Here is a 72,089-nt window from a genome sequence, read left to right as displayed (position 1 = left end):
CTAACTCTCTAACATAGCACTTTCATTTGCTCTACCAATTTACGTTTTCTTTTTACAAATATCTTCTGAAAGTTTTACTCAGCCGAAGACATGCTACAAACTAGAAGGGTCAGATACAGCCTCCATTAACACTTTCAAATGCCATTTTTATTTTGAAAAAACTTACCAAGAGGGTGCAAGAATGATACAAATATATCACTGGATTCATCTAGTTAGTTTTAACATAAAAACTTCAATTTATTTTTCAGTAACATCGATTATTTAAATAATTATTCCTTTATCAATATTTACACCGACCCGCACATAGGGGCAGTTGTTTGTCTGCAGTCAATGGGTCTGCTCAGCCAGGCAGAATGGAGTTAAGCAGCAGCACGGCCACCAACACAAACGTACTGTAACAGAGCCATCCCTAACTTTATCACTGGATAGCATTTGGGATACACTAACTGTTATTTGAAAGACCATACCGGAAAGGTGTCGCATGGCCAGCTATGGTGACTTACTTGATTACTTACCTCTACCAATGTCCAGAATCAACCAACTTAATAATTTGTTCACACCTAAAAGCTAAAACACCTAAATACACTTGGACTGCTCTACCCTATTTCATATCAGTTTTACTCCTTACCACAACCAGCCAACCCTACAAATGCATCACTTCATCCAACCTAACCCCATCATACTCTCTACCCTACAGCCCCCGTCTTTACCCCATACCATTCCAACCAACCCCATCATTGGCCCACTCTTCCCCATCCAACCTATGAGTGATGGTATGGGATTCTTTTATCTGGTGGCACCAATACTACCAGGTAGCTTCACTGTCTTAGTGTACAAGCATCCCGATAGGTGGTGGCAACCATCATCCTCTCACTTGATGTAACCTCTTTCTTCACCTTTATCGTTTTCTCTTTTGTCTCTCCTACTATCCTCCTAATTCTTCCTTCCTTTCTGTCTTAATATTATTCTTCTTTCCACTTCAGGCTGCAGTACAATGAGTGACTAACCTCAAGGTTTCCTGTAACCTTAACCTAGGAAACCATTTATGAAAATGGATGGTAACCATATATCCAGATAATGGGGTGATGTGAAGTCTGCTATGGTGCCTCAGCTAACTGGGTGGAACATAGTAAATGAGGTGCCCGTCCAGGAACCAAACCTCCAAACTTTTCCGTGTGCCTTGCAACAGTGAGGCGCTGTCCACCACAAAGAAACACCAGTTCACTCCACATGCCAGCCTTGCAGGAATAAGGTCTAGTATACTGTATATAATTGCTATATCACTCGGTTCAGCACATATGTTGTCAGTATCTATGCTAATCCAGTCTTTTTCTCATATTCCTCATCTGGGATCTCGACAGTCCAGTCCATCACTGGTAGTAGTTTTATGCATCAATGCTGTCAGTACAATTAAGTACACTAGTGTAGCAGAATTACAATTAACCTATGCTTAATCATTCAATGCAGCACAACATTGTATAGATTCTGGTAAACAGCACTATTATTATCACTGATCTGTCGAAAATAGGGGAAGTTATACGTCCCCCCATCCCCATTCCTAAATCGGTGCCTGTAAAGTGTGGAATAAGTATCATGGCTGGATCAAAGTGATTTGTACCAGACAACTCCAGACCAATTTAATCAGTCTAACTAGTACAGTAGGCGAGACAATTTTTTTTTTTTTTTTTTTGTAAACTGGTAATACTGAAAGAAACTTTTTTGTCTGTTGGTGTATTATTATTTTTCAGATAATTTTATTTAAGTCTGGAATCCAGAAACCTATTTGGGCTTTCATTAACGCCTTCACTACGAGCGATTTGTCGAGTCTGGAGGTGTTAAAGTGGGAGCAAGAGTGAAATACAGGGTCAAATCTTTACCGAAAAAAAAAAAGAGCAAGATGGGAGGGTAAACTATGACGTGTGTGGAAATTTTAAACTTACAGATGCAAATTACAGCTTTCTCAAATCCTCATGAGAAATTAAAGGCCTTGGGAAATAGACTGCCTTTAAACTCACCAAAATTACTAAAAATAATAAAGGCCAATTTTTTAAAATGTCATAGCGCTGGACTTAATGATGCCGGGATTTCTTAGACTGTGCATATTTAATTATTATTATTATTATTTTTTTTTTTGCAAACGATGAAAACTAGCTCAGAAATAACTTCTATTAACCCACTGGTGCTCATCATTCTTTAAAAGGGACGGAATCAGGCATTTGCAAAGGATGATAAAGGAAAGTACCCCAGGGAACGGATAATGAGCTTCACGACTAGGAGCTGATAGGCGGAGGGCAGTACATTAATGACCTTTTTTTTTTCTCATCCAGTCCCACTCTACGCCGATTGCAACAGAAGCATTTGGGTCCTTGGTCAGGCTACTCAGTCTGGGTATTTAATGCAATGATGACCAGCCTCGCGAATCCCTGAGTGGCATTATACCGTACAAGCAAGAAACCCCACGCATCCTTAAAATGGAAATCCCTACAGACTTCTTCCAGTTGGAGCGCCTTAAACCACTAAACCATCAGGCGTCATTTGGCTATGTGGTTACCACCCAGCGTAGTAAAGGTTTCCCGAGTTGGAGAAAATGGGAGAAATGGAGTTCCCCCGAGCTAAGCCCTGTATTGGACTATATAGCCCCGCTAGGGTTACAGGAGGGAGCTACCCCTTCCGGCACGGCAGCCCGGGCGAGGCTCGAACTTTCAATCCCCCGATCACAAGTCCAGCGCGCTACCACTGTGCTACCGCGCCCCCCTTCCCGAGTTGGAGGAAATCGTTTGTCTTGTCACTCGGCGTAAATTCACTCGGAGGGAGAGAGAGAGAGAGAGAGAGAGAGAGAGAGAGAGAGAGAGAGAGAGAGAGAGAGAGAATAGAAGAAGGGATAAGAAAAGAAAAAAACTAACAGAAGGAAAAATGAAAACAAATGAGAAAGTAGAAAAGAGAAGCAAAGAGGAATGGAAAGGAAAAAGAAAACTGAAGATAAAAGAGAAAAGAACAGGAAAGAAAAGGAGGAAAAAAATAAGAGCAGAAAAAGGAAGAGAGGAGTATACAAAAAAAGGAAGAGAGGAGTATACAAAAAAAAAGTAAAGACAAGAGAAGAACAAAGGTAAAAAACATAGCAAACGAAAGAGAAAAAACGAGAAAAAGAAAAGTGGAAAGGGAAAAATACGATGAGAAATTGCAAGAGAGAGAGAGAGAGAGAGAGAGCACTCCATCCAGCGAGTGTATAATGGTCACCCCCACCTAACAGTAAGTACTCTTCTGCCAATTCCCGCACAGAGCAACCAGACTGGATATGTTAAAGACATTTAAATAGCTATACATAATGCAAAAACCATTAAAGCGAAAAAAAAAAATCCAAACAACACGCTCACATATGGAGAATAGAAAAAACGTACAAAACTGACCGGAGATCTACACTGTACACAAGTCGAAAGGAATTGCAGCACCAAGGCAACGCGAAGCAGGCCAGACAGAGAAAACGGAACTCTGAAGATCCACGATGAACGCTTGAAACGAGGCGGACCTTATCAAGCCATTTAGCAACGTTGCTAAGATTTATATCTGGATTAGGCTTCTCGGTAACTTTTTCCCTAAGTAATGGCATCAACTTACTCCCAAACCTATCATCGATTAAAAAAAATATTCTCCGTGAAATGAGCATGATTCCCAACACAAAGACAGATGTAAAAGCTTCAGAGATCCGCAAGTTTCCCAGTGTACGCTAACACTGATTCAACTGGAGTATTTGAAGGATGTAGCCTGATTGCTAGGACGATACTTGTTTAACTTGGCCCCGATTTTCGCCTTTTACGTAGCAACCCCAACGAAGAAGTTATTTCACGTAGCTCATTGGCAAGAACAGACATTGCTACGGCTCTGGATTCTTTCCATAGCACTTCTTCCTGATTAGCACCTTATCCTGGTGTTGATCTTTTGTTAAAGTTCAGCATTCAAAGAGAAGGGGGAATTCCAAGCCAAGTTCGAGTAAAAGGAGTATAGTGAACTTATTTACTCTGAGCACACACAATCCGCTGCACGATCCTTAAAATTGGGGGAAAAAAAAAATCCTTATTCTTGTTGGTAAAAACTATCCTAAGATGAACGTCAGGAAAAACAAACGAAGTTTAGAGCCAACTCACGATTTTCTTCATATTGTCATGCATTGTTCACTAAGTTCACTAAGTAATGATTACCTTTTCACTGAGAATTTTCAAGCTGTAGGTAAGTTTGGGGCACAAGTATTGTCACTAATGAAGGAAGCTGGTATAAATGAAAATGATAAATGGGGGCGAGTGATATAGGGGTCGTTGGGGTGAGTACTTTAAGCAGCTGTATAAGGCCGAACCTCCCAGCTGAGAGCTTCTATTGGCTGGTGTACGATCAGTGACTGCTTTCCCACCAATTGATGATGCCGTGCCTTCTCTAGAGGAAATCAAGAAGGCGGTGGGAGGTGGAGAAGTGCGAAAGCAGTTGGTGTCTGTCGCATCCCAGCCACAGATGCGTCTTTACTTACCAATCCATTATGTCACAAACTTGTACTTCTTCCTTACGAGGTTTCATTTATGTTCATATGACATTACGTAAAGTCTTGATCACTTACATTTTGATCTCATTGTCCTGGTACCTTCATCGTTGTAGGGAAACGTAGCCTTGTTCCCACCCCTCTCATTTATATCCTATACGTTATTTTAAAATTTTTGCACCTTGGAAAGCTGGGAAGGAGGTATTGTACTGTGAATCTTTTTTTTTTCTACACTAAGAAGCATTTCGTTTAGCTATGATTTCTCTACATACATTATTTCTTATTTGTACATACGTGCGTGGTGTGGAGGGCAGTACTGTATCAACTGACGTGTGTGTGTGTGTGTGTGTGTGTGTGTGTGTGTGTGTGTGTGTGTGTGTGTGTGTGTGTGTGTGTGTGTGTGTGTGTGTAAAACGTAAGTCAGTTTTGATCCATTTTAGAACTTGTTGAAAGAGTTGAGGGTCAGCCAAGGATGAAGTGATTTAGTTTTGAGAACAATTAATCATAATTGAAGGTCGCAGGTCTGGAACAAATATTCGGCCTTACAGCTCAAATAAACTGTATTGGATTTGGACCAAACTAGGTTGAAGGGTTGAGAGTTAATCATGAATGAAGTGATTCGATTTCGAGAACAGATTAAAGGTCAGAGTCAAAAGGCAAGGTCAATATAAACAGTTCTGATCTGACTAGGTGCAAACTAGTGGATGCTTTGAGGATCAGACAAAGATGGAGAAATTAACTTTGAAAACAATTGGTCATATGTCAAGGTCAAGGGACAAAGTCAAAGTTAAGGCCATTTGATCACTTGTACAGTGTAGGTCCTTTAACTGAGTGGTCATTCTTGTATTTATTGTTTTTCTTTAGTCTTTTCTTTTCTCCTCTCTCGCCCGATGTCTAAGCCTCCACAAGAGTGTCTTTAAGGTGCTGCTGTTTTATTCTTGGTCCGTGAAGGCCATTGGTGTCTTTGAGGTGGTGGTGGAGTGTTCTAGGCGCATGAAGGTCGTGGGTGGTATCGGGCAGGTGCAGCAGGTTGGTCTCTGGCAGCAGCAGCGTCAGGGAGGCCGACGTCAGAGCCAGGCTGCCAAACAGGACAGACGGCGCCCACCACACTTCCAACACCTGCAAACACCACCTGGGCATTAGGGTTTTCTCGCCGATTACTGAAATGAGCTCTGGTACACTGAATTTCGTTGTTTCTTCATTTCTTCTAGGTCTTCATAAAGCTTTGCAGTCTCTTCCCTTTCCCTACAGTCTAAATAAGTGCTTAGCAGCCCGACAAGGGTCGCTAAGCGCTTGCCCCCGAGACACGCACTTATACCAAACTGGACACGGACCTGCTCTGACATACCGGGGATGCCTATGCGAAATTTCAACTCATTCCACACAGCGGTATTAGGCTACCTGTACAGGGTTCCTAATGTCTTGCGAAAAATTGGGCACAAAACTGTGCATGGTTCGCACAATTATAATTTACACCATCGTTGTCAGTTCGTTGTTCCGCGTCTTTGATGTATGGCATGTCGAAATCCAAGAAGGTCAAATGTGGACAGACACACAGCTGAAGCTTATCTGCGTAGTATTACTGATGTATAGTAAGCGTCAGCAGGTATGTTGCACTCCTTTGGCAGGCCAGGTTGCACGTGTTAAATGGAAAGTCAGAGTACTTAAAAAAAAAAAATGTTAATCTGATTTAGGAAGCTTCATTAATAAGTTAGGTATGTCAGTAATTTTTGTACCACTCTCAAGGCTATTGTATCTCTTAGAAGGATGAGGTCCAGGTCGTATGGAGGTAGTGCTAGAAAACGAAATTTTGGTCAACAACAAACCTCCGACCAGACCAGGTTTTGGCCTGAATGGGCAGAGGGAAGCCTTCTATGCCACATTCCTCCCTCTCCCCCGAGCCCCAACCAACACCTATATACATGAACTTTTTCTTTTATATACTGAGGTCTAATTCTGGGATTTGGGAGAAGCTTGTCAGTTATAAAATATAGGTATAACATCAGAAAAAATTACTGAGGTTTGTCATGTTCTTTTAATCCTTCTTTACCTTCAAAAATCTTCTCTTTTATGCCTTTGTCTGAGCTCTTTAAAGTAATAAAGCACAATCCAAAGGTGCTTTACTGGGAGAGGAGGGCGTGTAGCTGGACATGGATAAATATTTGGAATTCATAGCAACGCCATCTCATAAAGGACGTAGTACTTGGATACTTATCTTTACTATGATAATGTAATATGGCTTTTGTTTCTGTTTTTTTAAGTGACCTTTTTTTTTGCAATGCAGTTATAAATTTCGATGGTGATAAGTTTGATGCTGCTGTGTGCAATACGGTCTTTTTCCTCTAACTTAGCCAAAAATTACCATCTCTCCATCTTGAAAACTGAGACCAAATAATAGATTAACACTAGAATACAATGCTAGACACCAAGAGGTGCGTGGACAGGATGAACAGCCTTGTATCTGTCTCTCTACCACTGAGCCAGGTGAAACAAGCTGCAAAAAGGCCGAAAATCTGTGCCAAATCAAGGTGAAAGAACTAAAGTGAGTTTTAACTTCCAATCTTCGACACTCCACATGGTACTGAGAATGTAATAAAGACAAGAACCTTATTAAACGTTAAGTAATAAGAAAATAAGTAAATAAAGAAATGGGGATACGTTACAAAAGCCCCATACCAAGATATCGTTGACGAAAGGAGCCACTGTCGCCCCTACCGCGCTGAAGAAGTTGCCAAGACTGAGGGCGAAGGAGCGGTGGCTGGTGGGGTAGAGCTCGCCGGTGTACAGGTAAATGAGCTGGAAGGCCGACGTCACCACCAGCTTTCCCATCAGTGACAGCATTACCTTCACTGCTGTTGGTGCTGAAGAAATTATTATTATTATTATTATTATTATTATTATTATCAATCTTGCGAAGTAGGGTGGTGTAATTTTCGGCACCTTGCCCTTTACTATTGCGCCAGTGTGTGTGTGTGTGTGTGTGTGTGTGTGTGTGTGTGTGTGTGTGTGTGTGTGTGTGTGTGTGTGTGTGTGTGTGTGTGTGTGTGTGTGTGTGTGTGTGTGTGTGTGTGTGTGTGTGTGTGTGTGTGTGTGTGTGTGTGTGTGTGTGTGTGTGTGTGTGTGTGTGTGTGTGTGTGTGTGTGTGTGTGTGTGTGTGTGTGTGTGTGTGTGTGTGTGTGTGTGTGTGTGTGTGTGTGTGTGTGTGTGTGTGTGTGTGTGTGTGTGTGTGTGTGTGTGTGTGTGTGTGTGTGTGTGTGTGTGTGTGTGTGTGTGTGTGTGTGTGTGTGTGTGTGTGTGTGTGTGTGTGTGTGTGTGTGTGTGTGTGTGTGTGTGTGTGTGTGTGTGTGTGTGTGTGTGTGTGTGTGTGTGTGTGTGTGTGTGTGTGTGTGTGTGTGTGTGTGTGTGTGTGTGTGTGTGTGTGTGTGTGTGTGTGTGTGTGTGTGTGTGTGTGTGTGTGTGTGTGTGTGTGTGTGTGTGTGTGTGTGTGTGTGTGTGTGTGTGTGTGTGTGTGTGTGTGTGTGTGTGTGTGTGTGTGTGTGTGTGTGTGTGTGTGTGTGTGTGTGTGTGTGTGTGTGTGTGTGTGTGTGTGTGTGTGTGTGTGTGTGTGTGTGTGTGTGTGTGTGTGTGTGTGTGTGTGTGTGTGTGTGTGTGTGTGTGTGTGTGTGTGTGTGTGTGTGTGTGTGTGTGTGTTTTTTTTTTTTTTTTTTCAGAGGCCACACATACTGACCTGAGGGCGCGGTTGCCTGCAGGAGAGGGATAAGGAGAAGGGAAGCGCCACACACCAGGTAGAGTAAAATGTTGGTCCTCCTCCTGCCGCAGTGAGCCACCAGGGGACACAGTAACACGTATGACGGCACCTCCAACAGCCCGCCCAGGAACATGTACAAGTACGGGTTTGTGCTGCCAAGAGAATAATACAGAGAGGAGGGAGCAGTGTCGGTGAAAAGGGAAAGTATTTATAGATTCATGAGTGGCTGTGACTGACTCTACACTTGATGCTTCAATCGAGACAAGGAAAGTGCCACATGTTGCAGGGTTTCCTAAGGGCGCGTCCACACGTTCCCTCGAACTTATGTTGGCAACACAGCTGGCAATATGTTCGGGAACATGTCTGCAGCAGTATTTGGACAGATGTATGCAAACATGTTTCAGTGCAGCTTCGAGCACTGGCAGCAGAGGCGATGGGATAAGTGTGTCCAAACCAGGCAGCTGAGACTTCATCATGATGTTGCCAACATGATCTGGACGCTGCTGTTCCCAGCATGTTTGCAGCGTGTTCATTACTGAGTTGCTTACATGTTGCCAGCACTTGTTCGAGCACACGTGTGGACGCACCCTAACAAATTGGAAAGAAAGAGGGAATAGTTAAGATCAGATGGTGAGGAAGAGACTAAGGAGGAGGAAAAAAATGTCAAGACTCAACCTCAGATGATCTAGATGGTGTGGGAGAGACTTTTAGGAGAGGTAAAAGTTGTCTGGACTTCAACTCAGCATTTAGAGGCAATATTTTGTGGTTGGGATAATCACAAACGCGTGCAGACGTAATTGAAAGAAGGCACTAAGAGGGGGAGGGGGAGGCAGAGTAATAATGCATCTCTGCCTCATATTTACACCTACATCCACACTTCCTACTTTTTAATAATAACACTAATCCAAACACTGACCCCGAAACAACTCTGAAATCCCTACGACAAAGGAGGAATAGGGATAAAAGCAAGAAAAAAAAGAGGAAGGAGAGAATGGAGGGGAGAAAACAAGAGAGGTAAGTGAATCAGTAAAAGGAAATGCGACTCGGGAGTGACTGTTATAGCATACAGTCCACACTCCCTACAGTGCACCAGGTCTGCCAGTGTCAATGTTGGAGTAACTAGATATTTATGGAAAGGCGTAATACGACTCTAAAAATGACGCGTGTATATGGATAATGGCAAGAATTTTTCACGTGAGAGAGAGAGAGAGAGAGAGAGAGAGAGAGAGAAACAAAAAATACTCATAACTATACTTTTTGGAGGCGGGGTGGACGGCGTATATAGGCAAGTATTAAAGTACTTTACATCTCAAAGACTTAAGATAATAGTCTGGGATCCTTAGTACATCCTACCTATATCAAGCACATCTCTACACATCTATACATACAAGAGTACTTCTACATTTCGACAATACCACATCCTACATTTTATTTTTACGAGAGTACTGTTCTGCACATTCCCTTCTACATTCTGCACATTATCTCACTTTCCTCTCGGCTCATCCCCTCTGCATTTTCCACACTAACTCTCCCTCCCTCTCTCCTTATCCTCCCCTCACCCTCGTCTCCACTCTGTCCCTTCAGCCTGTTTAATAAAAAAGAAGTGTCACAAGAAAAGAAAGACGTGTCATATGAAAAGAAAGAAGTGTCATAAGAAAAGACAGTGAAGTGTCATAAGAAAAGAAAGAGAAATGTCATAAGAAAAGAAAGAATTGTCATAAGAAAGAAGTTTCATAAGAAAAGAAAGTCATAAGAAAAAGTGTCACAAGAAAAGAAAGATGAGTGCCGAAAGAAAAGAAATAGAAGTGTAAGAATAGAAAGCGTCATAAGAAAACGTGTCAAGAAAAGAAAGATGAGTGTCATAAGAAAAGAAATAGAAGTGTAAGAAAAGAAAGTGTCATAAGAAAACGTGTCACAAGAAAAGAAAGATGAGTGTCATAAGAAATGAAATAGATGTGTCATAAGAAAAGAAGTGTCATATGAAAGAAGTGTCAGGAAAAGAAACAAGTGCCATAAGAAAAGAAACGAGACGGAGACACTGACAGGTAACTTGTGTTCCGCCATTCGTCTTAAAGTTACGAAGGATATAGTTTCGTACCCATTATCATACCCACTTACCTGAGATTGACTGAGTTGAGGGAGACGCCGTAATAGATCATGGAAGACGTGAACCAAAACACCTGTACAATGGTGGTGATGAGGAGGAGTCTCGGCGTGGCTACCAGGCCCCGGAGACTCCTGTAACCACGCCACGCCCTGCTCAGGTACCGCCGCCACCAGCTTCCCATAAGACTCCCGTCACTGCTGTCCCTTCTCGTCTCTCGGCCTTCCCTTCTGCTGCTCTGAGGGAACGAAAACAACTCTTAGATACACGCCTAGCGACTCTACAAGGTCATTAACTCCACGCCTAGAAAATTAGCATCTGTGTCTAGCCCTAACCGGAGAAAAATAGAGGCGCATCACCTCTTTCAGCCACAACCTCTATCCATATAAACTGATCAGATACGCCACACGGAATTAAAAACAACGCAGTATAAGTGATCTGCTCTTTCCTCTTTCCCTCCACGCCTCTCCCTCCCTTCTACACACACCCTTCTTTCTGCCAACAGTGACACACTATCCAGCTATTCATCACACTGGCGGAATCTGAAGAGGGGGTGTAGAAAGAAGGGAGGGAGGGGGTGAAGGAAGTAGGGAGGAAGAGGGTGAAGGAAGTAGGGAGGGAGAGGGTGAAGGAAGTAGGAAGGGAGAAGGTGAAGGAAGTAGGAAGGGAGAAGGTGAAGGAAGTAGGAAGGGAGAAGGTGAAGGAAGTAGGAAGGGAGAAGGTGAAGGAAGTAGGAAGGGAGAGGGTGAAGGAAGTAGGAAGGGAGAGGGTGAAGGAAGTAGGGAGGGAGAGGGTGAAGGAAGTAGGGAGGGAGAGGGTGAAGGAAGTAGGGAGGGAGAGGGTGAAAGAAGTAGGAAGGGAGAAGGTGAAGGAAGTAGGGAGGGACAGGGTAAAGGAGGTAGCAGAGCTGCCAGACGATATGGTTCAGTTTTCCCGTAATATGAGTGTCAAAACTCTCAAAGTGAAGAAAAATGTCTCATTTCTTAGTTTAACCCTCACGAACATTTTCATCCTATCACGGCATATGTGTACGTTTAATCTGTACCTATTATGACTCAATCTTAAGTGAAATGGGACATGAAATAAGCATTGCATGTTAGTATAATCTGCCATCATACATTACTTTTTTTTTTTTCGTAGTCGTATCCAGCAACTTGGAAAAAGGAAGGCGGGGTTTACTTGGAAAAACGGAGGCGGGGTTTACTTGGAAAAAGGGAGGCGGGGTTTACTTGGAAAAACGGAGGCGGGGTTTACTTGGAAAAACGGAGGCGGGGATTACAGCAACATAACTGGTTTGGTTTCACGCTTACACAGTACCAGATTCCATAAAGTTTATTACCACGCCCCATCTTTACTGGAAGGATTTTATGATAACATTTATGTTGCAAATAAGGGTTGTGCGTACGACCCCCTCCCCCCTTTCCGTGCCTGCTTTCATAAGTTAGATTTTTTTTGTGTTTTATGTGAATCAGTTCACAACCAAGCTCAACTATGTATGTATCTACGCAACAATGCTCAGGTTACTTTAGTACCGTACATAACAGAAATTAGCTTATATGTTATATCAGTTTCGTCCTGTCGCAGCCTTTCTCTGTATGATCTAATCCTCAGCTGCTAACACTTAAATGGTCATCAGCTTATACAGCAGTACCTAAGGTGGTACTTAAGAACTGCGGTGGGGAGCGGACATCACTGGCAGTACTACACCCACATGGTGCAAGCTCAGGCACTTCCATTGTCTGACGTCTAATTGTGTTGAATGGAACAATGGGAATCGTAAGAGTTCAGAAATGTATTGTACAAGTGCTTAAACCCTGGAAACAAGTGGACCGGGGCAGGTGTGAGCACTGTAGAAACTATGGTGGACCGGGGCAAGTGTGAGCACTGTGGAAAATATGGTCCAACTGATCGTTCCCCGTTCAACTGGCGCATCGGTGAATTTCGTAACGAAGTGTTTCACTTTGTTTTCAGCTGGAATTCAAATCGTTTACGTCTCGTAAGCTGACAGTTCTCCGCACTCATCTGTTCTCGGAACAGTTATTTTACAACAATGCAAAGGGAAACAGTTTTTTTTAATGTAAACATTTACTCAACTTAGTTACTAAAAGAAACAAGTAGAAGGAAGAACAGGAAGCTTACCTCGTCAGGGATTGTTTGATGTATATATATATATATATATATATATATATATATATATATATATATATATATATATATATATATATATATATATATATATATATTATATGCGGGTGCTTTGTATTTGGGGTAAACTATCAGGAAAACTATCGAGGAAACTATCTCGTTTTAGTGTCATCTACTTAAATACACTGTCCCATAGGCTGTACAGCCATTCCCTGAGGACCAGCAGTCCTCCTACGTGCTTCATCTCACTTCGGCGCTAATACCACCGTTCATACTGAATACATGGGCTGTCTCATACAGGACTGGTGTATTGGTATTAGCGTTTCTTTTAAGACGCTGGCAGGTCGTATGGCTTTGACGACCTTCAAATCTTTGAACTGTTCCCTGCCCCACGCGGAACTGCTCGCGAGTTTATACACTGGGACTGCAGGCCTACCTCACCACATCTTCGCATAGGAAAGAAAGGTCACGATGATGAATGGTGACGACAACTGTCTTATATGTACCCTTCACGGGGTGTGTCCTCCGTGCTTCAGCTCCAGTTTGGTTTCTCAGCAGTGCCTTCATGCTCGAATGCTTTCTCATTCCCCATTTCTAGTCTCTGTGTCATTTTTAAAACACCCTCACAACCCCCCCTTCCCTTGTGCACCTTGTTGTGGATGTCCGTGATGGCCGTGACGAGAAGGTGATCTGAGGGGAGGCGGCGACCGTTCATGGCAGCAGCTTTCCTCATCACCTCCGCTGCCTCCTTCACCCTACCCTTCGTCACCAACCACCTCGGCGACTCCGGCAGTAACCTGGGGGAGGGCGGGGGGAGGAGGTTAGTCATACACCTGTGCTCGTGAAGGGAGAGCGGGTGGTGTGCTTTGCTCGGCGTGTTATGTTGTGTGTGTGTGTGTGTGTGTGTGTTGATGACCAAGTGTGGTTAAGGTTGGAATATGCCCCTACAATTCTCTTTGGTTTCTGTTATATCCCGCCCAGTGACTCCCCATATTTTTCTCACTATTCGTTTGCAGCAATTCATGAATGAATCGTGGACACTGAAACTAGCAGTAAGGTTTTGATTATGGGAGATATGAACGCAAGGTTTGGTGGCTGGTTCATTGCAGTCCATTGAGTTCGTGTCCAACGATAATAATAATAATAATAATAATAATAATAATAATAACAGTAATAGTAATAATAATAATAATAATAATAATAATAATAATAATAATAATAATTAAAATGCAGCAGGACATCAAAACAAACCGCAACGAGCCACCAGAGGAAGCCACCGGAGGAGTGTAAGCGGCGCTAATGAGCTACGGGTGGAAACGGCTTAAGTCCACCCGGGCCGCGCGCCCCTATGACACGGTACTCGCCCGCCGCCACCATAGCAGGAATACAAGACAACCTGCCGGGCGAGCTGCCCACAGATCAGACCAGGGTGGAACTGTTTCTCCAGTTCCTAACAGCACCCCTGAGACGGCTGATAGCCGCTCACCCTCCTACAGGAGACAGCCGGAAGCCGCTCCCACCTTCATCAGTCGCTTGGATGGTGCCCCTCGGAGAGAAGGCTTGCAGCTGCTCACCCTCCTACAGGAAACGGCCTGAAGCCACTCTGGAGGAAAAGAGGAGACGGACTGAAGCCGCTCGGAAGGTACCCATCGGAGAGACAGCCTGCAGCCGCTCACACTCCTACAGGAGACGGCCTGAAGCCGCTCCGGAGGTCAATCAGGAGACGGCCAGAAGCTGCTCTCGCCTTCGTCAGGAGACGGCCGAAAGCCGCTCTGAAGGTGCCCCCAGAGAGTCGGCCTGTAGCCGCTCTATCCTCCTGCAGGAGGTGGCTGGTAGCTGCTCCGAAGGTGTCCTGGGACAGCAACGGCCAGTAGCCGGGCCCTACCGCCAGAGACGGCCTGAAGCCACTCCTTCATTAGGTGCTGAGTCCGGTCCACCTACCCACGACTTGGAGGGAGCCCCCGGCCTGGAGGAGTATTGAAGAGGCCCTGTGACCACCACCAGGCTCTTCTCCCTACAGCCGGTGGAGACGCCCCTGTCGGACCCCGATGCCAGCCGACGCAACAGCTCACTCCTGACAGCGTCCCCGACCTGCGGGGACCGCAGCCTCCCAAGCGGGACCTCCTTGCACCCAGACGCCAGATCCTCATCCTCCATCAGGTGCCTGACTCAGAAGTTCAGGCGACTCTTCAGCCCCAGCCCAGAGGGCTGGACTCCCACCCTGAGCCCAGAAGCCTCCGGCCCCTATGCCCCCAGCAGCCCCGGACGAGAGAGGACACCCCTACACGCTATTCCCCGCCTCCGGGACCTAGCCGCCCCTGGCGGATCCCAGCCCCTTCAGTAGGGAGGCTGAGACTCTACCACCTCCCCTGCGCCTGACTGTGACATGTCCGACCTGACAGTGAGTGAAAGTGAACACACGCAGCATACAGACAGTGTAGGAGTGACAGAAGGGCCGGTATTTAAAGCATAAAAGAAAGTGGTGGAAAAGATAGTGTAATAGTAGGACAGTGAAGGACAGGCCTACCACAGTGTACAGTGCTGCCGTAAGACTGTGAAGATCATACATAGGTCCCTGAGTTGAAGTTCCAGTACCGCCAGCTCCATCCGGGTACATAGTAAGGTAATGTGAAAGTGATCTACGGGCCAAGGTAAAGTGAACACTCTATGCAACAGTGACGGCACGTCTCGATAAGGTCACGCTTAGGCCCAGTGTAAAATATTAACGCTACCCTGGGATATCGAGACAACCACCACCACCGGCCACGGAAATCTAAACTCCCCCACCAACATAAGTGTCTAGCTCAACTGTTGTTCCCCCTAACCAATCTGGTCCTGTACAGTATCCTGCGTGATACTATTATTCCATATCTGCAGCCCAAGGATTATAATTGTCCAGCTTGTTCGTATTTGTGACATCTGCTCGTTCCTGTGTAAGAGTTAGTAATACACATGTAAGGTGTTGCCTTGAGTTTTTGTCCAGCCTCTCTCTGATTTGTCTAAGCTCCGGTCTAGAAAGAAAACCCAGCTACTCACTAGGTGCTCTAGGGACGGAAGGCCGACCCTAAAACACCTAGCATTACAATAATAATAATAACACGTCCTCGGGGAGAAGGGGATTACTTTGCTCCCTCTATTTATCGATAATTGCCTTCTTCAATATCAGAATAATTATGCAAAATTATTCACAGGTGCATGGGCACACGGTACTACAAATATATATATATATATATATATATATATATATATATATATATATATATATATATATATATATATATATATAATGTCTTTTTATTCTGAAACAGTGGACGAAATGTTTGAAAATAATAATAAGAAAATTTTCACGTGTTAATATACTTTTTTTTTTTTGGTATATAGCACTAGGAAAATCTTTATGAATATATCAACTATTTTTACTAATACAGCATGAGGAAGGGGAAAAAAAAAATAAAGCATTCATGGCCTGGTGGGTACGTTGGTGGGCGGATGGGTGGGTTGGGTAGACAGGGTGAGCAGGGTGGGTTGGCAGGGTGGATGGGGTGATGCGAGGTGGGTGGGTGAGCAGGGTGCAGTGGGTGGGTGGGCAGGGCGAGCGGGGTGGGGTGGGTGGCTGGGTAGGGTGAGATGGCCAGGGTGAGTGGAGTGGATAGGGTTGGTTGGTTGGGTGGATGACTGGGGTGGTGGTTGGCGGGGTGAGTCATTGAGGTGGGTAGGTGTGGTGGGGTGGATAGGTCATGCGAGAACAGGTCCATGAGGACCTGTTCTCCCATGACCTATCAGCCTCATGCTGACCTGAAAATGATAACTTACACAGCACAATGGCATTCATCATCACCGTGGTTAGTTTACAAGCTGACGTGAACTGTGCATCAACACGCAGGCTTATGACAAACTGGCAAGGACTGACATACACCACAGACGACATATGATCTTACGGCCTTAATATTACGACCATAGCCGTCCATGCAAGCCCCAATTTTTAACATTCATGCAGGACACTTCGGCAGTGCAACTGACAGTGTGATCATCATGCATTTTACTTTGCAGAGTGTAGTCAGCAATGATACACAAAGGTTATACATGTTCTACCCCCGTCGCATGCTTCAAAACCATCATCAAAACCTGGGGTCACGTCCACACCTCGCTCTCAGTTTTAATAATAATCCTTACACTCACTTTTCTGATCTGATCATCTGATTATTGAACGGATACTCTGACCAAGACACCGAGTTGCTTTAAACCCTTTAGCTCAAGAGGCCCAATCTAGGCTGAAGAAAGGGTCTGACGATAAGTGCATTAAAACGAACCTTAGTGGCTGGATTAAAATTGAAAATTATATTAATATAAGTAGGGTAGCAGCATCATACCGTACCAGGAGTGAGAGAGTACAGGGAGGGTAGCAGCATACAGATCCAGTCATAAGATAGCACAGGGAGGGTGGCAGCAGACCATACCAGTAAAATGACAGCATGGGCAGGGCGGGCAGGGTGAGGACAGTCTGGAGCCATCGCCAGTCCCTCACCAGGTAGGCCAGTCCCGCCATCACCATGTAGCCCACAGCCCACGGCACAGCGAACACGTTGCCAAACACTGACCGCTGCTTCACCGAGCACACCTCCAGGCCTGACACCGATACCAGACCATGTACTGTAGGCTACATCAGAAAATACTTATCCATCTCATCGCAAATAAAAGTGTTCCTCTTTTTCATAATATAAATTTGATATCTGAGCCTTCATCCGCAAAATTCAACAGCTAAAGCATGGTGGAATACGTCTACAAAGGTAACTGAACTAAGAAATACAATGCAAAACGCAATTCTGTAGTCTTACATGTATTTTTCTATGTAAGCTTTCCTTGTGAATGTGTTGGTAGTATGTCTTTAAATCTGCGAAGGCTCAATACATTCTTCATTTAAGTACCAGCACAACTGACCAACAACTGGTCGAGTTTGGTTCTTTAATAGCGACTGACCAAAAGCTATTTCTTTCTTATATTCAGTATTTTAGATTAGTTTTCCGTCTGGAGACACCAAAAATACAGTGATTATAATAAACTCCTCCTCTCAAGCTCTCTAAGAACATACCTTCTAATAACGACAGTTCTCCATTGAGTAATCTTGGTTAATTAAAAAACAAACAACACAGAGTAGATCACACCTGCTCTATCCAGTCTTAGTTCCAGTTTTAGCCTCTTCGCTATGATTACGTTTTCTTTTTTAATTATTATTCCTAATGTCTCCAGTCGCTTATTTTCAGCACGAGAGAGAGAGAGAGAGAGAGAGAGAGAGAGAGAGAGAGAATTTTGTGAAGGTGTCGGAAACGGCCTCCATCACTCCCTCCACAACCACATAACCCTTCTTAAGCTCAATAAAATCGTCTGGAAATAGGAAGTACAGAATGAAAAATATGAAAAGAGATTCAAGGAGTGTATGAGAATGGGCAAAATGTCACTTTAAAAAAACTGTAATTCTATGTTTATTTCACCAAGAAAAAAGAAAAAAGCATAAAAGCATATGCGTAGGGGAAGTGACGAATTCTCACCGTCATCGTCTGCTTACTCAGTCAAATTAACAGATGTTTGTGTTTAGCCTTCTCTCTCTCTCTCTCTCTCTCTCTCTCTCTCTCTCTCTCTCTCAAAACAAACCATAAACCAGTGATGGTCCAACTCACTGAGAGCATAGCAGCTGACGTAGAAGAAGTTGTCGAAGAGTGAGATGAGGACCCGCAGGAGGAGGTAAATGTGGAGTGAAGTGGCAGTGGCGGCCAGGAGACCAAAGGTAATGAAGAGTGCAGATGCCACCACAGCGTTACGGCGCCGCCCGAACCTGAGGCAGTGGGACTGGGTGTATTTTAAGGCGGTCGCACTCTAAGGCCCCTTTCACATGAGCTTTATTTGTCGTGTGTGTGTGTGTGTGTGTGTGTGTTTTAGTGACGGTGATGCCTAAAGTCTAATATTTTGCGTGAGACCGGGTGATGGCATGCTACCACGATACAAAAGTACTGATATCAGAAACTAAAACGAGGCCTTCATCATGGGATTCTTCCACGAAAGATTACAAAAATAAGAGAAGTGGATGGACCCACCATTTATGATGCTTTTTTTCTTGACTTCAGTCACTAGATAAACAAACACAGCTCTCTGCCTCATGTTCTTCATACTGAAGTAATGCTGGCACACTACCCACGTACAACACTGACGCGCAACAAAAAACGCTCCTGTGAAGGGGTGACAAAATAAAATCTGAATGGGCGACAAAAACCGCTCGCGTGAAGGGGTGACACACACACACACACACACACACACGAATGTGCGACAAATGTGCGCGACAAAAAATGCTCGTGTGAGAGGGACCTAAGGGTACGCCACACCGGACGCGAAGAGCGGAGAGGTAGCGGCGAGCGATGAGCTGCGAGGTGAGCTTCAACGCGATGCCTATCCAAATAGAAAGCAGCAACCTCGCGCGCTACGGATAGTTAGAGGCTGTTCATCGGTGCAAACATGCCTGGGGATGTCGCCTGGCAGTGAGCGACATTCTGGAACATGCTGCATCGCGTAACGACGAGCGTGGAGGGTTAGCGGAGCGACAAACCTTCCCCCTCATTCAGTGTGGCCACCTACATAGGATTTAGTGAGTTTTTTCGTTTCGCCTCATCCCTCCCCACTCAAGTCTCCCCGCTCGTCGCATCCAGTGTGGCTGTAGCCTAAGGCTGTCGTATTGAAATGTTTGTATTTTCGTAGGGTTAGGTGTAGCTTGCCCATACTGTGTAGGTGTATCGTTAAAAATGTAACAGAAATTTCGAAATAGCACTGACAGGTTAGAAGAGAGAGGATATGAGTGGGATGGTGTAACTGAGATACTGACGTGTCGATGATGATGCCCTGGACGAAGGAACTGACCCATCGCACGGTGAAGGCGGCTGAGAAGGTGGTGGAGTAGAGGGCCCGCCGCTCACACACCAGGTCCCACTGCAACACACAGACCACCACAACACCAGTGACACAAGGATATACTTTTCTTATTATGCACAAAGAAAGAAACCAAGAAGAATCAAAGACTGAAGGTCAATCAAATTCATCCTTCCCAAAGAAAACAAACAATCCATTTCGAGATGACAGTATACATTGCATAAAGAAAAAAAAAATAGTGGTCATTGGCAGTGTCAGATACAGAATGAGCAAGACAGACCCAGAGTTCACCAACTGCATGCATGAAAAAATGATAAAACCAGTTAACTCCTGCATTAGAGAGTTGAACTGCAAAGGGATGAGAATGTGTAGGCTTCATTTCATGCTGCACAGAATGAAGCTGGAATACAAGCAGAAAGTCCAAAATAAGTGGCAATAATTGCGATAGGAGAGAAATGGAGATGCAAAGGTTTCACCAAAATTCAGAGAAGGGGATGACGAAGAATCTGAGAGGAATGTAAGAAGACTGCTAGCGGAGTGTCCCTGGCCATAAATGAAAGTACGCTTCAAAATCTTCTTGATGACAAATTAAAAGATTTTAGAAAGAGAAAGAGATCCACAAGACATTAAAGGAATTAGGCTATAATTAAAAGGCTGCGATCCTTTTTAAAATAAACTTTCCTGATCGCCCATAAGGCCCAACGACGTATCACAAAAACACCACTGTTGATACCATAAACCCAGCTCTGAATGAGACAAATATGGCATGTACTCAATATGGACGGTGGGTATTAGTGCTAAAGTGATGACAGGTGAAGGTGTGTGGCATCAAGGATGACTACTGGGCCTCACAGAACACAGCGTCATGTCAATACCCAGAGTAGGACCCACAATAATAGAAACATGTAAGTGGTTTGGTGAGTGGATATTAGTGCCGAAGTGATGGCATCAGAAGGTACAGTATGTGGCATGAAGGATGACTAAATGACCTCAAACAATAGAGCATCAAGCGTATACCCAGAGTCGGACCCAAAATAAAAGATATATGAAAACAATTTGGTGAGTGGCGTACCTCAGTAACGGTGGTGGCGTGCGAGGCGTTGAAGTAGCGGGCGTGACAAGGTCGTGTGGACGTAGGCTGGTCACTCAACATCAGTTGATCTGGACTCTGGATGCTGGTGTTGTAACCCAGCTCGGCCGCCAGCGTGTAGTTGAAGTTGTATACCTCACAGGACGCCCGCACACCTGTCTCATTGCTGGCAAGGGAGAGGAGGGCGTGAGGAGTGACGAAATAGAGGGCACGGGGGTGAGGGGTGAGGATGTAAGGGGCATGGGGGTGAGAAGTGAGGGATAAGGAAGTTCAGGGCACGAGAGTGAGGGATGAGGAAGCAGGGAGTACGTGGGTTGAAGGGTGAGGAATTATGCAGCACTAGGGTGAGGGGTAAGGAAGTAGGGGGAACGGGGGTGAGGGGAGAGGAAGTAGGAGGCACGGGAGAGAGGGGTGAGGAGCTAGCGGGGTAGGACGTGAGAAAGTAAGGGAGCAGATGAAGATGTGAGAAGGCAAAGGGGCAAAGTTGAGGCGTAAGGAAGGTGACACTGCAATTAGTTTCGACTGAAAAAGTGAGTGATTCTTGAGAGCATTTTGCGTGCGAGAGACTGGGAATGAACCAACGAGCCTCCGAACTGGAAGAGAACTTTGAAATGCAAATAGCCTCTTCCAGGATTACAATGTGAACACCAAGATTTATTACATTTACTTATGCACTTATTTTACTCCTTACAACCAAGACGTTTTATCACGAGACTAAGATGGCCACTGACTTGTATGGGACGGCGAGGCTGATGATCTGCTCCTGAGTCCAGTTGGCTTGGATGAGTTCTGGCACCAGGCACCAGTAGGCCGGCGTGGCCCCTAGGAATTGGTAGGACAGGCTTTGTAGGGGCGGGGCCATGGTAGCTGAAGGGAAAGAGGAATATTGGGGAGTTTTATCTATATCTATTCATATTTTCCTTCAATTTCTCCATTTCTTTAAAAATTCCCAGCATATTCAATTTATCCCTTTCTTCATGCTCTCTTTCCATATCTGTTTTATTATTATTATTTTTTTTAATTCCAGCATACAATTCCCACCTTGTTCCTATTTCCTCACCTTGAAATCGCGGGGTCAAGGTAATAAGTTGGCGTCATAAGCAGGTGTCGGAAATAATGACCAAAAGTTGCATTTCACTGTTAATTCATACTGTCTTATAAATACACGTTAACACTGAGTCACAGATGCAATACAGATAGTGAGAATGGAGAAACACACACACACACACACACACACACACACACACACACACACACACACACACACACACACACACACACACACACACACACACACACACACACAGGCTTAAACAGCTTAATCCTTTCAGTGTGTTTAGTTACTCTATTAACCTACCAGTAAATCTTTCTTAATACGAGGAAGGAGGAACCAAAGGCCAGACCCCAGCAAGATTGTCCCGTCCAAGAAAAAAAAATAACAAGCACAATATAACAGAGCCAAATTCAACACATTAGACTCCAGTAATATAAGGGTGTGTGAAACGGGCCTCAGGTACGGGACCCACCTAGCGCAGAAAGGCCGAGCACCATGTAATTCCAGCGACCGTTCGTTCCCACTAGCTCCATCAACAGCTCAAAGGAGTGGTCGACGTCGGGGTCGTTGTTCTGGTCGTTGTGGGTGTCGTCGAGAGGAGTGCAGGGAGAAGCGTCGTTCTTTTCGCCTCCCCCCACCTCATCCACCAGTTCTAAGGGCTTGTATGATGATGATGATGATAATAATAATAATAATAATAATAATAATAATAAAGTAGTAGCAGAACAACAACAACAACAACAATAATAATAATAATAATAATAATAATAATGGTCATCACAATGCAAAACAGACAGCTAAATATGCAAAATAAATAAAACATATACAGCAGATGTGAAGCGCTTAATTTGGGTAATAAATATATAAAAACAGCTGCAAACTTCCACACCTTAATATCTACAGTATTACTAAAATTATTAACATTTTTAAAAGTTCAGAATATGTGGCTGGTAACCCTGTATAAATAATGTTATGGTGATCATTTTATTAAGTGTAATGAGGATATAACTGGACTTAGAATTTGGTTTTATGATTATAACTCATTACACATTCTATCCTTACATACTGGTGATCTATCTATCTAATTGTCTGTCTGTCTGTCTATCTATCTATATATCTGCTGTGTAACTATCTATTTGTCTGTCTATGATCTATCTCAAAGGCTGGCAACCCCTCTATTAGTTCACAGTCCCTGAGTCGCGACCATAAACTGGGTCGCCAAAACATATCGAGTGGGTCGGTAAGGATCTGTAGTGACTGTCCCAACTTCCTTTGTAGTCCATCAGTGACAGATAGATAGATAGATAGATAGATGATAGACAGATAGACAGGAAGATAGATAGATATAGATAGATAGACAGATAGATAGATAGGTAAAGGAACTACTTATGTCAGTGGCTTCCATGTCAATCACGACCTGGATGTGAAGCAATGTCGTAAGGAAACCACTGGGCTATTCCTAAAACACGGTAGTGTGTGTGTGTGTGTGTGTGTGTGTGTGTGTGAGAGAGAGAGAGAGAGAGAGAGAGAGAGAGAGAGAGAGAGAGAGAGAGAGAGAGACAGAGAGAGAGAGAGAGACAGAGAGAGAGAGAGACAGAGAGACAGACAGACAGACAGACAGATTTATACACACATAAACTGGCAACATACACCAAAAAATTATCTGTACATATTTGAAAAGTTATATGAAGGTATATTAATAAACAATCACGAAATTATGATTTAGTATCAGATAATTACATTTTTTCGGGCAGTCGTAGTAAAGGAGGTTTAAGGTAAGCATATTATATTACTGATAAATTATTTTGCCATCACCTGTAATCAGCCAGGATATCTTTACCAGGGAAATTTATCGGTGCTACGGTCGTCGAAAGAAGGTTAAGAAGTACTGCTCTAAACGCATTAATATTAATTTTATGGCCTGCGTGACAGCAATGAGTTTTATAGCTCATGCATAACTCTGCTTTATTTCGGTACTTATAAATAACAACTGCAGTCCAACACCGCAAACCTCTTCCATGGTGGAGAGTGTGGTAGATCTTACGGAGTTGTTATCTTGCAATTTTGTGGAAGCATTGTAAATATTATTTCAGTAAGAAACAAAAATGTTGAAATTGCCACTATCCCTCAATGGTAGTGAATCCTTTAAAAAATTCCTAGACCCAGATGATGATCCGGATCACCACCAAAATCTAGTGGATTGTTCCTTGGGCCAAACCCTACCCCTCCAAAAAATTTCAGCAAAATCTGTTCTTAACTTTTTTAAAAATCCTGGTAACAGACAAACTGATTAGCAAACCAACGCAGGCAAAAACTTCCTTGGAGGAGGTAATAAATCAAAATGCCTGGCGTGCAATAAGGGAGGGAAACAGAAAGTGAGTAGTGGTGTTGGCTGATCAGCAAAGATTTCCTAGAATTTGTTTTTGGATTAGTTAATATTTTTGACTGGGAGAGGGATATATGTATATACGGTATATATATATATATATATTTTTAAATCCCTCATTCCTTATGTACATGTGTGAACCAACAGGGCAGGGGAAAGGAAGAGCTGGTGGGATTTATTAATGTTCTCTCTCTCTCTCTCTCTCTCTCTCTCTCTCAAGTGAAAAAAAAAAAAAATGGAAAATACAGTAAATATTTATATCTATGCTGCTTCCCAAGATGAGGCTGAGAGGGCTTCAACCATCGCATTCACCGATCAGACTAGAGAACAAAATATGTTTCCCTCCTCGTTCTTACTCATCCAACAGTATATTTGGAGGGAGATGGGCGTAACTTTATAGAAATACCCAAAACAACAAGACAACGCACTCGCAAACAAAAGAAAAACACGATAAAGATTTTGCAATTACTCATCAACAGAATAAACAGAAGGATAACAAAACTATGCCTGTTCCTACACACACACACACACACACACACACACACACACACACACACACACACACACACACACACACACACACACACACACACACACACACACACACACACACACACACACACACACACACACACACACACACACATTTTACAGCACGAATGAACTTAAAAACGGGCCCAAGATTCCACTCTCTTTACGTACAATTAGACAGGAGAGAACAGAGAACAATGAACATATTATTGACATCATTAATCTCACACAAAGTAACATTCCCTTTAAACACACCACAACATAAGGAAAGCAACACAATGACAGCACCAGAGAAGTACCATCAGTACAAATCAAAACACACAAGGAGACACGTGTAGACACTTACATACTGCTTCCTACGCATCATGACCCCCCCCCCGTCCCTCACTTCACTCAAAAGCATCCTTAAGGCAGGCAGTAACAGTCTCTAATCTAAATGCAAAAGACCTCTGATGGCAAGACACACAGACTCAAGACAAACGAGGGACCCCATATCAAAGAAGAACTTGATCACGTAAATATTCTAAAAACTAATCATAGTCCAGCACAGCCTCCAGACAGACGAATGACGGCCTCCTGCCATACATCAATAATTTACGCGCCGCCAGGGAGGTGGGCTGTTATTAGCTATTCAGTTCATGTGGGGAGGCTTACATCACCTCTCATCAAACCACTTATCAAACTCCGTATCAAAAACAGTTAAGGCAAATCGAAGCAGAGACAGAAAAACCGTCACTAACTAAATGAAGGCTAAATGGGTGCTTTTCAAACAATGCATAAAGCAAGCACAATAAGGCAAGCGCTGATAATTGCTTGATCAGATCCTCTCTACCTTTTATTATATTCTTTATTTTTCTGTGGAATTTGTGGCCTAACAACCCCTCCCCCCACTGATGGATTTCTACTTCAACTTAATTCTTGACTCTTGGATGCAGAGATGATCTGGGACAAAGGTGTTCTGAAGACTAAGGTATACGAAAACCTACAAATATAATGTCCACTGTGCATCATTTTTCGAAACAATTAATGTAAAAAATCTGTCTTCATATATGTGTACCTGAGAGCATACAGAATTTCAGAACAAATTTTGTACGTGAAGAACTACGCAGAGAAGAGACTTAAATATCCACTCAGCATACTAACCCTGTGTCATTATACAGCAAGGAAACGTTTCTATCGAGACAAAACTGATAGGCCAGCATGCCAAACCAGCCAAAGAACCATTATCCTCGCTTTCCATTAAAAATTTTCTTGGTATTGCTCGCATACTGAAAAGACAATGCACATGACGCTTTAAAGTATACGAACACCATCACGAAAACCCTCCTCAAGAACAGCCTATCAAGCAATTCAAGTGTTGTATATAAAATTCCATGTAAACACTGCAGTCTGGAAAAGACGTGGACACCAGGACAGCACAGCAGAAGTAGAGTGTAAGGAAGACCCAAGAGAGGAGTGACATTCCAACACAGAGCATCCAGTGATCACCACACTGATTGGGCAGGTTCTACGATACTAGCAAGGTCAAGAGGCTTCGATGAAAAAAATGTAATTGAGTCTTGCTTACTTCTCGGCACATGAGAATAATGTAAACAAGAGCTATGATTATTTTAGATGTGATAAATTGTTAACAGAATGAATTTTAAAGCAGTATCCCCCAGACTAACTAAATTTAGGATGTAAGTTGAGCCGAGGTGAAGGAGGTCATTCACTGAGCGCACCCAGGAAATTTCTAAGGGGGGGGGTAGTGAGGTGAGGTCAGGTACTCCGATAATTACAGGGAGGTTGCATGCAGGTTTAGAGTCAGGGAGCTTCTGGCTCATGTGTTACTCTTTGTTGGTACTTGCCAATTTTTCATGTATTGCTGTTATCGAAATAGATATATATATACATTTTTAAAGGACCGAGAGAGCTAAGGGGGGAGGCCCAGGCTCGGTGGGGCCCCCACCCCCTGGGGTGCGCCCCATTATTTGTCATGTCAGGTCAGGTCCCCCATTTGTTCTGTGTGGCCGTCCCTGCTGTAGGTGTATTTATAAGGCCTACTGTACACCCTTCTGTCTCTGTGTCATTCTGTCTTAAGATGTAATATACGGGAAAAAAAGTACTTACTGTCTCTATTTTCATTTCTCCTGTGATCAGTTTGTGTGTGTGTGTGTGTGTGTGTGTGTGTGTGTGTGTGTGTGTGTGTGTGTGTGTGAGAGAGAGAGAGAGAGAGAGAGAGAGAGAGAGAGAGAGAGAGAGAGAGAGAGAGAGAGAGAGAGAGAGAGAGAGAGAGAGCACAGCAAACAATTTATAGGTAACCATCATTCCTAGTATCATCAAATACCCCAGATAACACGGAAGAAGGAAGAAAGGAAGAGGGAGATCTGCCAACAGGACGCCTAGAGAAAAGGGTCATAGAATCCTTCACTCATCATTCAAGCCACTGGAATCCTCACGACCTCAGGAAGCTAACCATCTGCACATTTTCTTTTTCCTATCTTTTTTTCTTTCTTTCTCTTATCATATTTTTTGCTTGTATTTTTCTTTATAGATGTGCTTAAAACTGCCTCCCACTGTCAGTCGGTCACGTATCAAGTTAAAATCGGAGTTTTCCTTTATTTGTTAAGTTCAAATCGGAGTTCTCCTTTGTACTTTATTTATCCAACTAGTTCCATCCGCTGTTAGTTTCTCATCAGTTTCCATACCTCGTTTTCTTACGCACATACCATATTCATCCACGTCCTTAGCCTCTTACCTTCAGACTCACATAGCCTACAAATATTGTGTGTGTACGTGGTAGGTGGGGACGCCCGTCATCCTCTCACTTGATGTTCTGTAGTGCTGCCTGCTTCTTCCTTCATGTATATCTTTCTTTTTCTGTGTCTGTCCACCTCCCATCCTATTTCTCCCATCCTTTCTGACGCACTATATTACTTTCCAATTCTGGTCGCTCTACACTGAGTGACACGCCAAATGGTTTCCTGGAACTCAGGAAAGTCTTTACAACGCTGGGTGGTAACCATATAATTAGACAACTGGATGATGGGGAGCCAACTGTTATGTCCTTGTTAACTGGATGGAGAGTCGCAAATGCGGTGTCCATCTAGTAATCAAACCTCCACACTGATCCCCGCGCCTAGCTGCAAGTCGCATGGGAACATCACTTCACTGGAAAGGACAGCCTGCTTGTCTGTGGTTGATGGGTTTGCTCGATTAGACAGACTGGGATAGCACAACAACAAATATTGTCTTCCCCCATATACTGTTTGGGGCTATGCGAGGGTGTAGCAAGGTGGCGTGTAACACGGTCATTGGTGAAGAACATTGGTGAAGAACATAAAGGTGGACGCGGCAGCAGGAGGGAATTTCTGGAACAAAAATACGATCGATTCTCTGTCGTTAACATGACTTGTTAAAGCAAGAAGGACACGGAGAGGAGGAGAGATTCGCTTCGCATGTCTGACGTTCCTTCTATAACAAAAAATGAAAGGAAAATTAATTAGGTGTTTATAATTCTCTGCCCAGAAAAGAGGAGGAAAAGAGAGCATAAAACCATCCCATATCTCCAATACTTCCTACTACTACCACTACTACTTTCCTACTACTACTACAACTACTACTCGCGTAAGGTAGGCAGCAACCAATCAGGCCCCATAGAGATGAATATCCCAAGACAAATCGCGCCTACCCTTCTCTAACTCTTGTCCTCTTCTCTTCCCACTCCATTTTTCCCAGTCTCCTCCCGTCTCCCTCCAGATTTCACTCTCCCCAGCCAATATCCCTTCTTCCCTCCTCCCCCTCCCTTCCTCCCTCAGTCTTTCTCTTCCAAGTTTCTCCCCCTTCTCCCTCCCTCAACTTTACCCCATCCAAGCCTCTCTCTCTCTCTCTCTCTCTCTCGCTTACCCCACCAAGCCACCTCATCAATTCTACCCTCTTCCCAACAACCAATAAATTCTAATTCATGAGGACTTGGTAAATGTGTTTTTATTAATATTTTTATAATCCTCAGTGTTTGAAAAAAAAAAAAAAAGTATTGACCTTAATGTGTGAGATTTTTTTTTTTCCACCAAACTGTGCATCAATCATCCTAGTTCTTTTTTTTTTTTTTTTTATTCAAGAATTTGTGGCTTTTGCCGTTGCAGTATTATGTCTAAGCACATAGCGGGAGGCGGGGGTGTATATTTTAGCATCTGGAATTCCTCGGCTAACAACTTACATTATCTATGTTATGCTTCTTGTCATAAACTGGTGCACAGAACTGAAAAATGATGAGAAATGAATATTAAATGGATACTTCTCTCCGTATCTTGTTCAATAATCCTAGTCTGGCCGAGCAGACCCATCAACAGCAGGCAAGAAACCATGCAATGAATCGATGTTCCCTTGAGGTAGACAGCATCTCGCGACAGCGAGGCGCTGGGAAATGCTGAGGGTTGGTTCCCGGAAGGACGCCACATTTGCGTCTCTCCATCTAGTCAACCAGGGTACCATAGTAGGCTCCACATCACCCTGATATTTAGTTATGATGTTACCACTTAACGTTGCACATGGTTTCTTGGGTTACAGAAATCCATCCACTAGGCTTGTCACTCAGTGTAGAGCAAACTGAGATGGAAAGATGAGTGAGGAAAGTGACAGGAAGGAAGGGAAAAATAGGAAGAGGAGAGCAGACACAGCAAAAGAATACTAAAGGTGAAGGAAGAAGTACGAAGAACTATATCAAGTGGGTGGATGATGGTCAGCATCACATACCATCCTTCCCAGTATCAGCGAAAAACATTATTATCCTGTGTTTTCCACAAATCTGGCATAATTTTGTTAAATATAGCACTTATTAAATAAAATTAGCATATTTCCGCCTGGAGAAGGGTCACCCTGGGTCATCCACTTACCATCACTGAGACTGTGCACAATACAGGAGACCAAGGATACACACACACACACACACACACACACACACACACACACACACACACGGAATATTTCTCGCGTGTGTGTGTGTGTGTGTGTGTGTGTGTGTGTGTGTGTGTGTGTGTGTGTGTGTGTGTGAGCACAAAGGCATGCCATGGTCGTGATATTAACCATGTTACACACACACACACACACACACACACACACACACACACACACACACAAATATATATATATATATTAACACGAATATGAAAAATCAAACTTACCTCTGTTTTCTGGACCATGATGAGCTCACACTAAAAACTGTGTTGTTCGAAAAAATAGCCAAGCACATGAGCAGACACAAGACCTTCCCTTCAAAGCTCACAAGCAGCACTGGTAAAGCAACTGTCATGGGTGGGGCAAGACTTCATTGCACGTGCACCCAAGACCAATGCACGCTGCATGAGAAAGAGCCGTTTATTGACGCTCTTCCATCTGGCACCCGTGAGCGTCAGAGGCAGGTGGAAAACGTGTCGTTCTGCATTAGATTTTGGTTTAGGCTACTCCTGATGTAAAACTTCTGTATGGCACACTTTTAGATAATTAAAAAACAAACTGAAACAATTGTAACCATGAGCGGCTAAAAATGAAAACAGGACGAACAGATGAACAGATACAATTATTTTATTACACATACCAGCAGCGCAGCGAATGAAGAAGTGCATTACTGAAAATGGGAGCTGAGGATGCAAGAATACTAACAAGTGGTGACGAAAAACAAAGCACGCGGGGGGAATATTTTACAACACTGGTGAATATGAATGAAGACTGCAGAGTGGTGATAAATACAGTATGGTTTTTGTGTAGCGTAGCCTACTGTAGAGAGAGGATGTGCCTCTCGAGAAGGTGGCACCGACAGAAATGAAGACTGCTGTTAAGACGTTGATAAACAAGAAAGAAGAAAGTATTAGGCGACGATGGGATCGATGTGAAGATTATATATATATATATATATATATATATATATATATATATATATATATATATATATATATTATAAAGCTATTACACGTAATTCATAGATATGCTGAACTCATAGGCTATCCGCAGGAAAAAAAAAAAACACACAAGGAATATCCGAGACGCTTTCGTGTAATCACATCATCAGGGGAGAGCAAAGTGAAGCAGCTCGCGTACACCTGTCATTTTTAAACAGAGAGGAGGAATGCAAAAATCCCTAAGGAGGCAAGTCGCTGACAACAGGCCAGTGCTGTAAACTTAACATCGTATTCCTATGTACATAATTACCGCACTGTTTGCTCCCGTGGAGGTCGTGTCTAAACTGGAGTGAAAGCATAACTGAATGATTAATTACACCTAGAAGATTGATTGATAACACTACAAAGATTGAATGATTACACCAAAATGATCGTGGCAGCGCAACAAGAGAGGTCTTTAGGAGGCGTACGAGCAGTTTCAGAAATGCAATCAGACGCAGACAGCGCTCGTTACCCTTGACCTCTGTCGTTCTTATCTCCCAAAAAAGAATGTGTGACAGGGCAGGAAGAGACGATGTAACTTCAGCCGCAACCTACAGGCTTACACTGGCTTTCACTCTTCCTGCTTGAAATGTTCGTCAGGAAGAGCAAACTTAATTCAGAAGATTCCCACGCCTGCCTCATACGTGTGACCTCGAGACAAACGCGTTGATGACTGGTGAGGATTTGTGTGTGTGTGTGTGTGTGTGTGTGTGTGTGTGTGTGTGTTCTGAAGCCATATAACAGTGGCTTCTTGTATATCTCTGCCTACATTACCATATCTTGTATTCTCATCTTCTTCATACTCTTTAAACTTATTCCTTCACGTTATAGATATTACTACGCCTTATCAGCAGCTTCTTGTGTACCAAAATCTACATTCAACCTTTAGCAGCTCATGTCCAGGTGTTGTTTTTATTATTATTGCTATTTAATGAATGAAAGACACCTGTAATCAAGTGTACATGAATTTTTCTGTATTTAATTTGCTTTTCCTTTCTCAATTCATCTTCTGTAAAAATAAATAAATAAATAATAATAATAATAATAATAATAATTTCCTTGGTGTTTGCAGATTTCCGTTAACCTCTTCAGCCGGAGGACGTACAGTTCATCATACTTCACACTAGCTGCCCCCCCCCCCATTTTTTTCTTTTTATTATGGAGGAGAAATTTGGGTTTAGAAATAATTCCCGGCAGCCTCTTGAACCCGTGGACATACATTTGGCAACATATAAACCAACGACAGCATCAGTGTGTAGCAGAAGTTTAGCATTCCGTACGCTTGACAACCCTGACATCATCACACGTTCGTTGGTGGCACTGACATGAACGAGCGCAGGTGTTAAATATTAGCTGAAATGGCCAGGTATCGGTGATGACTGAACGTCGGAAATTGTTGCTAGACCCCCACTTCACACAAACACTGCCCCGTGTTTGCATGTGGCCGACTGTACCTTACATTTTTTTTGTGGTTGACGCTGTTGATTTTATCCAAAGACCTCCATACCCCTTCTCCTATCCTGTGGCATTTTTCTGAGTTCCGCCTCTTGTTACTTTCACTCTCAAGATGCCTAAAATTATTCACATTTCTCACCCTTTCCTAAATACTATCACGTCTTTTTCACTCTAATATTCACTCTGGTTTGGCTGTGAAATGCATGACGGCTGTACGAGTGCAAAGTGGAAAAAAAAAATCATTCAAATACACAACTTACATGCAAATATGACAGAAAAATAAAGCAAGCATATACAGTATACAACTTAGAGATAAAAAAAAGTTTATAAATATGGCACAGAAAAATAAGCAATCATAAAAATAACTTGGAGATCAAGAAGGTTTTTAAGTATGGCACCTGCTGAGCCAGTGTTCTCATCCATGCGCTGACTGACTCCGCACCACCTCAGCATCTAACCTCGTAGTTCACATGCACAGAGCGAACCATCACCTCACATGCAGATTACAGCCTACGTGCAACCAGCGGCTCACGTGCAGACAGCAATCCACGTGCGCGACATCAACTCAAGTGCAGACGAACCCCACGTGCATACAGCAGCCTACGTGCATAAAAAGCCCACGTACAGACAGATCACGTACAGACGATGCCCACGTGCACACAGCAGCCTACGCGCAGAGAAAGCCCACGTACAGACAGCAGATCACGTACAGACGAAGCCCACGTGCACACAGCAGCCTACGTGCATTAAAAGCCCACGTACAGACAGCAGATCACGTACAGACGAAGCCCACGTGCACACAGCAGCCTACGTGCACACAGCAGCCTACGTGCACACAGCAGCCTCCGCGCACACAACAGCTTCCAAACCAGTTATAACTAGGAAAATACACACTTCAACTCTCCCATACGCAGATCAACACTGGCATTTTTTTCAGCTTACACAGATGTCTCAATTTCGCTGAGTAGACAGACAAAGAGAGAGAGAGAGAGAGAGAGAGAGGGGGGTAGCGGGAACCTATTATCACTGTGAGTTAGGAACTTCGGAGTGGCGAGTGAGATTTTTTTATTTTTTATACTGAGAACACATTTTTTTTTTTTTTTTAAGGGGGAAGATCTATAGTAATTTGGAAACATAATTTTGCCTTTACAGTGTGTGTGTGTGTGTGTGTGTGTGTGTGTGTGTGTGTGTGTGTGTGTGTGTGTGTGTGTGTGTGTGTGTGTGTGTGTGTGTGTGTGTGTGTGTGTGTGTGTGTGTGTGTGTGTGTGTGTGTGTGTGTCGGTATTCATATTCTGTCTCTGCCTCGGCCTTCAAAGCACATTTTTCTTTGTACCTGTGTAATATTTTTTCCCCTTCCTTGTCTGTTGACTGATTAGCTTCTTGGTTTTTTCACTCTCTGATCTGGTCATCTCGAGAGAACACTAAAAATACCAGTAAATCATATAATGCAAAACAGACCGGATCCCAGGCAAAATATACACGTTCCTCAACGGGGGGTAGTGGATTGCAGAAGATTGGGGAATGCAGCATAAATTCAGCTGGGTTACCATCCGCTTGAACACTACGGCAATTATCACCGCCATCACGGAAATCCATAACAAGGCGCTTAGTTATCTTGTACCTGTGATTAGAAGCACCAGGGAAGGCGGGTGAAATCGTTGGGTGGGAGAGAGACGCAAATTAGAGCTTGATGTCTTTTTTTTTCTAACGTTTCGAGGTACACAGAGCCCATCTTCAGGGAGTCTGGGTTATGTGTAGCCCAAAACGTTAATGTAAATAAAGACTTCAAGGTCTAATCTGTGTCTCCTTCCCACCCAACATTTCCACGTGTCTCAATGGAGCATCTACAAGGAGGAGCGACGGTGTTGAAACGATTATGAATTTGTACTGTTGGTGTTTCAGTCAGGGATGAGGCGGGTCTGGTTGAGTATAAGAAGAGGTAAATGCGAAATCTGATAAAGGATGCGGCAAGTGTTGGTTAAAAACGAGACAAAGTGACTGTATAGAAAAACAGGATGATAGTGTAAAGAAAAAACAGGATAAGAGTGTCTGGAAGGGGCACGGAAAGATTAAAGAGTCTAGAAATGGAAATAAATACACAGACCACACAGACACACAGACGTGTTGAGAACCTAGACTAAATGAAGCACAGAGGACACATTCATCATCGGTAATTTTAGTCAGATCTCGAATCCATGGTTTATTATTGTTAACTGAATTAATTTTGAAGCAGTATTCCTCAGACTAACAATTGATTGTTCCTTGTCGTCTCCTGGTAGTGCAGTCACACCTGTGTGGGGCACACCTGGCATTAAGCCTCCAGGTATTAAGTAAAGCAGCAGTATTTACCCCCCCTTTTGTCAGGTGCATCCCTAAGGAAAAAGTCAGGTACCTATTGTTTTGTGTATCGTTCCTTTTTAAATTCAGGTCATCCTTTGTTCTGTGTGTCACTCCCTGCAGCGGGTGTGCATAAAAGACCTCTACCCTTTACGTTTCTGTCTCATTCTGTCTAAAGATGTAATAGACAAAAGTACTCACTGTCGCTCCAATCATTTCTCCTGTGGTTATTTTGCATACATGTCTTTACGGTAAAGTTAAGTTTCTGCATATATATATATGTACGCACAGTATGTATCGTCCACTGAGTAGAATTTCGCCTTTTGTGTTTGCTCTCATGTCCTCTGCTTTCACTGTCTTTTTTCTTTTTTTTTTTTGGGGGGGGGGGGGCCTAAACAGATGCATTTCATTCTCAGTGGTAATTCGTAGCTGCCGTGTGGGGTAACTGTAGTCCTCTTTTATAGCGGCAGTGATCTAACGTGAATTTTTAGGTATGTGAAAGTTAACAAAACCCATTACAGTGAAAAGGAAGCAGGAAAATTTAAAAAACAATACTGTCATCGTAGTGAAGAGGTTACAGTTTACATGACAGGAATCTCTTACACCTCATGCAGAAGTTTAATGATTTTTCCATCGGTATTTCTGGACTGTGTAATGTCCTAAAAATACAAGTATACTCACGCCCTCCCTCCGCCCACGCACATATACACTTCCCCCATGCAATAAAATGTAAATCTGAATCGCCCTAACCATCTACAGGCATATGCAGGTGTTGAACTATCTACGTACCTCAGGTGTTTCACATTAAATACCTGTCTGCCCGTGATTTATATTGTGCGTCATTACTGTTAACTACATCCACGTACTATATTACGATTCCTTGTCGGCCAAACCCTGCTGACTCAAGCCCTCCCTCACACCTGATCATACATACCCTTACATTTTCTTTGTTACTCCCAACTTCCCTTTTATCTGTATTTGCTTGTGTCTGTAGTTTACATGAAAACAATAACAGATTAAACTGGCTAGAGGGTTCGTTCAATTCGAATCCCCAGGAAATTTGATGGAGTGTCTGTGTGCACCACCAGCCATTCTCCTCCTACTCTCTTCCCCCTCCTCTCTTCCTCCTCTTCCTCGCTTCCCCCTCCCCACCCAGCGCTGTGTGTCACGGTAGGGCAGTATAAGCATCGCTACCCTTGACCCTACAAGTCCTAATCAGCAGGTTGACGAGTTGAGATGAAAATTTTAGATGTGTCTGCCAGTACTCTAGGAAACCGCTGTCCTTCCCACCCACGCCATGGAGTGGGAGTGTAGCCTTTGTACTATTTCACTCTAACTTGACCAAGATTTCCGACCCTTTGCAACTTACTCCACATAGCTCAACAGTAGAACAGGACTAGGCTACAGCTCTGCAGTCTTTCCTTGGGGCTTCTTCGTCACTAGCTTCATACTCTGGTGCAAATCCATCGTTACAATTGGGATTTTAAGATGTCAGTTTTAGGGCAACTCAGTGTAAATGGGGCATAATGGAGCACCTGTGATTTGTTGCTGCCATATTGCACACACTTCCGTAATTATTGTGAGAGAGTTGTTAAACACATGTTTATACCCTGGTGAATATTTCCATTTCAGGATTCTCTCTCTCTCTCTGTCTCTGTCTGTCTGTCTGTCTCTCTCTCTCTCTCTCTCTCTCCCTCTCTCTCTCTCTCTCTCTCTCTCTCTCTTTGTTATTATTCGAGTTGTTCCTATCATGTCAAGGCTAATGGCTATAGTCTCTCTCTTTCTCTCTCTCTCTCTCTCTCTCTCTCGACAATCGAAGAAAGGAGTTCCCAGATACCAGGCATAGGTATAAACATAATAATTACCGGGTCAATACCCTCAGAAATAGAGGCGCGAGGCGGTGGCAACGCGCATGAGTAAAAAGTGCATGAAGACACGGTAAAAGGCCACAAGATTTCCCCTCTAGTAAACGAAAAGAAAATTACGAATATCCTTCTGCAATGTGAAGAAAATAAAATAAATACATTCTCAGTACGTCAAGTCCCTGTACACCCTGTTTGTCAATTTTTTACTTTATTCTTCAAGACGTGACTGATAAAATAGACAATAATTTCCTTCAGGTATTGGACTATATAGGAACCCTCCCCCACTCCCTCCCATGGGAAAAAGAAATTGGGCCAGGAACGACAAAAACGCCATCAAGTTCCAGTCTCTCCTCCCTGAGCGGCGTGTTCCTCCGAGGGGACTCTTATGAATATATTACATGGGGGTTTTAACAATGACCTTCCGCTACTTTTGCTGCCATTTGCATATAGATGGCCATTTGAGAGCCACGTCTCTCTCTCTCTCTCTCTCTCTCTCTCTCTCTCTCTCTCTCTCTCTCTCGTCTGTGGGGTCCTGTGGCGGCTGTTTCTTCGGCCCGTCCTCTCGTCTGATAAGAAAACTCCCTAGCACCTCTTCCCTAGCGATTTATTTATGGGATATGGCTGGTTGTTTAATATCCTTTTAAACGTTATCTATGCAGGTTATGGTAGAATTTCAGATAACACAGAATTGGACAATATGATGCATTACGAAAAAATAAATCGCTCTGGAAAAGGTGTTAGGGAGCTTCCTGAACCACGTCGATTCACCTCCCCTAACTCGTATTCTCCTTGCATATGAGGACTTCTTAGAAAATTCCTAACTATACTCCTTTTACTCTAAGCTGGCCTAAATTTACCATCTCTCCATCCTGAGTGCTGAGTTGTAACAATAGATCAGCGCTGGAATTTGGTGCTAGTCATGAAGAAGTGCTGTGTTATTTTCATGGCAAAAGCTAAGGGGCCACCAATCAACAGAACACTCATGCCATATTCTTAAAAATTTTTCGGCGTTTACTCAGCACTAAATCTTTGAGAGGGGGATAACCAGACGCTACATATGGTAAATACTGTATGTCTTTAATTATCACTAACTACTCGCAACTGCTGAGTGGCCTTGTGGTAGGCAGGAGCGCTCACCATCCACTTACTCGATAATTATAGTGCTGCTCTCGGGTGTCTGCTCTTTCTTCTCCGTCATCCTCTTCTGTCTTTCTTTCCTTCATTCTTTCCTCGTCCTTCTGTTTACGGGTGACTTTACACTCCCTCTTCTATCATTTTTTCCTTCATTCTTTTCTCTTCCTTCTGCCTGCGGGTGACTCTACACTGAGTGAAAAGCCAAATGGTTTCCTGTACACCAGGAAGCCATTTACTACGCTGGGTGGTAACCATATAGCCAAAATTTGGCGCCTGGTGGTTTACTGTAGTGAGTAATTAAGGCGTTCCAATCGGCTTGAGCCGATGAAGGTTTATATCCAAGGGAATGTTAAGGGTTATTGCTCATGCAATGCCACTTAGGGGCGAGTGAGGCTGGTCACTCTCATCTTAAATGTCAGGACCAACTTGCCTAGTCTCGAGCTCCTACGATCCTCATGGGGCAATGTGGGATTGGATGATGAATGAATGAATTACTGGCCTAAGATCTGTAGGCTATACAAGATGGCTGACATAAGTGGGGCGTCGATGATGAGTTCCTTCACTATAAATGGTATATAGTTTGTTTTAAAAAGGATAGAGATTTACTAACGTGAGCTATCCTCGTCCTGGCGGGAACCTTGACTGAAGAAGAAGCAGAAGTAACGCGCGTGAATAGTGGATCTAAATATACTTACTGGCTGCAGGAGTCCATTACTAGCCCACCCAGTCTCTTTGGTTCTTTTTGTCACTGTGCCACACACACACACACACACACACACACACCGCACGCATCGATCAAACCAAACTACCTCCTCTCGCTTAGCGAGCACGGGCGTAACAATGCCCAACACGGATAACAATGAGAGAGAGAGTGAGAGAGAAGGAGGGGGGGAGTCCATATGCTATAGAATCAAGTGCTAAGGAAATCCGGACAGAGAGCGAGAATGCCTCCCAAAACATCAGGGTTAGATATGAAGTGACGACACAAACTATATAGTAAACAATAAAACAAGGGGGTGTGAAGGGGGCGGTGATAAATGAGATGCTAACAATACGATCGCTTTTCTTTTTCTATTTCTATGCTCTTAACTTCCAACCCAGCGATTGCCCCAACACTCAAGGGAAACAGTCACTGAAGCCAAGCAAAGAGGTCTGTGAAGAGGAAGAGGGCAGTTGGGGTGGAGGAGATGAGAGACGACTGAGGAACTTACTGGAAAACCCCTGCCCACAGAGGGACTGGAATCTACATAAGACCGGACCTCACAACCATAGCTCCACACATTATAAATGCAAGTGCTACCTGATGTTAGCAAGTAAGAAAATTAGTGCCAGCAGGCGTGAGAGAAAATGAGAAAAATAAGGGGAACTTGGCTGCTTATCAGGCTATGTGCACTAGTTTGCTGCATGTGCATGTCTTGTCCTAGTGCTGGATTTTGAATCAAGAGGTAATTTTATAATGCCTATCGTTTTATCTATCTACCTACCTGTGTATGTGGCTATGTATATGTGTGTACTTATGGTATATAATGTATATGCTGCATATGTCTCCATGTCTATGTATATATAAATATATCATATACTGTAGAGGTGCATGTTGCATTTGTTTAAGTATGCACGCCTGTACACATACCCATATCCTTATACATGTGTACCTATCCTGTACATGCAGTATGTCTACGGCTACATGTGCGTGAATATATACTTATACTGTATGTATAGATATTTACGTATATGTATACAGTATATGCAAATGTGCCTCTCTCTGCATACGTATGTACATACGTGTGTATCTATGTACCACTTTACTCGTCTCAAAACATGTAATGATTATTACTGTAACAACTTTGTACCATATATGTATCATTTGATGTTTTTGTTCATTACTGTGCTTGTAATGATAATTACTTCTATACCTTCTGTGCCCTAAGATACCAATACTGTTTTCCTCATGCACCCCTCCCTGCTTGGCCTTCAGGGACAGTGTTCCCCAGAGTGTTGGGGCTTGTACTGAATGGTAAATAAAGAACCTATACACTATATATATATATATATATATATATATATATATATATATATATATATATATATATATATATATATATATATATATATATTTAACCCATTGGAACCCAGTGTCCGGAATATTGGACAGAACTGGGATTTTTCAAGTCTTTATGTAGTAGGGAACCCCCGGATAGGGACCTATGCGCTTCGCGACTATGAGCCGATAGGCGGAGGGCGGTACGCTTAGTACCCACCCAGTGCCGTGCCTAGCCCAGTACCCCTGGGATCCAATGGGATATATATATATATATATATATATATATATATATATATATATATATATATATATATATATATATATACTGTATGTGTGTGTGTGTGTGTGTGTGTATGCACTAGGGCAAGAAGATTCATGAAACTGATTAAAAAAAATTCAGCCAAAGTACAGTCACTGTTACAAGACGGACAGGAAGACGTTGCACCTCCCACCAAGAAAACAAAGGAGGAGGGAAAGGCTTGTCAAAATCAGGTGTATTCATATGAGTCACATGTACTCTTGGGAGTGGGTAAGATCAGAGGCCCCGGACGCAACGAAAGCTCCATAATGATCATCAGAAGCAACACCTTCACCCAAGCTGGAATTGCAGAGGAACGTATTAGAGTATACATGTACAGTATCTTTATCAGCACCCCATGTGGTATGTGCCAACAACTTGAAAGTCACACAACACATGCACTTTTATTGCAAGTTTCATGAACCGGGAACACGTATCGACTTTTAGACTTCAGGCTGGAGAATTTTGCGTATACTATCCAATCCTCCTACCGTAGACATAAAGATAAGGATCTGGATGAGTAGCATGGACCTGACAGAAATGGGTAGCCGCGGTTTTCGACGTGTAAAACTGGAAGCCTTTTTCTTAAGCCAAATGAGTTACCAAAATGAGTGAAGAACTGAAGATGGTGTTCCGCAACAGACATTAGAAAACCCGAATAAGATATGAAAAATATCTGAGAGAGAGAGAGAGAGAGAGAGAGAGAGAGAGAGAGAGAGAGAGAGAGAGACTGTAAACTGTAAAATAAGAAAATTCATATATTCTGAAAATGTGATTAGGAGAGAACCCAATCCGAAATTACCAAAAGAAACGAAATTACCTAAAAAAAAAAAAAGGGACATTAAAATCAGTTCAATACGAAATCCGTCAGGAAGGCAATGAAAGAGCCATGAATAATAAGATGCGAAGGACTCTGGATAAAGAAAACGAAAAAAAGAGAAAGGAAGGAAAGGAAAACGAAAGAAAAAATGGGAAAAAGAAAAAGATTAAAGAAAAGAAAGGAAAGGAAACACAGAAAATTAAGAGAAAAACATGGAAAGTCGAAAAATGGACCTGAACTCAAGCTAGGGAAAGGGATCTTCGAAATGATAGCCAACTTTTTCTGACCTCCGAGGGTGTCTGATTCCCTTTGGCTTCGAGTTTTCCAGCAAGAGAGGACGAACACTGATTAAAACTCCTTATATTTCCTTAGCGGGGTCCACATTCACAGACTTGATCCACTGCCACTTGTATAAATGATCTGTTTATGATGGAAATACAAGAGGCGGCTGTAGAATTTTCCTGTACCTCTTGTTCACACTGCAAAAAGTAAATCTGCTAAAGGAAAACTGTCGTAGTCATTTTTTTGCGGCAGCAGAAGGGACGAAAAAAGTAAAACGTATTCTTGCCATGCCCCTTGTTCATCCTCTAAATCAAAATCTAGCTTACAAGAGGGAAATGAGCGAAAGAATTATTCTTGGCTCATGTGTGACTCTCTCTCTCTCTCTCTCTCTCTCTCTCTCAGTAATGCTGGTTTGTAATTTCATGACACCTCTTGTATCACATCCTATACGTTTTTCATCTTCACTTCGCCTAGATTTTTGTATTTTTGCACCTTATTTCACGATGTGTAATGGCAGAGTTAGGCAGTATTTCAGCTCTACATCCTTTTCATAGCGCTCCTTTGAGACTAGTATTTTAACCTAATGTTCATCTACTCAGTATCGAAGGTGAATGGATGGAAATTTTTAGGTCAAGTTAGAGTAGAAAGGGCATTGTAAAGGGCCGTAGAATATGGTGACAAACTTCATAACTGCTACCATACTCACTGGCGCTCAACATTTCCATCTGCCAACTGTGCATTCAAGATAACAGAGAACCGCGGGATACAGATGATCAAAACTCACCTCACTCTGAAATGGACGGGGTTAATCACACCTGGCATGGTCTTGGGTGCACAGCGGGAAGATGGGAGGCGAAAAAGACCACCACCGTTCGATACAGTGGATGGGCGGGGTTTGAACTGTTTCCCCTCTTCCCTCTTAAAAGGTCGCCATTAATATGTAGGAGGAGGGGAGGGCATTTTTAAACACTGGTCGCATAAGGAATTGAACCCAGCCCTTCTGTTTTTTTTCAGATACTCGCTCAGCCCTTCAAACACCCACACTGCAAAGAACATGTGGGTAACGCTCTCCATTTTAGGGCGATTGCTCCATTTATCATAGCAGTCTTCTCGTCACCTTTTAATTCAGATATTCTCTCTCTTTTTTTTTTTTTTTCGGGCCACCTAGAGACTTAGAGAGAAAACGTTGCAGCCCCACGCAAAGCAAATAAAACAAGATGATATGACCCAAGAAGTCAACAGTATCCAGGTCGCCGTGCATAAACAAGTCTAGATGCGTACCTTGGACACCATTGTTTTGCCAGTCACAGACAGTGCTTCCCTCGTAAGAACTAGACTTCAGGACACCTTGGTCTCCTGCAGTCAGACGTAGTTCACCTGCTTCGGCGCGGGGAGAGAGCGAGAGTCCTCCCTTACAGAAATGGAAATCCCTACTCCTCAGTGCCGTTGCGACCAGGGGTGAGGATGGGTGTCTCTCTTCCATCCCCTCCTCCTGCCTCCTCAGTTCTCAGCTCTGCGTCTCATTTTAAAATCACTACGTTATTGGCGTAACTGGAGAGATCAAAGGGGAAAGTTTAGGACGTAATTGATGATAGTGGATAATTGTAATCTATATTCCGTCTAAAACTTTCCAGATACTTTCAAAAGCAAGGAAAGCAGAGGTAACTTTGTTTAGAGCAAAAGAAAGCTGGCAAAGAAACTGGATCTAAATTATAAGGAATAAAAACTATGTCTGTTGGAGTCACCGAGGTCAGACAGTAAAGGCGATGAAGAAAAACAATAAAGCAATAACTTTACACGTGATTTTGATGAGATAAAATATTGCATATAGGGGGGAAAAAACTCCCAGGTTGAAATAAAATTTACAAATAAATACAGAGGAAAATAGTCCACAATAAATAAATAAATAACTAAGGAGATTAATGACAAAAATAAACAATGAAAGAAAAATACTCAAAACAATGAACATAAAACGGGAGACGAAAATTTTTGATATGCACTGAAGGAGATAAAATGCCTCAGGAATGAAAACCACGAAAGATAAAAAAAAAAATAATAATAATGTAAAAATACTTAAAGAACGTGCGATAAACTGCGAATATACTAAATGCAAAAAGTGAAAAAATAGGGAACAGAGTGACGTTAAGAAATAGCCTATACAGATAAAGAACTACATCGAATGAGTGAACGGTACGAAGCATCTTTACACCTATCAACTACACGAGGTCATTATCGTAGAGTATTAATTCTTCAAAGTCTTAATTTTCCCCTTGCATACGAGCCACAAATGTCACCTTACAGGTTGATTATTTGCTGTACTAGAGGGTGAAGACGGACAAGAGGGGGAAACGAATTTTGTCCATGAGTCTGATCGGCGAGTGAATTTGAGTAAATCCTGAAAGAATGATTTTTTTAGATGAATTATTAAGGACAATAGTGAAACAGAGTGAAATGAGATAAGGGCAGACCAAGATGTGAAGAAAAATGAATGATAATATATGGCTAAGCCCTGAACGAATGAGTTTAAGAGGTGAATTTTTATGGAAACGTATGAAATAGAGTGAAATAAGATATGGAACGACGAAGATGAACAAAAATGAACGAAAATAAAAGGGAAACGAGAAATTTAAGGATTGTGAAACGGATCAAGCTAGAGTGACAGGTGACGCCGGAGTGAAAACCAAGAGTGGAAGAAAGAATGAGGAGCCAAGGTCAGAGTGAAGGAGGAAATGAAAAGTCGAAGTCAGAGTGAAGGACAAGAAGAGTGAGTGGAACTAGGAACACAGTAAGAACAAAGAACTGAAGGGAGAATGAAAAGCTGAAGCCAGAGTGAAGGACATGAAGAGTGACAATCTAGAAACAGTGAATATGAGTGAAGAACTGAAGGGGGAGTGAAAAGGTAAAGTCAGCGTGAATGACAAGAAGAGTGACAAACTAGAGACAGAGTGAATAAGAATGAAGAAGTGATGGGAGAGTGAAAAGGTGAAGGGAGACTGAATGACAAGAGTGACTGAAACCAAAAACAGAGTGAATAAGAATGAAGACTTGAAGGGAGAGTGAAGGGCGAAAAGAGTGACAAACTAGAAACTGAGTGAACAAGAATGAAGAAGCGAAGGGGGTATGAAAACTTGAGGGCAGATTGAAGGACAAGAAGAGTGACTAAAACTTGAGACAGAGTGAATAAGAATGAAAAAGTGAAGGAAGAGTGAAACGGTAAAGCCAGATTAAAAGAACAAATCCAGAGTGAAACAGAATGAGGTTTGTATGGGCGTGAGGATGAAGGTAGGGTGAACAAAGGAAGCAAGAGTGAACATAGAGTGAACTTATAACCCTTTTGAACACTTGAACAAAATGGACTGGGGGGAGTGAGAATAAAAGAAAGCCTATTGATAGTAAGAAGACAAAGACAGACGATAGAATAAGACAGGGATGAAGAAAGAATAAGTTAGAGAAAACAGGAGAGAGGAAGAAAGAAGAGACAGAAAAAGACAGAGGAGAGAGGAAGAAAGAAGAGGCAGAAGAAGACAGAGGAGAGAGGAAGAAAGAAGAGACAGAAGAAGACAGAGGAGAGAGAGAGAAAGAAGAGGCAGAAGAAGACAGAGGAGAGAGAAAGAAAGAAGAGACAGAAGAAGGAAGTAAGAAGATAGAAAATAGAAGACAGAAGAGTAGTTATCGTACTCAAGGGGTGAAAAGCCAGAGTGGAAAGCTGCAGTGGCGTTAGAGTGAAGAGATAGACCCAGAGTGAAGGATGAATGATACTAGAGTGAAGAACAAGATATAGAGAGAAAAGAGAGACCCAGAGTGAAGGATTAGTGGTGTTAGAGTGAATGATAAGAGTGAAGAGACAGACCCAGAGTGAAGAATTAGTGGTGAGAGTGAATAATAAGAGTGAACAGACCCAGAGTGAAGGACGAATAATGCCAGACTGAATAACCAGACTTAGAGTGAAAAGACAGACCGAGAGTGAAGGATCAGTGGTGTAAGAGTGAATAGTAAGAGTGAAGAGAGAGACGCCGAGTGAAGGATTAAGGATACTTCAGTGACTGGTTAAGAGTGAAGAGAAGCAGAGTGAAGGGTGAATAATGCCAGAGTGAATAACCAGACTTAAGAGTGAAGAGTCACACCCAGAGTGAAGAATGAGTGGTTCCAGAGTGAGTAACGAAAAGACAGACCTAGAATGATTAAGAACACTCAGAATGAAGGATCAGGGTGACGCTAGAGAGAAGGGTTAGAGTGATAAGAGTGAAAACCAAGCTTAAAGTGAAAGGCTAGGGTAACATCAGAGTGAATAACTAGCGTGAAGAGTCAAGATAGAAATATAAAGAAGCTTAAGACCTAGAGTGCTGTCAGAATGAAGAGGAGGAGTGAAGAGTGAGGCAAGAATTAGTCAGGAGCCAGAGAAAAGCTAGAGTGAAGTTAGAGTGAAAAAGCGTGCAACATGAGCCTAATCTCCTGCTCACTCTACTGCCTACTGATCCTGTTGCTGCTGCCCCCTCACTGCTGGAGAGGTGAGTACCCTCCCCCCTCTCTCTCTCTCTCTCTCTCTTTCTCTCTCTCTCTCGTTCCTTGAGTCCTTAATATATTGTGCTGTAGGATGCTGGAATATATATATATATATATATATATATATATATATATATATATATATATATATATATATATATATATATATATATATATATATATATATATATATATATATATATATATATATATATATAAGTAAAAAAGTTACTACATGACAGTATTGTGATACCAACTCTAACATACGGAAGTGAAGCTTGGACATTGTTGGAAGGGCACAAGTCATGAGTGAGAGCAGTGGAAATGAGTTATTTAAGAGGAGCCTGTGGAGTCACGTGGAGAGACAGGCTGACGAATGAGGATATAAAGGAGCGTTGTGGTGTGGATGTGGATGTGATAGGAAGCGTTGTGAGGAACACACTGAGGTGGTTTGGCCATGGAGAGGATGGATGGTGAAAGTTTTACTAAGAGTGTTTATGTGATTGAGGTGGAGGGTGGATGAGGGAGTGGGAGACCGAGTATGAGATGGAGGGATGGGGTGGAGAGGTATATGAGAGAGGGGGTGTGAGTTGGGAGCAGGGCCGTGAAATGGCGGGGGACAGGGCGACTTGGAGGCGATTTGTTTGTGGCCACCCCAAACGGGATTGAGGCGTCTGGCAATAGATATATATATATATATATATATATATATATATATATATATATATATATATATATATATATATATTACAGTTAGGTCGTCTGGTGTGGAATGCCTTGGTACTGGTGTGGAATGCTATCATAGTGTGTAGGAGGGGAATGGGATGTGTGGCCGTCCCTTGCCTCCACCCACACCCCCACACCCACATATACCTCCCCTGTAATTTGGGGTTTAGGTCTAGACACAGGAGGCTATGTTACACCTCTATCTAAGAGATTTATTTTGCCCACAGCCCTTCTCTCACTCCCGCAGCCACCCTCTCACTCCCACACACCCTCTCACTCCCACTCCCACACCTCCCTTCTCTCTCTCTCTCTCTCTCTCTCTCTCTCTCTCTCTCTCTCACGTCCCCCCTCCTCAATCCCTCCTTTCCTCCTCTCCCCCATCATCCCTCCCTCCTTTCCCCAGGGTCCGACACCTCCACCCCGTGAATAATTACGTGGTTAGCAAATAAATTACCCAACAAACACTCCTCCACATTACGACACCCAATCATCAAGTTTACAGGCCAGGTCTCTATATGCCTTTGTGACTTACTCTCAATTAGCATCTCTTTTCTTGACTCCAGTTCTTTTACCTTAACTTGGCCCAGATTTTCGTCTTGTGCTTTTCACGCGGCTCAGTGACGGAAATGGACAGTGTTACGGTTCGACGTTTCTTCCACAGCTCTCTGTTAGCTTGTTTTTGTTTTTCTTGGAGGGAGCAATCTTGCGGGCTTCTGGCCTCTAGTTCCTTCTTCCTTGCATTTAAAAAACTTCGTGACAAGCATCATATGCCACAGTGTTAAACTATTGTCACAACTCAGCACTGAAGATGGATAGGAGGCAGTTCCAGGCCAAGCTGTCGTAAAGAGGAGTACAACACCAGGGTAAGCAAAGATACACAATCAGATGAGGTGCCGGATTCGCGAACAGACTTAGGACCAAGTTTTGTAGGAAGAAAATTAGCCCAGCGAGTGTGAGTAATCTGATGCATGCCCAGAAGGCGACAGCAGTTATCTTTTATCTCCTTTGCACGGTAAATGTGTGGTGGGTAACTGCGTACTCTTCACACAAGGTCAGCCACCCCAACCCTCAACCAACGACGCTTGTGTGTGATGAGGCTCGCCGCTGGGAGAGACGGGGAATGCATTTACAAACTCTCTTGAGCTTCAGTTCTGCATAAGACTGTATGTACCGGTATATTCTTAAGTGTCTCTAATATAGCTATCAGACACTTCACATCCAATTAAGAGGGAATATTAAAATTAAAAAAAAAAAAAAAATAGACAAAGCAGATCTATTTATGATAACCTTAAGCCACCAGGGACCCATGTTTCTTCTGCAAATTGGAAAAGCTCCTTGATAAATACAGATCCTGGTTGCAGTATTGAGAGGCTTATTTTACCTCCCCCTTCACCCCCTCCCGATTCATTGAGAGCATACCTCTATGATTGAGAGGGTTCTTTCATGCTCCCTCCTTCCCCCACTCCCCCTTCCCCCTCACCCCTCCCCCATTGACCAGGGATGGGGGTGATTGAATGCTGATTTTACCACCACATTCTCCCCATTAATAGCCACGTAATCTGGTGCCCAAAATAGCCTCTCTGATATACACAGGGATCCAGAATGTCGCTATCGCCATTTTTACGTAACTTTTAGATGATTCGACCTCGTAATATTTCCCATCGTTGCCTTCAAGTGGTTGTAGCTAAAAATGATATGGTTGAAGAAGTAGAAAAGAGTCTACGGTAACTAAGAGAGAGAGAGAGAGAGAGAGAGAGAGAGAGAGAGAAAGAGGAAAGTGGGATAGAGGGTGAGGGGCAGAAACTTACGATGATATACATGACACACTTCCATAACTTTCGCACTAAAGGCGAGAATTATGCACGGGGACAATTAGAGAGAGAGAGAGAGAGAGAGAGAGAGAGAGAGAGAGAGAGAGAGAGAGAGAGAGAGAGAGTGAGAGAGAGAGAGAGAGAGAGAGAGAGAGAGAGAGAGAGAGAGAGTGAGAGAGAGAGAGAGAGAGAGAGAGAGAGAGAGAGAGAGAGAGAGAGAGAGAGAGAGCCACGTAAACTAAGTAAGAGAGAATGCAAATGCGAGAGTGAGCCAAAAGAATGAGGAGGAAAGTGGGTCAGGTGAGGGAGTGCAAAAGTGCGGTAAGAGAGTGAGAGTGTAGCAACGCATTAAGTGTGTGTGTGTGTGTGTGTGTGTGTGTGTGTGTGTGAGAGAGAGAGAGAGAGAGAGAGAGAGAGAGAGAGAGAGAGAGAGAGCGCAAATATGAGCCAAGTGTTAAAGTGCAAAGACGGGCTGCGTATTAGAGCGCAAACGACACCTCGCCTCGCCATCATCTCGACCCCATCAAACATGCCGGGCGCGAAGACCCCCCTACGCCCCCTCCCCCTCTCCTTTCCCTCCCTCCCCCTCCCCCTCCCCCTCTTCTCTCCCCTTCCCTAATCTCCCTTCCCCCTCCCCCCTCCCTCGCGTCTCAATATTTGGCCAAATCTCCTCCCTTCGGTCTTGGCAAATGAGATTCGCTAGGGAAAGGTGGACTCCTGAATTGCACCATTTCACTTTAGGAACTCCATTTGTACAGAGGTGTGGCAAGGAAGGGGAGAGGGAAAGGGGGAGAGGGGAAGGGGGAAAGGGAAGGGGAGGATGAGGGAGAGAAAAGGGGTGTGAGTTGAGAGGAAAGGGGGAGGGACGGGGGAGAGAGGAGGGGTGTGAGTTGAGAGGGAATAATGGGAGAGGAGAAGGGATGTGAATTGAGAGGGAAGGGGGAGGGATGGGGGTGAAGGGAAGGGTGTGAATTGAGAGGGAATGGGTGTGAGAGGGAGTGGGGAGAAGCTGATGGGAGGGAAGGAGGAAGGGGGAAGAGGGCGAGAGTTGAGAGGAAGAGTGGATAGGAAGGGAAGAGCGAAGGAGTGATCCCTGGGGAGGATAGAGGAAAGAGGGTGAGGCCTAAGGGAAGGAGAAAGAAAGGAAATAGAGGGAAAGATAGAAGGGGATGAAGGAAGAGATGGAGGGGAGGGAAAAAGGATGGGGATAGCTGAGAAGGAACAAGGAAGAGGGTGAGAGTTGTGGGAAGGGGAAAGAAAGGATAAAGAGGTGAAAAGTGGAAGGGGAAAGTGTTAGGGTAGGGGAAAGGGGGAGGATAGGAAAGGGGTAGATAAAGGGGGAAGAGGGAAGAGGCTGAGAGTCGGGAGAGGAGGTGAGAGTCGGAGAGAGGAAGTGAAATTTGGGAAGGGACGAGTATGAAGTAGGGACAGAGGGGGTAGGGGAGGAAAGGTGAGGAAGAAGTGAGGATTGAGAAGCGGGGAAGGTGGTGGTGGAGGGCATGGAATTCAGCAAGTCTTAAATATACTAACGGATTTATTACAGGAAATATTTAGGGTCGCGGAAGCTTAATGCATTCTGAGGTCGTAAAGAAAACGTGGGTTGAGGAGAGGAGTTTGCGGAAGCTGTAGGAAGTGGATGATGAAGGAAAAGTCTGATTAAAATTACAGAAACTGTGTCTATATTAAAAAGATATAATTAGGATACAGGAGAATGTCAGACTGTAATATGCAAAATAAATCGCTAAGGAAGAGGTGCTAGAGGCCTCCTATGCTACCTAAAATATGAACCATAGTGAATTTACATAGATACTGTAGATAAATAGATAGATAGGTAGATAATATGACAAATGCTTGAATATACTTGATCTAGCTTATATAAATTAATGTAAGTTTAATATTTACACTGCTAGGGGTCAATACAGAAGGGTTAAGTTCCTCAAAGACAATTATTCTGATTCAGGTTAGGGGACACTTCAGGCAGAGAGAGAGAGAGAGAGAGAGAGAGAGAGAGAGAGAGAGAGAGAGAGAGAGAGAGAGAGAATGCAATACGTAAAAAAAAAATATTGACTAAATATCCATTGACTAATATCTCCCTGAGGGATGATAGGGACTGAGGAGGAAAGTGAAGAGAAAGAGTTGTGTGTGAGAGAGAGAAAGTGTGAAGTGTGCAACAGAGAAGAACAAAGCCAAATATTAGTTGTATACAGGTAAACAGAAGGATGATGTGACTGTAGGTAGTTGTGCAAGGTAACCATAAACAAACTGGGCACTTTAAACACAGGATAAGTATGCACATTTATACAGTGGCAAAAGGACAAGCGATGAAGGTGTGTACTAGTGTGTGCAATAATTATAACGAAGATGAAAAATTAGACAGTGATATATAATGACGCTGTAAAAATGCAGGTTCGTAAAGGAAATATGGTTCTACAAAGTAATGATTCTATAGACTAAGAACAGAAAGTGATTTAGAATATTCTGAAAGCATTTACAGTTTTAAAGGATAAGGACTGAAGATACTGTGTCCAAAGGAAGTCTTTAATGACCTAAGGGTTTGGTGCAGGGGGTGGTGCTGGTGGCAGGGAGGGCAGGGCTCGGCAGGGCTGTCAATATCCACCATGAATAGATTAATTAAGACTGTTGTCCCAGTCAACACACCGTCTCAGCGCCCGCACACCAACGCTTTCTTTTTTTTCCTTCTCTCTCTCTCTCTCTCTCTCTCTCTCTCTCTCTTGGAGGGGAGTTTTTAGTGAGTGTGTGGAGCAATGGAGGAGTAATGGGGAGGGAGGTGGAGGGCAGATGGGCGAGGAATGAAGTGAGAGAGAGAGAGACAGACAGACAGACAGAAGTAAAGGGGATCCTGCAGATAGTCAGGCGAGGGGAGTATCGGGGAGAGGGGAGAAATGGAGGGGAAGAAAGCAGGGAAAATGAGGAGGGGAAGAGGGGAAGGGAAGAGGAGGGAGGGGGAAGATGGTGGATAAGTGAAGAACGGGAAATATGAAATTGAAGAGAGAGAGAGAGAGAGAGAGAGAGAGAGGATGAGGGTTTGGGGGGGAGGCACCTGAGAGCGACGCTGATGGCACTAAGAACACTCGTGCCTCACACACACACACACACACACACACACACACACACACACACACACGAGAGAGAGAGAGAGAGAGAGAGAGAAAGAGAGAGAGAGAGAGAGAGGAAAGAAAATGTTAAAGTGATGGGTTACTATCTCTCATGCAAAATTTGGCTCTAACGAGATAAGAAATTAAAATGAGCTAACAAAATACAGCCTCTCTTTTGGAACAAGTGATAATGCTGTAATTAACCATCATTACATAATCATATATTAAGTTATTTAGGTGGAGGAAATTAAAGGAGATAATTACCGAGTTAAAAAGTACTCTGAGGAAGCAAACTGGAAGGAAAAACTGAAAGGCTTAGATATAAACAATCTTTATTAACCAGTCTGTGATATATATATAACTCTGGCTTATACAAATATATTACTGATTTAAAGGATGAACTAACAGGAAGGAGTGGTTTGATGAAAAATACTGATAAGAACACAGGGGGCTCTTGTGAAACTGATATAGGAGATAAGCGAGAGGTCAGGCACTGTAAGATATAGGAAAGTTTCAAACAAATATTCATATAAAAAAAAATCGTAGGTATTACTTTTGAGATGGATACAGTGGCAAGGAGTATGAAGCACCCTAATCTCATCTACATCTGTGTCAAAAATAAAATGAAAAATATAATACTCAATATATTTGCCGACTGCAGACGCCAGTTTATCTCTGAGGGCCATTTTACTGCATAGGGTACCATGATAGTCCTTGAAATATAACAGACTGGGCCTTTAAGTGTATGCCTTTTGTGTGACTGAAGTTGTAGTACAGTCTCCTCAGAAAGCATCGCGCGGGTAGGGCACGATGATATCCGAAATGATCATTATAGCTCATGAATTTTCGGTAAAATTTATCTGTAATCACTTTCCTATACACAGAATAACAATACGGACTGGAAAATCTCACAAACAAGCCACGTATAGCATCCTTGAGAGGGCATTTATCAGCATGGGGGAAAAAAATCGTTGTTCAGTTTCCAGTAGCCAACGTCCAGTGTCTCAAATCGCTTCGCGTCAAGTGTTCACCGATACGTTTTGGTGTGTGTTCATCCACAGGTGGCCCAGTTACTGAGATAAGGTGTTCGTAAGGTTGGGTGTGCTAGGAGAGTTTTGCTGTACTAAACTAATAAGCATTGGCCTGGGACAATTTTTCTTCCCTCCCCCCCCCCTCCTCTCTCTCTCAGATGCACTGTTATCTGAAATATTCTCACTTGTTATTTTATGAGGGGAGTATAATGAGGCTGTGGAGACATTCGATCCAGAGCCTGGCGTCCAGAAGTAGTGAATCTTAACATAAATCTATTGTGCTTGTAAAGTTCAACCAAAACCATTAGTGTAGATACATCCACTCAGGCACCTCAAACAGGCGATGATAGATGATAGAACAAGCGATGATAGAAGGGCGATAAGCGATAGTACAAAAAATTGTTATATTAGTAAAGTAAAGAGTTTCCCAGTTAGTAATAAAATAAATAACAGTAAATGCCAAGGTAAAGGCATAACTACTCATAATAATCTGAAAGTGTACTACACAAACAGCCGGAGTTTACGTAATAAAATGGATGAACTGAGGGCTTTAATTTGTACAGAGAAAATAGACATTGCCGTTATTAGTGAAACTTGGATGAATACAGACACTCGAGAATTTTTAGCAGAATGTCAGATAAAAGGCTATAATATTTTTGTGTCAAACCGTCTGGGAAGAAAGGGGGGAGGGGTAGCTATTTATGTAAAGGATTCGTTAAACTGTTACAATAAAGCAGACATTAAAGTAAATAGGGACACAGAAAGTGTCTGGGTTGAAATTAGTAACAATAGGAAAAATTCCGTTTCAATAAGGAAATAGGTAGAAATTGGTTTGGTAATAGGGTAGTAGACGAATGGAATAAGCTACCTAGTAAAGTAGTTGCTGCCTCGTCCATTGAGATTCAAGCATAGGCTAGATAAGCATATGACAAATAAGGGGTGGATATAGAAAAAAGAAAATCTTATAACCAGTACTAATTCATAATTTTTCCTTTTCAGGTTACACTACGATAGTCTCTATTCTCCTTTCACACTTTCCTGTAAAATATTAACGCCAGTTTTTCTATATTGCATGGTGTTCTTTCTGACTTTTTCCTGCCGGCATCGGCTGGAGGGTTTGGAGGGCGGGGGAGAGCCTTCTTCTTTGCTATTCTTATCTCATTCTAATGGTTCAGTTACTCTTCTAGGAACTGCCTAGCATGGGCCAACCGGCCTACTGCAGTTATCCTCTCTTTTTTATGTTCTTATGTTCTTATGTTCAGTAGGAGCCCGGTTACTACTAACATGCAGCATCCGTGAGCTAGGACGCACGGGGATGGAGTGGCGAACATAGATCCTTAAAAATCAATAGGCCTTGTCTTTACCGTAGGCCTAATATGTGCTAAGCCGAGTTTCACAATCAAATGCGGCCCTTTTACTGAGCTATGGCATTCACAGGCTATGAAGGGCATCGGGGAGGGGGTTAGAACATACATCTCTTCTTGACTCGTCTTTTTTGAATTATTATTTTTCTATTTACTGGCTGGGAAAAGTAAAGAATGGATGCAGTGCGGTACAGAATGCCTTAACTTTATTCCTAAGTTCTCATTCACCAAACACCAGTAATCTGACTTATGAAAATCTCTCTCTCTCTCCGCCCTCGCCTCAGCCACCACACTCCTCAGCACCCCCTCCCATGTCCTCCACCTCCTCCTGACTCGTCTCCTTGTCGTAAATCTCACCTCCTCACCCGTCACCTCCACTTCCCTCGCCTCATCAGTTTCATCATGGGGACGTTAATGGATAATGCAGATGAACTACTTTTTAATATCACCTTGTTTTTTTTTCCAGTGAACTCCCTTTCCTTCCATCTACAAATACACCGGCAACTCGGTAAACTGTTAGACTAAGTAACTGCCTTTTAATCACGAGGTTGAAAGTTTGTGAGTCTGACGGGATAAAAAAGTGAAGGGACCTTAGATTACCCTCCTGTCAATGCCAACCTCTGCCAACCCTCCTTAGCCCGGCGCAATTGAGGTTTGTCTGTCTTACCCCTTCGTAGCACAGACGTTTGCCTCTGCACGGGCCAGCTATACATTCACTGTGGCTATGAGTATACTGTTCTCTCCAAACTTGTGTGTTGTGGCAACGGTTTGGTGTATTGATGTTAGGAGTGAAAACACTTTGACTGCTTCGTGATGTTACTAATCAACTAGGTAATCAGTGGATGTATAAATGTAGACACCATAATGCATGTGAAGGGTTATGTCAAGTAGAAAATGATGCAGGGTAGACAACTGTAACGCTGACTGAATTGTCCTTGCAGCACGCGAGAATTGGGAGGCACAATGCATGGATCATCTGTCTTTCTACGTGTGTGTGTGTGTGTGTGTGTGTGTGTGTGTGTGTGTGTGTGTGTGTGTGTGTGTGTGTGTGTGTGTGTGTGTGTGTGTGTGTGTGTGTGTGTGTGTGTGTGTGTGTGTGTGTGTGTGTGTGTGTGTGTGTGTGTGTGTGTGTGTGTGTGTGTGTGTGTGTGTGTGTGTGTGTGTGTGTGTGTGTAAATTTTTTTGAAGTATATGACATCTGTGCAGCAGATACTCATTGCAAGCTAAGTGTCTGTTTATGTCAGTGTCGCCAAGTGGTGGACGCTTCAGGTAAATCTGCTCTGCTGACGGATGAGGGGAGGAGGCGGAAAAGGAAAGAGGGGGGGAGGGAAGGAAGAAAAAGGAGGAGGAGAAGGAATGGATGAAAAAGGGGGAGGAGAAGGAAAGGAAGAAAAAGGAGGAAGAGAAGGAAAGGAAGAAATGGAAGGGCAAGAGGATATGAGGCAGAAAATGAAGTGAAAGACGAGGAAGAACTTCATGATTTAAAAATAAGCTTTGTTCATCGACCATGTAGGCTACCTGAGCAGCACCGTCACTACCATAAAAAAAACAAAAGAATCAGTGCTGTTGTCCCGTGACCTAAACAATACGGTGCTGGTCTAGTGGTTAGTTTTTAGGTCACTGAAGGTCCATTTAGGTCCTCTGCCTTCACTCCGGTCTCCGTAATGGTCTAATTAACCCAAATCAAGTAGAGTTAGGTCATTTTGGGTCCATTTAGGTAACTCAAAGATCATGCAGGTCACTATCATGCTTGACCTATTCTTCCCACTACATCGGGGTTCTCATTGGAGGCTATTCGTCCCCTTACTTGGTGTGCGGGTTGAGTGGCAGGGGGAAGGAGGGAGGGAGAAAAGGAAGGAGTGATAAGGATGGGCTGGGATGATGGTGGGGGGGAGGTTATGATGGGGGTGAGGTGAGGGTGATCGAAATGGCTGTCTTTATTATGTCCAGTGTTCCAGTTTTATCTGTTATTATTATTATTACTATTATTATTATTATTATTATTATTAAGTAACGTTGGGTCTGGTTAGTACTTGGATGGGTGACCGCCTGGGAACACCAGATGCTGTTGGCATCCCTACGTGTCAAGTGGGGTTGGTGGAGGATTAGTGCCCCTCCCTGTAAAACAATTAACTCTAAGCCCTTGGCCACCCCGTTTGGGATACATGGCGTCTGGCAATGAATGAATGAATGAATGAATGAATTATTATTATTATTATTATTACTACTACTACTACTACTACTACTACTACTATACACTGCTATTAACCTAGAAACGAAATGGAAAATATTTAGGGTTACAACATCACAGATTTTACTGCATCATCATCATCATCATCATCATCATCATCATCATCATCACCACATCATCATCATCATTTATTTTCTACCTAAGGAAATATAAGAGGCAATGCAGTATAATATAAACTGTACCGCTGGACCAGACCAAATCATTAAGAGGACCGGAAATCAGATAGGGTGGACCGGGACACCATCACTCCTCCACCTGCATCCCTGCGGTACACCTCATAGTCATTAGTTACACCCACACACCCCCACACCCACTGCACCACATCTACACATATCGCTGCCACACCATACAACACCACATCAACACATTACATCCATAACACACCCACGTCCACACACCACCACACCCACACCATACCCACACAGTCATCAGTCACACCCACACATCAGTACACCCAAATTCCCGAGACAGAGAGAGAGAGAGAGAGAGAGAGAGAGAGAGAGGGGCAGCCTGGAGTGAGATATTGGCACCAGGGTGACGGTCATCTGTCACTGCGGTCTGCTTAATGTCCTCCTGTGTGTGTGTGTGTGTGTGTGTGTGTGTGTGTGTGTGTGTGTGAGAGAGAGAGAGAGAGAGAGAGAGAGAGAGAGAGTCAAACAGACAGACAGATATATACAGGTCAAACAATTTTATGTCAGCCTGTGGGAGCCTCTCGCATTGAAAAACCATAACATTTAAAAAATATAATAATAATAGTACTACTACTTCTACTACTACTACTACTACTACTACTAATAATAATAATAATAATAATAATAATAAAAGTAAAATGGGGGTAATCAACCCATCAACCCATCCTCCAAAATCATCATCGTCTAAAAATCGATAATTATAATCCGAATTTCAATAACCCCGCCTCGGAGATATTGGAGACAGGGCATTAAAATCTATATTCATATTCTCTGGCGTATTGGAATCTATGTCTGTTTATATATACGTTGGGGGGAGGGCAGCGAAATGGCAGGGGATAGGGCGACATGGAGGTGATTTGTTTCTGGCCATCCTCTACGGGATTAAGGCGTTTGGCTACAGATAGATAGATAGTTTCACTGCGCATCCGAGGACCAGGACATCTATATGATTTCATACATACATACATACATTTTTTTTTAATGCGAGGAAGAAAGAACCAAAGGCCAGGTATCACTATTTCAGTTACAGAATGTTTGAGTAAATCTAATACTGAAGTACAGGCAGAGAAATAATCTTCCCAGTTCCGTCTGAGGAAATTTTACAACAGGCGAAATACATTGAAAACCCATCTCTACTTGCGTGTGTTTCATTTCGTTCGTTTTTTCCTCTAAGTATTCGTCAGACTCCGGGAAGATACTTATGTCTCTTCCTGTACCTAGTCAGAAGAGACGGAAATAAGACATAATTCATTTTCAGTTTCGGTAACCATGACTACCGCTAGGGAACTCAAAAGCTGAGCTGTTGACACGAATAATAGTTTGTGATACAGTCAGTCAAATAAGTATAGCACACCTGGGGAGCGATGGTCGTGAAAAAATTTGCTAGTTTTGTAGACGCACATAAATCTATCAACACATTCCCTTAAAAATATATATACTCCCCAATATATAAGACGCTTTATGCGATTTTGAGTTCTAATTACGAAGGATAATATTAGCTCTTACAGTCACAGGGCGTCCCATGCATCCCAGTGCTTGGTAAATGTTTGATATGTGCGGTAAGATGGTCAATATTTTTTTGATTGACTCTACGTGTAGCAACAATAGTGGACAGTTCAGCTTCGTGTCCACTCCTCTGACATACGGTAGCTAAAATAGTGCCAGTATTATTTGTACAGCCTTGTTCTGTACTCACCGCAACCGTTGGATTATAGTGATGCATTGCCGTATATCCAACACTCTCTCAAAAAGAAAGAAAAAATGCAATGATCGCCTGACTGCATATGAGTGACTTTCAACTTCTAAAATGTAAATCACGTAAAAAATGAGTTATCAAGGAATTCCTGGCTACATTTTACACTACTCATTCGTGACTATCAACTTCTAAAATGTAAATAACGTAAAAAAGGGGGTTGTCAGTCAATTCCACGCAGTATATTCACTTAAGCCAATGTTTATCAAATATGTCATCTGTCCACTAGGCAATGGTTGGCCACTATGAGTATATACTATTGCTTACGACAGCTGAAGACTGAATGTGAGTGAATGAGGCTGCCCTTTCAAGATTTGGAGCGGGTGACGGAGAGGGTGTAATGATAATAATAATGATGATGATGATGATGATAATAATAATAATAATAATAATAATAATATAATGACAATAATAATAATAATAATAATAATAATAATAATAATAATAATAATAACACTTCCTAATATTTTCATACGCAGGTTCGGCCCACTCCCCCACCAGCGCCTCCTCCAGCAGCCCTGGCCAGTGTCGCGGCTGCCCCTACTTCCTGCCAACCCCCACCAACGTCACCACCATCGTAGGAGTCGCAACAAACCTCACCTGCGGGGTCAAGATGCTGGGAGGACGACAGGTGAGCAGGTGGGGACGACAGGGGGACGACAGGTGAGTAGGGGGACGACAGAGGGAAAGACAGATGAGCAGGGGAACGACAGGTGAGCAGGAGGAACTACAAGTGAGCAGGGGGGACGAGAGGGGTACAGACAGGTGAGTAGGGGGAACGACAGGTGTGCAAGGGGGACGACAGGTGATCAAGGGGAGGGCGACAGGTGTACAGCGGGGACGACAGATGAGCAGGGGACGTCAGGTGAAGGGGAGGAACGACAGGTGAACACTGGGAAACGACAGGTGAGGAGGGGGGTACCAGAGGATGAGGGAGAATTAAGCACAACACAATGGGGATATTCGGTGACCCGGTCGATTTAGTGCTAGCCTTTTGTTGGGGAGACGCTCTGGGTTAAATTCTAGGTGGCTTCAGGAACTTGGTAACACATTTCCCGTAGCTACTTATTCTCTGAAGTACACAGTAATTATCATCTGTGTTAATGCAGCTATGTTGATATTAAGCGGATTTACGTAACACATAAGAGAATTTTAAAGGTGTAATAAGGCTGAATAAATCGCACAAAAACAGGCCTTACCAAGCAATGCCACTAGGTTTTTTAAAGAGGGGGGGGTCGGTCAATGGCTAACTCAATTCCCGAACGACCTTTGTTAAAATCATACCGCTCTCTACCACCGCTGTCTTCTACGTCACCGTCTGTACCTTGTGTATGCGTGTATAAGTGGTGTTGTGTAGGTATACGTGTGTAAGTGTTGGTGGCAGTGTGTGTAAGTGTATACGTGTGTAAATGTCCGTGATGATGATGTGTGTGTATGAGTAGGTGTGTTTAAGTGGAGTTATGTTGTGTGTGTAAATGTAGGTGGTGTTATCGTGTGTGTAAGTGAGCTGGTGTGTGTGTGTGTGTAGTGATGATGTTGGTATCTGTGTAAGCGTGTGTGTGAGGTGGTGTTATCAGTGGGGTCCTGCTGGTGTGGCCATTCTCGCCCCCAGCCCATCAATTCCCTCCCTGTTAGCCAGTTTCCTCTCCCTCTCTCCCTATCTGCCGCATCCAATGGTCGCAGTATTAGTGGTCATGCCAAGCTCACACACGCCTCTACCCCCCATCCCACACACACACACACACACACACACACACACACACACACACACACACACACACACACACACACACACACACACACACACACACACACCTACCGCCAGTATACATCCTCAACACCCAGCCTTCTCCCTCATCACCCAACTTCCACCCTCTCCACATACTCCCCTCCCTCATCACCATCCTCACCACCCAGCCCCCACCCTCACCACCTCACACGCCGACACCCACACTAAATATTCCAGTATAATCAAGGCCCAGCTCAAGATTAGGCTTTGCGCATACTAGAAAAAAAAAATATGAGAAGCGTCTGAACTCTGACTTATATACACAGGGAGGCACAAAAATATGGATGAATTTTTAGGAAAGTATTATAAGATCTGTCGAAATAATGAGACAATATGATAAGGGATTGTGAACGATTTTCTATATGCAACTTGTCATGTATATTTTAAAATGTGTTAACTTTCTATAAAATTTTGGATGATGCCCCGGAAATATCGACACACACACACACACACACACACACACACACACACACACACACACACACGCAGGTCAGAGAGTGGGGGGCTAATGCAATCATTCCACTTGGCATGGTGGGTCAGGAGTGTATCGGAGTGGAGAGAGACCGCAGGGACATTACACACACACACACACACACACACACACACACACACACACACACACACACACACACACACACACATACACACTCAAATACTTACATGGACGGGACGCAGCTTCATGGTCGTGCCTGATGACTCAAATTAATGTGTTACTTTGAAGGATAAAATTGTCTGAATTTATCTTGACGAAGTGGTCCGGCAAACACTCATAGGAATTCTCACAATATACATAACCTATCCTAACCTAACCTAACGATACCTGGCCTGACGAGTGAAATGAGAGTCGCCATTGGGAACACCGTCTCCAAATACCTAACCTAATCTAACTTTGCCTAACATTGTCTATACTGGAATGAACTGACAACCACTGTTCACCATCGTCAAATATCTAACCTAATCTAACTTAGTCTAATCTAGCATGAGCCTAACTTAACCTACCCTAACTCTAGGTACTGTTAGAAACACCGACACCAAATACCTAATCTAACTTAACCTAATCCAGTCAAACATAACAAACATGACCTCACTTGTCCTAACCTGACTGCAATGAACTGACAGGCGGTCACTACTAGAAACACCTTCACCAAACACCTAACTCTATCCTAGAACAAATTTCTTTTATGTTATGCCCGTGAATCAAGTAACGTGTTTAATTTTCCCCTTGCCGTTTCCTAGACGATTTTCTTCATCTCAGAGGCCACTTCTGGTAGCGAAGGAGTCATTAGAGGTATAACTACCCTCTTATTTCGAAATGCCTCTGTTTCACTGGACATTATCGTCAGGTGTTAGCAAGACAAAGGTAAAATATACGTCATGGGTCTGAAGAGGTTAGTGGACGAGTTATGGCCACGCAGCCGCCATGTCCGCCACTCTAAGGCACTGGCGAGGTGTGACATCAAAGCGTTATCAGATCAGAAGCAGGAAGAGGTGTGGCAGGCAGGGGTGAGGGTGGGGTGCAGTGGGGTGAAGGGAGTAAAGGGGCGGCAGTGCGTGAAGAGGGGTTGGAGGGGAGGGAGGGTCAGGTGGGAAGCTGCGGGAAAGTTTATAGTGGAATTTTCTGGCCTTACTGCTCCCCAGCCTGACTAACTCGGAGTTGCAAGTAACCCAGGTAAGATATCTATCTATCTATCTATCTATCTATCTATCTATCTATATATATATATATATATATATATATATATATATATATATATATATACATATATATTTACGTGTCCGACTCTGGGCAAAGGCTTCAGGGCCTTTTTCTCGGGGGCAGTGACCTATCCCAAGGCCCTGTAGTCCTCCTACACCTCCACATGTCACCAATTCGGCGCTAACACCCACCATCTATAATGAATACATGCTAGGGCTGTCTCATACAGGATTGGTGTATTGGTATTAGCGGGGGTATTTTTACGACATGTCGGCGGGTCATCTGGTAGATCAAGAAAGTCTGCTTTTAGGAAATTCAAATCCTTAAACTGTTCCCTGTCCCAGTCGGGAATCGATCCCTGGGTCCATAGGACTGCAAGCCGCCTCTCTCTCTCTCTCTAGATAGATAGATAGATAGATATACTGAGAATATATATATATATATATGAGACGACTTCGGGCCCTAGAAAAAGCATAAGTAACTAAAAATGGCAAAAATGAAAAATAAAAACGTTATTTTCCTGGGTAACTTTTGGCCGACTTCACCGTGACACTTTCTGAGTCCATGGATCCCTACTATTTGGAAGTTTGAAATTTCGCGTCAGCTGGCTGTAAGGGATTGCCCTTTTTTTTTTTTTTTCAACAACTGGGATGGTTTCCGAAAATTTATTTGGCTTAGAGCACACACCAGAATACCCTTAATAACTTTTGTTCTTGAAGTTTGTTTATATCTCATCATTTTTACTTGATGTTCTTTATAAAGTTCACATTACAAACAGACTCAAACCTAAAATACAGCTTCCTTAAAAGCCTTCCATATCTTCTTCAACCTCTCCATTTAGCGATACAAGGCGGGGATTATATACCCTCCTTTGGGACAGATTGAGAGATGTGACAGACTGATTAAAAGCAGAATATTATGATGCAGTAAAAGTGCCAGTTGGCGGGCAGATAAGCTTCTGCTTTATGTATGTATGTAAGAGTCACCACTGGCTTAAAAATGAGCATAGAACAGAAAGATACAGAAAAGAAGTTGTTGTTAGATCCAATAGACAAAGACTCGTTTTAGTGAGAAAAGGAGACTGAGAGGGGTGATGTTTAGGAGAGAAAATTAGAGGTAAAGTTAAGATTGTTACCAAAACTGATGTGATATTTGAGTCCGGCGGTGGTTCAGGATATCTCATTAGATCGCTGGAGAGAGAGTGACCGCTGACTGGGTTACTGAGGGCCCTATCACCAGGAGATTAGTACTGTTACATCCCCTGGCTCATCTAAACACGAACCTGGTGGACTGCAGGCTGAAGCTGCTCTTCCCCTGAAGTTCACCAATTTTTTTTCTAGGGATAAGGAGGGAGCTGAGGGACGTTTGTATAACCGGGCAGTGGAGCAGCTCAGTTATGTCAGTGCCACCACATGAAGGCATCCCTCTCCAGCATGTCCCAGTGAACTCAGGACCATTTGGCTAATTTTTTATCTTTTCTAGTTATACATAATCAGGTAATGGGTATAATAAACAAAACATTGGTGTTAAAGAATAATGGAAACGCTTCATAGAGGATACTGAGCTTGCCACAATATCAGTGTAGTGGTGGATAGTCTGACAACAAGGGTAGGAGGGATGGGCCATTAATCTAAGTCCCGGCCTGAGCACCATCTGATATTCATGAAACAATTGTGGGCGGCCAGGTAATCTCCCGGTGCTGCTCCCTCGACTCACCTGCCGCCCTCACCTGTCGTCACGCCCCGCCACGCATACACGCACGTCAACACTCTCGGGACGCAGAACCCGGAAGCACACACACACACACACACACACACACACACACACACACACACACACACACACACACACACACACACACACACCACGGGAATTTATGGAGACACAAAAGGTTTATAGCTGATATGACTATTAAGTTTTTGATAGCATATACTGATGATACATAGGCAGCGAAAAATTTTTTGTAGCTGAGAGAGTGGAAAAATACTGTTTATTGGAAATATACCGGAAAATATGTGTGGGTGGAGATGCTGTAGTGAATGAAAGGGATGGATGAAGGCTGTGTTTGTGTTTATATGCTAAAGTAATGGGGATGTGAGTGAACTGATAACTAAAATTGTGATCTGACTCTGTACACTCTTGTAGGAGAGATGTGTGGGTGAATAATTACTGTATATAAAATGTAAGGGAAAAATAAGAATGCCCAGTGAGTGATGAAGATGGTGGTGTTAGGAGGAGTATGGAATGTGTGTATCTTTGCAGTAATACTGATTTTGAAGGAAGCGTTTGGCAAGAACTAGAAGACATTTATGGCATCTGTGGATCTATATAATCATTAGGCTTTCATCCATGTCTCAGTCTTCTTTTTCTTGACTCCCCTTTTTCTCCCCCCCCCCCTCCCTTTCACCAGGTGTCGTGGATCCGGCGTCGCGACCTGCACGTGCTGACGACGGACGCCTTCACGTACACGACCGACACGCGCCTCCGAGCCATCCACGCCCACGCCACGCCCTACTGGATGCTCAGCGTGGATTCCCCCTCCCTCAGCGACTCCGGCGTGTACGAGTGTCAGGTGTCAACGCTGCCCAAGATATCCAGGCGGTTCACGCTCACCGTTGTGGGTAGGTTCAACGCTGTAGTTCAATGCTTGGGTTCTGTGTTTGAATTCAGTGTTTGGGTTCAGTGCTTGGGTTTAGTGACTGGGACTGGTGTTTGGGTTCAGTGGTTGGGTTCAATGGCTGGGTTCAGTGGCTGGGTTCAGTGCTTGGGTTTAGTGACTGGGACTGGTGTTTGGGTTCAGTGGTTGGGTTCAATGGCTGGGTTCAGTGGCTGGGTTCAGTGCTTGGGTTTAGTGACTGGGACTGGTGTTTGGGTTCAGTGGTTGGGTTCAATGGCTGGGTTCAGTGCTTGGGTTTAGTGACTGGGACTGGTGTTTGGGTTCAGTGGTTGGGTTCAGTGGCTGGGTTCAGTGCTTGGGTTTAGTGACTGGGACTGGTGTTTGGGTTCAGTGGTTGGGTTCAATGGCTGGGTTCAGTGCTTGGGTTTACTGATGTTTGGGTTCAGTGGTTGGCTTCAGTGGTTGGGTTCAGTGCTTGGGTTTAGTATTTGGGTTCAGTGTTTGGGTTCAGTGTTTGGGTTTACTGATGTTTGGGTTCAGTGTTTGGGTTCAGTGTTTGGGTTTACTGATGTTTGGGTTCAGTGTTTGGGTTCAGTGCTTGGGTTTACTGATGTTTGGGTTCAGTGTTTGGGTTCAGTGTTTGGGTTCAGCGTTTAGGTTCAGTGCTTGGGTTCGGTGCTTGGGTTCAATGCCACCCTAACTCCACCCTAACTTCAACCAACCTCGCCCTAACTTCTCCTATAATCTTGCGCTAACCTCAGCCACTGCCAAGTTTGCCTACAGTAATCTAGTGTTTACGCTTTGCCTGACCTCATCTCCGGCTAGTGCACCTCACCTGCCTCACCTGCCTTACCTGTCGTATACCTGCCTCACTTACTTACCTGCCAATACTTAGTCTCTGCTTCACCTGCTTTACTTGCCTCATCTGTCTTTCCTGCCTCACCTTATCTCTGCCCCATTTGCCTTACCTGCTGTACCTGCTTTACCTGTCTTTCCTTGCCTCAGCCTCACCTGACTTACATGCCTCACCGTATCTCTGTCTCACCTTCCTCACGCCACATTTGCCACAGCTTAAACACCTTCCTCACTTTTCATATTCCTCACCTCATCTATTCTTCTTCATTATCCTCATCTTCTCTCTGCCGAGATCTTGCTTTAGCTTGCCTCTGCCTACCATGCCTCACCTGACCTCACCTGCTTTACCTAGCTTCTTCTTACCTCTTCCTCACCTGTCTCTCATCATCTGCCTCACCTGCCTCACCTTGCCTCTGCCTCACTTACTTCACCTGCCTCATCTGCCTCACCTTCCTTGCCTGACTTGCTTTGACTTTGCCTCATCCCATCTTTGCCTCACCTGCCTTACTTCATTCCGCCTCTGTCTCACATCACCCTGTCTCTGCCTGACTTCTCTCCTCCTGTCTCACTTCACCCTTCCTTCCCCTCTCTTCCCACACCTCTGATCATCCCACTCCACCTTTCTGCCTCGCCTCTCTGCCTCACCCCATCCTCCTTCTCCCTCACCTCCATGCCTCTCTCCACCCTACCTCTGCCTCACCTCCCTGCCTCTACCTCACCTCATTATCTCTGTCTCATCTTGCTGCCTCTCCCCACCCTACCTCTGCCTCGTCTCTCTGCCTCTCCCCACCCCAACTCTGCCTCACCTCATTATATCTGCCTCATCTCCCTGCCTCTCCCCACCCTACAGCTGTCTCATCTCTCTACCTCTGCCTCACCTCCCTGCTTTTCCCGAGCCTACCTCTACCTCATCTCCTTCCCTTTGCCTCACCCCACCTTACCTTTGACTCACTCCACCCCTTCCTCACTTCTCCCTATTCGTGTCTCACCTTTGCCACTGCCCCAACTCCTTTCTCTCTCTTTGCCTAACCTCTTTTCTTCACTTCCCCAACCTCTGTCTCATCCTGCCTTACCTCAAACTGTCTCTGTCTCACCAGCCTACCTCTGCCCCAACTGCCTACCTCTGCCTTACCTGCCTCAGCTTGACGTGCCTGCCCTTTCCCAATCTGCCTGTCTCTTCTTGACCTCTCTACCTCTGCCTCACCTGCTACCTCTGCTTGACCAGTTTACTTCTGCTTAACCTTCCCTGCCTACCTCTGCCTAACCCTCTGTGCCTGTCCCCAGAGCCACGTGCCCAAGTGGTGGGCGGTGATGCTGTGTACATTCGGGCAGGCAGTGACCTCAACCTGACCTGTCTTGTGACCCACGCTGCCCCCCAAGCCGCACCTGTCGTATGGTACCGGGAGCCAGCACACACAGGTGAGAGAGAGAGAGAGAGAGAGAGAGAGAGAGAGAGTCAGACAGAGACAGACAGACAAGCAATAAGAAATATAGAAACACTCAGAGAGAGAGAGAGAGAGAGAGAGAGAGAGAGAGAGAGAGAGAGAGAGACAGAGAGAGAGAGAGAGACAGAGAGAGAGAGAGAGAGAGAGACAGACAGACAGACAGACAGTGAGACGAGCAGTAAGAAATATAGAAACAGAGAGAGAGAGAGAGAGAGAGAGAGAGAGAGACAGGAAGGGGGGTTGCTGCAGTCCCCGAGGAAGACTATGGTTTATTGAAAAGGTGGGGTGAAGGAAGAGGGTGTGAAGATCATCAGTATTTCACCCCGTCTGTCACAGCGCACGCCTTCCCTTGGGTCTTGCATCAGTATCAACTAAATCAATAAATCAGTTAATAATGAGCCTGTGTCAACTTTTTAATCCGATGTGAAATGATAAGTATAAGTAAAACATTCAGTAAAGAGGATGTGACACCTTTACTGGATAATTAAAGGTGTGTCAGCTTTAATTTCCTAGGTAAATTTTCACTCTCATCTTAAATGCCGGGACCAACTGCTTAGCCCCGGGCTCCTACGCTCCTCATGGGGCAATGTAGGATTGGATGATGGATGGATGGATGGAATGAAAAATGTAAACAAAAGATAAATAATGATCACGTGATATTATGAATTGATTAATTAAAAAGGAACGTGTGTCAACTTTTAGATCCAATGTGTGTAATAATAATAATAATAATAATAATAATAATAATAATAATAATAATTAGAAGAGGAAAATACGAAATACATCACCTGACTGAAGGGGTAAACTCTACAGCCCGTGAACGTTTTATATCAAGGCTGAATAACATTGCAGGGCGTCATGCAGAATGAAATAATAAAAACGAAAAACGAGATGGGAGAAAACGCCCACACGCCAAAGGGATAACTAAAACAGAGGCAGCTGTATAAACGATTCACGGCCTGGCACTGCGTTTGGAAATAAAAATAAGGATGTGAAAGCCAGCCAACATGGTCACCCTCTGAAGTCGACATGGAAGCCAAATATCTTCTGTTTGCATGATCTCACTGGAGACATATCTATTTATCTATTTATTTATTCACTTATTTATAGCAGGGAAATGTCTGAAGGATTACGTAAAAGCAGTTGGTCACCGTACAGTGTTATGGCGACCTGTGATGGAGGTGTGACAGACTCCAGTGTTCACGCAACCAACAAGAGCGATGCCATTTCTTTTGGCTTGTGACTATATTCAAAGCAGTTATTTTATAGAAGACCGTATGATCACACGAAACATACGTGGACGTGCGTGTTGGAGGCAGGTCAGGTGGCGAAATCGAAGGCGGGGCGGGGTTGGGTGGGGTATGGCAGGACAGGGTTAGGCGCGACTGTAGTGGGGCTGATCAGGGCAAGGAAGGGCGGGGTTTAGTACCGTAAGACGGGGTGCAGCAGGGCAGGCTGGGTGGGGCAGGGCAAGCCAGAGCGGAGTGAATCAAAGCAGGGCAGGGAGAGGTAGGGCAAGGCAGGGCAGGGCAAGGCAGGGCAGGGCAAGGCAGGACAGAGCGGGGACGGGAAGAAGGGGTGGCGGGGTGAAGGGCAAGGCTGGGTAAGACAGTCTGATGTGAGGTAAGGCAGGATGGGGTAGGGCAGGGTAAGGTAGGTCGAGCCAGAGATTGAGATACCCCAACAATACAATGGTCACAACTCCCGCCACCTTAAGTCATCTAAAAAATGGATGAGTCTGGGGAAACCGTGGCTTGTTTACGATTGGTGGTGGGAAGGGAAGGTTATTATGTCACCCCAGAAACGATAACCAGTTCCATTTTCATTAGTGTCCATAGATGTGAGGGGAGGAGAGGAGGACGGAACCGAGAGGCTGTGTGTGTGTGTGTGTGTGTGTGTGTGTGTGTGTGTGTGTGTGTGTGTGTGTGTGTGTGTGTGTGTGTGTGTGTGTGTGTGTGTGTGTGTGTGTGTGTGTGTGTGTGTGTGTGTGTGTGTGTGTGTGTGTGTGTGTCAACGAGTAGGACAGCCCAGGTGTGAATGGTGAGTGTATGTGTGCCTACTCCATTTAACGGGCATGCAGCTGATAGTCCTCCATCTATCGCGCTTCTCTTTTTTTTCGCCCTACCACATCCCATCTCTCGCTGGATATACTAGGTCATGATGATGATGATGATGATGATGATGATGATGATGATGATGATGATGATGATGATGATGATGATGATGAGGTAAACTATGTGGCAAGATTTTTCCACAACTGAGTCTATCCGCAGGTGTGGCTGAGGCAGAGAAATGTACCAAGCCTCTCTCATCTTAGGAATATTAGTACACAGAGGAATATGAGGAGACGAAGGAAAATATTAAGCGAACTTTTTCCCCGAGAGAGGAGTGTGAGAAGTAAAGCTGATGGTTTTTGAGACGAACTATTTTTTTTTTCGACTGAACGTATTCGCAGGTGTGGTAGAGGCGGTGAACAGCGGTGTGCGTGGCGGCGTGCAGGTGGTGACAGACAGGCGGGAGGGCACCAGCTGGCTCCTCGTTGCAGACACCACCTGGCGAGACTCCGGTAACTACACCTGCGCCCCCACCCACGCCACACCTGCATCCGTCACCGTCCACGTCATCCTCGGTGGGTGTAATTTCAGAGTCTTTGGGTGTCTTCTGTCAGTCTGGGTCTTTTCAGTTTGTATGGCTATGAATGATATATAGTCCCTTTCATTCCTTTATAGTGATATTAAGGTTGTGATGATGATGATGATGATGATGATGATGATGGCAGGTGAAAGCCCGGCCGCCATGCAACCCCACCTGCAGCCCTCTAGCCGGAGTGGTCAGCCTGCCTTGCCGGTCTCACACTCCAAGGCCGCATGTCAATGCCTCGACGCCTTCACCTCACTCCTGTGGGTGGCGGCGGTGGTGGTGGTGTGGTGTGGCGCCCTAGTAACCCATCTACTCTAAGCCCCTTTCTATCAGGTTGGTCACACACACACACACACACACACACACACACACACACACACACACACACACACACACACACACACACACACACACTGCCATGCCATTAAGCTGTTTGATCACTATATTAATGCACAGCAGAAAGTCAGCGACATTCAGTTCGCCTTCATCTCTTCAGTACGATAATGTCTTTAGTAAATCATTTCGGCCAACGCCACGCTATCTAATTAAGCTCAGGGGAAACCTCTCTAAAAGAAATGGTTAAATACAGCTTACGAACTGAAAGCTTGCCAACATCCTCAAGGGAATGAAAGATGGTCTCCACATACGTACAACACACTCCTATTAAGACATATTAACACCAGAATATGATGCTGGTCGGGAAATGGTGCTAATGGATCGAATGTGGAAAAAGTGCTATGGAAAAGATGTGGGGCAGAGGCATTGTCCTCTTCTTTTACTATGCATGTAGACGCCAATAAAAAGGATGACAATCTGGCCTAAGGTGAATGAACCAGAGCCAACAAATCTCACACGCTCTCCCTCAGGACCTCTTACGGACATATTATAGAGGAGGGTGGATGATATAGATGTGTGCAAGGCGTGACCTCGTGCCAGTCCTCATTGCGACACACGAGGCACTGAATGGCTGGTATTACTCCCTAGATTGTAATGGTAAAAATAACACGCTGGCCACTGAGTATAGAGCATAGAGGCTGAGTTCCGGTTTGGCCCTTGTGTTCCATATTTTGTAATTTCTCACTCAGAACTGATGTGGGAATGTATTAATTTTCGTACTGAAGTTCTCTCTCTCTCTCTCTCTCCATAGCCAGACGCCTTAATCCCGAAAGAGGTAGCTATAGATGAATCGCCTCCTTTTCATTCAGTCCTCCGCTATCAGACTGCCCTCTCTCCAACTAACATCCCTCTCACTTCTATTCCTCTCCACCCCATCCCTCCATTCCATCCTCGGTCTCCCCTTCCCCTCCCTTCCTCCACCTCACTCACACACACTCTCCCAGTCAGTCTTGCATATTAATCTAAAATACAGTGCAACAACTGCCAATTACTCGTATTCAGGAGTAAATGGATTTGGTTTGCGTCTTTTTCGTCCAAGAAAGAAGGAACCAAAGGCCAGAAATACATACAAATATTGCTTAGAAGTGCTAGGATGGTGTAAAGGCGTCAGCTGAGAGAGTAACAGTGTGGTGATAATACGGGACTAGAATGAGGAGGGATGGAGGCAATGGAGAATGGTAAAGTACGGTGAAACAGAGAACAGTGACAGTGTAAATAATCAGATAATCCAGTGACAGTAACAGTAACAGTAAATAATAAATAAATAAATGGATAAAGAAGAAATTAAATGTGTTGCTTCATAACGTCTCACTACAGAATTCACGTACACCTCTTCAGTTAACATATAGAGCCGCATAAGAAGCCTATAAAATAAATAGTTCTATATTTACCCTCTCTGTGAATCGATAGAGTCCTTGGTCATGGATGATGGGTGTGCCTCAGGTCTAGAATTTGTGGGTGTGTGGAGTAACTAATCGCGGGTGTATGTCATAATAGAGAGAGAGAGAGAGAGAGAGAGAGAGAGAGAGAGAGAGAGAGAGAGAGAGAGAGAGAGAGAGAGAGAGAGAGAGAGAGAGAATTAAGAAAGAGAGCTAATAGGTGGAAAAGACGGGAAATGGAGAGAGAGAGAGAGAGAAAGAGAGAGAGAGAGAGAGAGAGAGAGAGAGAGAGAGAGACAGAGACAGACAGACAGACAGACAGACGGAGAGTGAGTGAGAGGGCGTGTTGCAGGTAAATTAAGGTGTGTGAGACGGCAGGTGAGGTGTGTCGGACTGTGTGGCTTTTGATTACACCTGAGAGTCAATTAATTACACCTTTGTATGCTAGGAAATAAAAACCAACCTACCTATCATTAAATTCAAGCTTCACATGATAGATTTCTGGCTGGTAATTAATTCTGATGTCAACTTTAGGCTCCATTAATACAATTTCTTTACCTCATATACGTAAGGGATAAAATTCAAGATTGCACATGATAGAAGAACCCTTTTCTTATTTTTCTTCCTTTTTTTCACAGACAGGGGTGAAGCAAGGGCAGCCATCACTGCAGAAGTGTGGGGTGACAACGGTGACGGCGTGGGTGATTGATACTGGCGATATCTCTCACCCCTTTCCCCTCCCCACCCCACACCCCTCTCGCACCTTCCTACCCTCCCCAACCCACTGACCCCACCTCCCTATCCTACTCCTTCATCCCACCCAATCCCACCCCACCCGATTCCATCTCACCCCCACTACTCCCCCCAACCGGCCCTCCCTTCCCACCCTCCCCACCTACCAGTCCCATTGGCCCCTTCTCCCCATCTCACTCTACCCCACCCGACACCCCAAATGCTCCCCACCACTCCCCCTCCCTCGTCTCCCCTCCATCTCACAGACATCTTGGTAACTATGCTCTGTTCACTTTAACTTGGCCTAAAATTGCTGTCTCTCCACCTTGCTAGTTACGAAGAAGTGCTACGGAAGGGATGTCCTGAAGAGCCGTAGCACTGTCACATTCTGCTACTGAGCTACGTAAATAAGTAGCAAAAAGACAAAAATCACGGACAAGTTAGAGTGGACGGACTATAATTAAAATGAAAAATAAAATAAAACCCTGACCATGTTTCTTACCACAGATGCGAAAAATAAATAGAGAGAAGCAAGTCGTTTTCTTCTCATTCACAGTTCCACAAAAATATCTAAAAGAAGAATCTGTTTTACTCACAACTCTTCTCAAATTCATCCTCAACTGTTAAACTTATGGCGAAGCATACTAAAAAAAAATCATGAGATATTCTGGAAGCCATGACGAGTGTGTATTCTCATGATTCTGATTCTCCCAGGCTTCTTTAATTCATGATCTTGTGATTGAATTTGAAAACGCAAAGTGGAGCGCAAACGTCTAAATTTTTGTGTCATTTATGGAACCCCTGTGGTTAGTACGTATGGTTAGCCTGCATCCCATATTACAGAGTGCAGTTAGCAATCATATAGGAGGGCCAGGTAAGTTCCATCATCGTCAGGTACTTCAAAAATAGTCGTCAAAATTTGTGGGTCTGAGTTTCATTTCTCGATATCACCTTAAGACTTTCAATGAAACGCCATATCATACCACACCTCAATCACACCAGACCATACCACACATCCCTACAGGTATATCACACTAAAGAAGTCCACACCTCTTTAAATCACACCAGATCACCCTACACCCCTCTCTATCACGCCAGATCACACCACACTACTCCTAAGCACATTTTACTTCCCTAAACCTCTACCGG

General features: G+C 43.8%; 2 protein-coding genes across 2 annotated transcripts; one reads left to right on the top strand and one right to left on the bottom strand.

Annotated features, from left to right (window-relative positions):
- Window positions 1-16,222: 16,222 nt before the first annotated feature.
- LOC145415091 (organic cation transporter protein-like) lies at window positions 16,223-21,386 on the bottom strand. The gene is made up of 6 exons (XM_080284504.1): window positions 21,256-21,386; window positions 20,507-20,690; window positions 19,391-19,494; window positions 18,198-18,352; window positions 16,975-17,148; window positions 16,223-16,317 (listed from the first exon to the last, which is right to left on the bottom strand). Exons 1-6 carry the CDS (start codon window positions 21,384-21,386, stop codon window positions 16,223-16,225), a joined length of 843 nt encoding a protein of 280 aa, XP_080140630.1.
- A 23,697-nt stretch (window positions 21,387-45,083) lies between these two features.
- Window positions 45,084-68,751, top strand: LOC145415090 (uncharacterized). The gene is made up of 6 exons (XM_080284503.1): window positions 45,084-45,153; window positions 57,871-58,022; window positions 63,287-63,497; window positions 65,633-65,767; window positions 68,249-68,422; window positions 68,573-68,751. Exons 1-6 carry the CDS (start codon window positions 45,084-45,086, stop codon window positions 68,749-68,751), a joined length of 921 nt encoding a protein of 306 aa, XP_080140629.1.
- The last annotated feature ends 3,338 nt before the right edge of the window (window positions 68,752-72,089 follow it).

Source organism: Coenobita brevimanus, chromosome 101 (genome assembly GCF_032717465.1).
Source record: "Coenobita brevimanus isolate Jiangsu-jjx chromosome 101, ASM3271746v2, whole genome shotgun sequence".
NCBI classification, from domain to species: domain Eukaryota; kingdom Metazoa; phylum Arthropoda; class Malacostraca; order Decapoda; family Coenobitidae; genus Coenobita; species Coenobita brevimanus.
Note: the sequence above shows the minus strand (reverse complement) of the source record. Positions and strands in the feature narration are given on the sequence as shown.

What these genes read in the sequence shown, in the direction of transcription:
- LOC145415091 (XM_080284504.1), bottom strand. Translation starts at nt 21,386, where the DNA reads ATGGCCCCGCCCCTACAAAGCCTGTCCTACCAATTCCTAGGGGCCACG. An exon ending in AGCCTCGCCGTCCCATACAA is followed by an intron (nt 20,691 to 21,255) that starts GTCAGTGGCCAT and finishes CTCCCTTGCCAG; the next exon opens with CAATGAGACAGGTGTGCGGG. An exon ending in ACGCCACCACCGTTACTGAG is followed by an intron (nt 19,495 to 20,506) that starts GTACGCCACTCA and finishes TGTGTGTTGCAG; the next exon opens with TGGGACCTGGTGTGTGAGCG.
- LOC145415090 (XM_080284503.1), top strand. Translation starts at nt 45,084, where the DNA reads ATGAGCCTAATCTCCTGCTCACTCTACTGCCTACTGATCCTGTTGCTG. An exon ending in GTTCACGCTCACCGTTGTGG is followed by an intron (nt 63,498 to 65,632) that starts GTAGGTTCAACG and finishes GCCTGTCCCCAG; the next exon opens with AGCCACGTGCCCAAGTGGTG. An exon ending in CACCGTCCACGTCATCCTCG is followed by an intron (nt 68,423 to 68,572) that starts GTGGGTGTAATT and finishes TGATGATGGCAG; the next exon opens with GTGAAAGCCCGGCCGCCATG.